General features: G+C 49.0%; 1 long non-coding RNA gene and 1 other non-coding gene across 2 annotated transcripts; one reads left to right on the top strand and one right to left on the bottom strand.

The window, feature by feature from the left end:
• Positions 1-44348: 44348 nt before the first annotated feature.
• Positions 44349-65208, bottom strand: LOC121819228 (uncharacterized). The gene is made up of 5 exons (XR_006059474.2): positions 64559-65208; positions 54736-59299; positions 54367-54482; positions 52403-52460; positions 44349-47136 (listed from the first exon to the last, which is right to left on the bottom strand). It is a non-coding gene; the product is annotated as an uncharacterized LOC121819228 (long non-coding RNA).
• TRNAS-GGA (transfer RNA serine (anticodon GGA)) lies at positions 52541-52613 on the top strand. The gene has a single exon. It is a non-coding gene; the product is annotated as a tRNA-Ser (tRNA).
• Positions 65209-71716: the final 6508 nt, after the last annotated feature.

Raw genomic sequence — 71716 nt, 5'->3', positions numbered from 1 at the left:
CTGAGGCTCCTGAGGAATGCAGAGGGTGCAGTGGGCCAGGGAATTCAGGAGGCATAGAGAGCTGAGCCAACTCTCACAGTGGGCCCGGGCCCATCTGCCTGTGCAGGCCAGGGAAACAAGCACAGGCTGGCAGATCCCGGTCAGATGCAAAGTCCTGACCAGTGTCCATGCTTGGCCTCAGCACCCTCATGGGTGGGCACACAGGCTGCCAGCTCAGGCCCATGTTAGAAGTCCCTCCAGGGGATGAATCTTCCAGCATTCCTCCAAGCACTTGGTCCCAAGCTTCCCAGGGACTCAGGCCAACCAGAAGAGGTGCTTTGCCTGCTGTGGTTTATGCTCCATGAGGCTGCTCCCTTCTCAGAGGACAGCTGCCCAGCCCGCTGCTCTGGCTCCGACACAGCTCTTTGCTTTCAGCTTTTGAATTTCAAAGTAAACCTGAGGCTGACTGCAAACAGATGGATGGGGTCATAAAAATCCCTCAAGCAGGGAGCAAAGAGGCTCGTGGTTATAAAAGAGAGGCTCTTTTGGAAGAACGATACCAGCGCCCATGCTGGGTTCCTGCCTCTGTGAGCCCCTGCTCATTCTTTGCTGCAAACAGGCCAACCCTGCCTCCTTCTCACCCATCCAAATCCTACTTGCTTTCAAGGCTCAGACCAGCCCCAGAGTTCCCAGGCAGCCTTCTGTGACTTCCTCTCCCAGACCTTATACCTCCCAGCCACCTGGCTACCAGACTACTCTACCTTTGAGCTCCTGGGGTTATGACTTCCCACACCCCTTCACAGAGATCTACCGCATACATGGCTGGCTGCTTTTTTCCATTAAATAATCTTTCAAAATATATTCTAGGCATAATATCAGAAAACCCCTTCCCCCTTTGTGATTAATCCAGTGTTGGACAAGAGATTGATGCTGAATCAATGCTACGTTGATGCTTTTCATGAAAAAGCAACTTTATGTAACTTCAGTAATAGTGGACAGGAACTGGATGATGTCAATATCACCTATAAGCAGCTGCCATGGGGACTTGTTATGATGTAACACAGGAAGTGTCATTGTACTGAGCAGTGAGGGACCCATTTCCAGGGTGCACTCCAAGCAGGAAGTGTCCTCACTGAGAAAAATGACTTGTTATGTTGTTGTTGTTCAGTCGCTCCGCTGTGTCCGACTCTTTACAACCCCATGGACTGCAGCACGCCAGGCTTCCCTGTTCTTCACCATCTCCCAGAGTTTGCTCAAACTCATGTCCATTGAGTCAATGATCCATCCAACCATCTCATCCTCTGTCGTCCCTTTCTCCTGCTGCCCTCAATCTTTCCCAGCATCAGGGTCTTTTCCAATGAGTCAACTGTTTTCGTCAGGTGGCCAAAGTATTAGAGCTTCAGCATCAGTCCTTACAATAATATTCAGGACTGATTTCCTTTAGGATGGACTGAATTGGTCTCCTTGCAGTCCAAGGGACTCTCAACAGTCTTCTCCAACACCACAGTTCAAAAGCATCAATTTTTCAGCATTCAGCCTTATTTATGATCCAACTCTCACATCTGTACATGACTACTGGAAAAACCATAGCTTTGACTAGACAGAGCTTTGTCGGCAAAGTAATGTTTCTGTTTTTTAATGTGCTCTCTAGGTTTGTCATAGCTTTTCTTCCAAGTTCCTCTTAATTTCATGACTACAGTCACCGTCCACAGTGATTTTGGAGCCCAAGAAAATCAGGTCTGTCACTGTTTCCAATTTTCCCCCATCTATTATGCCATAGAGCAAAAGAGAGCTCTTGGCAGAGGGAATGAGAAGACAAGATGAAGAACAAGGAGGTTAGGAAAGTTATATAAATGGTAGAACACATGCAGGCTTTAGAATCAGAATCCCAGTTCTGCTATTTGCAAGCTATTTGACTTTGTGCAAGGGATTCAATCTCTCTGACCCTGAGTTTTGTTACTTGTCAATGGGAATGATAGTAATATCTATCCTGCAGTTTTACTATGAGATGTAAAGGAGATAATGATGCTCAAGATATGCTAAGTGTTTTTATCAAAGAGAGACCTGCAGACCAGGCAGATGGCAGGAGGGAGCCACCTCTGCATTAGCAAGAAGAACTGACATCCAGTCTGGGTTGGATGAAGTGAGAACACCTCAGAAATGCAAAGATACTTGCTTCTATTTATTGAGGGCTTATGGGGCTTCCCCAGTGGCTCAGCGGTAAGAATCTACCTGCAATGCAGGAGATGCAGGTTCGATCCCTGGGTCAGAGAGATTCCCCTAGAGGAGGGCATGGAAACCACTCCAGTATTCTTGCCAGGAGAATCCCATGGACAGAGGAGCCTAAAGGGCTGTGATCCATGGGGTCACAAAGAGTTGGACATGACTGGAGTGACTAAGCACAGCACATACTGAGGGCTTGCTATGTGCCACCTGACAGGCAAAGAACATTTCAATGTTTACACTGTCCTGGAGAGTAAAGGCCATTGTCCCTGCTTTACAGAAAAGGAAACAGGTTCCAAGAAGTTAGATGATTTACTCATGGTCACCTAGCCAATGTCAGACTCCACTCTTCTACACTTAAAAGTTGAGCATTTGAGACAAAGAAACTAAAGTATAATACACTGTTACTTGTAACTTTTCCTGGTGCCTAGGAAAAGTTTGAGGCCTCAAAGCTGAGGCCTCAAAGCTAAAGACTAATGCATCCCAATTCAGAAAAAGGAAGCCAGACCACTCCTGCAGGACTTGCTGAGGGAAAACAAAACTAGCCCAGCACCCATAGACCACCCTTGCCCCACCAACCTATTCATGGGTAGCATTGAGGCCAGAGGACCCTCAGAGCAGGGATGGGGATATGGAGGCAGTGAGGATGGACTTTCAGAGCAGAAACCTCAGGGGAACTGGAAGATGCTAGCCAGGGAGGGCTTGGCCCACATCAAGGAGGACCTCCGTGATTCTGAAGAAATCCACTCGTATGCCCCCAGCCAGAGAAAGAGCCAGCACTTGGCCATCTGCCACACAGAGAGCACTGGTGTCTCCCCTCCCTTCATCTTGCCTCTGTGTCCAGCCTTGCAGGATCCATTGCAGCCTCCACCGAAAGGAAGAAGTTATGGGGCTTACTCTGTGCCGACAGGGGAGTGGAGAAAAATGAACACTGTGAATTTGGTGGGAAATTTAGATTGATTTTCATCATGCGGGAGTCTTTAATATGTGGAAAGAAGACTCTTCTAATAGCTGATAGTGGCAGGAAAGTTATTGAATGGGCATGCACAAAAGGTCATCCAGGGGTGGGACTTCCTTGGCTGTCCAGCAGTTAAGACTTCACCTTCCAATGCAGGGAGTGGGGGTTCAATCCCTGGTCAGGGATCCCATATGCCTCATAGCCAAAAAAAAAAAAAAAAAAAAAAAGCAAAACATAAAACAGAACAATATTGGAACAAATTCAATGAAAACTTTACAAAATGGCCCACGTCAAAAAAAAAAAATTACATAAAAACTCATTCAAGGATGAAGAGGGAGCACAGAGCCAGTTGCAGGGAATGGTTGGGGAAAAATAATAAATTTGTTTCCTCTCTGCACTCCATTGGATCCAACCAGATAAATCAGAAGTTTACATTAGGAAATCGGGCCAGTGGAGTCAGCCGCACAAGCAGCATCAGGCAGGACAAGGTGAAAAAGAAACCAAATCAGACCATGGCGGGGGTTCTGCCTTTGGCTGCTCTGACAATTATTCTTACCAGTTCATCAGTAAGGAAACACGGAAGTCCCATCTCAAAGGTCACTGATGTAGCACTTCAGAACCATTAAATCCAATTAGCATTGTGCTAACTATGTAGTAAGCTATGTATGATGTTCATTCCCAAAATGAAAGTCCAAGTTTAAAAAAAAAAAAAAAAACTGCGGTTTTGTTGTGTGGATATGTCTGAACTGGGTTGACCATTAGAAGTCCAGATTCTGGAGTCCAGAGAAGAGTCATCGTCTAGCCAGCGTGGTAAAACATTTAGTCACAGGACTCTACGTATGAAAGCCTTGAAAATGGCTTTCTTGGTCTTAAAGTAAGACCTTGATTCACAAACCTAGCACCCAAGTTCATGTCTCGCATCAGAGACCCGTATCAACCGCCAGTCGACACGCACTCCCAGGGCCCTTGCTCTCCTGGAGTTCTTAAGCAGGGCACTGGGTGTCATCCTCTCACCCACACCGCCAACAGCCCTGAGAAATCAGCACCACCTCCCCTGTTGTATAACCACAGACACCGAGGTTTGGAAAGATGAGGGACTTTTGGGGGTGCCTCAACCCAGGGATCAAACCCAGGTCTCTCACATTGTAGGAGGATTCTTTACCAGCTGAGCCACAAGGGAAGCCCAAGAATGCTGGAATGGGTAGCCTATCCCTTCTCCAGGGGATCTTCCCGACCCAGGAATCGAACCGGGGTCTCCTGCATTGCAGGTGGATTCTTTACCAACTGAGATATCTGGGAAGCCCTCAGAGCTAGGGAGTGGCTGCAAAAACCAGAATTAAGGTCCCTAAGATGCTAATCCATGCCTTTTCAACTATCCTAAATCAGAGCCTGGCCCAACCCCAGTCCCTGCCTTTTGGAGCCCAGAATTCTGCCCTGCCCAGAGCTACTCTCTTGGCTTCCCAGCCCAACTCCATGTGTGTTTCTTCATATCACATTCACTCCCTGACCTTACATGACACACTTCTTCCTGAGCCCAATGCCCCACGCACCAGCCCCATGAGAACTAGAATGTCAGCCCCCGGGTTTCACACCTTTCCTGCACATTCTCAGCTCCATGTCCACTGTCTGGCTCAAAGCCCACTCTCAAAAAGTGTTTATGGTGTGAGTTTTGAAAGTTCTGTCTATAGTAAAACTAGGGCTACATTTTTAAAGAGAGGTGTATCATTATAGGATATTCAAAGGCCTGGCTCCCAGGCCCTAATTCAGGAACTGACCCCTTGGCCAGCTCTCAGATGCATGCCCTGTGTCAGTCCTTGGCCAGACCCTGAGGACCCACAGGTAAACCATACACGCGCCACAGGATGACTGGACTCTGAAGTAAAGAACTTTCCTTCTGGCCCCATGTGAAGGGATCACTAGCTAACAGCAGGGTTTCTTCTGTCCTCAAGGGGCTCACAGTCTACTGAAGCATAAATAAATATGTTGGACTTCCCTGGTGGTCCAGTGGCTGAGAATCCACCTGCCAATGCAGGTTCGATCCCTGGTCTAGGAAGATGCCAGCTGCTGAAAGGTAACTAAGCTCTTGTGCAACAGCTACTGAACCAGCGTGCCTAGAGCCCGTGCTCCACAACAAGAGAAGCCACCGCAATGAGAAGCCTGCGCATCGCAACTAGAGAGTAGCCCCCACTCACCACAACTAGAGAAAAGCCCGTGTGCAGCAATGAAGACCCAGGACAGCCAAAAAGAATTGTAAAAATAATTTGAAATTCAAAAAATATTTCCCTCTAAAAAATAAATAAATATATCAAGAGTGGTGATTTACAGATGATGGATCATCATCATAGTAAAAACTGAGGCCCAGAAAGGGAAAGGTCATGCAAGTTAGTGGCGGTACCAGAGAGAAGGGGTAGGAGTGTGAGGGGCAGCTGAGGGGAGTTGGGACCTCCTTTCACTGTGCCAAGCTCTGTGCTCTGTGCTTCATTTGCAGTCTCATTTTCATCTCCCCACAGCCCCAAACAGGATGCATTTATTACCCCCCATTTTTAAAGATGGGAAATCTAAGTCCCTGAGGACAAGCATGTGGGCTCCTCGCAGGAATGATGGGACTCACCTCATATGAGGGCTAAGGGGAGAGTCAAAGTAAGAAGAGAAAGCAGGTGAGGTGGGAGAGGTGGCCGGGAAGGATAGGAAAAGCAGGCTCGCCCTGCATCAGCCATTCAGCCTGGGTCTGACTGAGGGAAGGCAGGATTGTGCTGCACTGGCCTCCCCTTCCAGCCTAGCAAGGGCCCAGCACTGGCTCACATCTGTGTCCTGCACAGGTTGGAACACAAAGCTGAAGGGGGCCTGCAAACTCTGGGAAGGACACTAATAGAAAGAAATCCTTGGGGCTTCCAGGATATCCCAGAGGGAGCCTACCCAGAGTGTGTGTGCATTTGTGTGTGTGTGTGTGTATATACAGGAATGACATCATGGAAGGCTTCCTCGAGGAGGCACTGCAGGACCTGAATCATGAAGAATAAGCATTTCTGAAAAAACAAACTTACACAGCTGAGCAGACAAGAAGGTAGAAACTCAGGCAGCCTCATCAGGACACCCACCACCCCCGCTGCACCTCTGTCCGCCCCTGGTCCCTAGACAATCCTCTCGTTCCGCTACCACTTCCTTTACTTTTTTCCCCTTCTCCCTTCACTCACAAGGGAAGATCTTTGCCTCCGAATTCTCTGAGGCCTTTGATTTGGAATTCTTCAACTTTCTGCCCTGCTCCAACCCAACCCAGATATGTCAAACTAACTACCTCCACGTCGTCAGCCTCACTCAGTCTCAACTAATGTGGAAATCAATCTTCCTTTTCAAGGCTGGTCCCTTCTCTTGAACACTCTCACCTCATCTCCTTCAGGGCCTTGGCCCGTCAATGTCTCCCTCTCTTCCATCCTCAGCCTATCTCTCTTCTTCAGCTCCTCTCTTTGGTGCAAAATCGGGCTCAAGTGCCTTCCATCTTAGCACACCACTTCTTCAAACCATCAAGGGAATAACAAATAAAACAACTTGACCTTAAGATTAAAGATAGTGACAAGCATCTTCTTATGAGGTTTTCCAAAGAGCATCTGTGCTTTCAGAATCAATTCTAATCTTATTAAAATTTACTCTAAGAAATAAACATTAAAATCACTACTTGCATATTTTAATAAAATCCATCCTTTGGGCTCCTTTGGAAGATACCATTAACACTGGGAGGCAGACCCACAGAGGTAAGGTATCCTCAGCAAATGAACACATGCAGTGGCCTAAATGCAAGCCCTTCCTCCCCACCTATCCCTGCTCACATATAGCCAGGTATTCATCCAGTGGACTCAACCTTCACCCAAAAACTCATGTTTTGTTGAAAACTGCTACAAGCATTTTGCAAACTAACGTGATTTCACACATTAAACACTGAGTAAAAACAAAACAACACAAACAAATAAAAATGGCCAAATAATTAGCATCTATGTTTTCACACAACTCAAGGGTGAAAGTCAAGTTAACCATACTCATTAAACCAGTTATTTGCCTTTCAGTTCAGTTCAGTTCAGTTCAGTCGCTCAGTCATGTCCAACTCTTTGCCACCCCATGAATCGCAGCACGCCAGGCCACCCTGTCCATCACCAACTCCTGGAGTTTACTCAAATTCATGTCCATCGAATCGGTGATGCCATCCAGTCATCTCATCCTCTGTCGTCCCCTTCTCCTCCTGCCCCCAATCCCTCCCAGCATCAGAGTCTTTTCCAATGAGTCAACTCTTCGCATGAGGTGGCCAAAGTACTGGAGTTTCAGCTTCAGCATCAGTCCTTCCAGTGAACACCCAGGACTGACCTCCTTTAGGATGGACTGGTTGGATCTCCTTGCAGTCCAAGGGACTCTCAAGAGTCTTCTCCAACACCACAGTTCAAAAGCATCAATTCTTCGGTGCTCAGCTTTCTTCACAGTCCAACTCTCACATCCATACCTGACTTTTTGCCTTTAGGCTCATTAAATGATGTGCTATTCAAGAAAGGTACTTGCCAGCTTGGATGCCTCTTGTGATCACAAATTAGATTCTGCCATTTGTGCACTGGATAGTATTTTTACAATTTGTTGACTTTATCTTCCAAGTATATTCAAAGGTTGCCCATAAAAGAAGTATTAAGAAAAGTTGTATATGTTGTATTAAGAAAAGTTGTATGTTTCTTTGATTTAAATATGAATTTCAGACATTAGAATTAAATTAAAAATTATTTTGAGTTATCCCATCCTCACATTCACTAAATTGTGAGCTCCAGAGAACTGAGACAATATCTGATTCATTTCTGGAACCCAAGTTTGCACTTAGCAAAGGATCTGATCTTATATCAATTAGTAATTACCACAATAATAATATAAACAAACTGCCCAAAATTTAGTGGTTTAAAACAGCAAGCATTTATTCCCCTGCTAATGAGACTGTAGGTTAACTCAGGATTGACTGTTTAGTCTGGGTAGATCTGCTCAAGATGAAGGTCATCTGGGTGAGTTTCAGGCTGCGGCTTGGGTTCAGGTCTGATCTATGTGTGGTAGGCTGAAGGTACAGCGGCTTTCGACAGCTGCTCTTCTCATGGCAATCACCAGAAGCCAAGCTCCTTCAAGTCTTTGGCCTATGTCAATTCACCAGCTTTCCACTGGCCAAATAAGTCACACAGCCACACCCAGTGTCAATGAAAAGAAGTATACTCTCCTCACTGCAAAAGTACATGGCATAAATAAAAATTAACACCAATCCCCCTCAAGTTCTTCCCAACAACTGAGGAGGAGAAAATCCTTCAAAACTCATTCTACTCTGATACCAAAACCAAAGACACTGAAAAAAATTACAGACCAATATCTTTGAAGAATATTGATGCAAAAATCCTCAAAAAAAAATACTAGCAAACAGAATCAACAGCATATCAGATTATATGCCATGACCAAATGGGATGCATTCCTGGAATGCATCAACATGATGGCTCAACATGAGAAAATTAATCAAGGTAATATGCCACATGAACAGAATAAAGGGAGAGAAACACATCATGTTGACTGATGCAGAAAAACATTTAACAGAAATCAACACCATTTGTGATAAAGCACTCAACACACAGAAAATCCTGAAGACTCAACCAAAATAAAAAACAAAAAAACAACTGTTAGAACTAATAAACTGAGCGAAGTTGTAGAATACAAAACAACATGCAAAAATTAGTTGTATTTCTATACACTAGTAACTACCATGTGATCCAGCAATTCTCCTTCTGGGTATGGGCCCAAAAGAATTGAAAACAGGAGCTCAAACAGATATTTGCATACCTGTGTTCACAGCAGCATCATTCACAATAGCCCAGAGGTGGTAGCATCCCAAATGTTCATCATGTTCACCAGCAGATGAAGGGATACACAAATGCGGCACATATATACAATGGAATATTACTCAGCATTAACAAGGAAGAAAACCTGACACAGAAGACATCATGGATAAACCTGGAGGCCAATCTGTTAAGTGAAATAAATCAGTCGTAAAAGGACAAAGATTGTATGATTCTATTTTTATGTTACCTAGAGTAGTCAGTTCTTAGAAAACAGAATGATAGTTACCAGGGGCTAGGGCAGGGGGAGCAGATAGGTAGTCATTATTTAACCATGACAGAGTTTTTATTTTGCAAGATGAGAAGCGTTCTCGGGATGGAGGGGGGTGACGATACCTGCATAACAATGTGAATGTACACTGTGCCACTGAGCTGGACACTTAACAATGGTTATGATGGTTGATTTTATGTTATGCACATCTCACCACAGTTAGAAAAATAAGATAAATAAAATTTAAAAGTATATGGCAAAGAGAAGGGCTATTTAATCCTGTTGTTAGTGTCTTATAAAAGTCACACGGCGAGCCAGGGCCAGAGACTTGACCTGAAGCAGACCTCTGTCCATTCAATCACAGTGGCTGAACACTAGTGGGGAGAGCACTGGCCTGGAGGTCAGACAGACCTGAGGGGAAGGTCCTGCCTCTGCCACAGGCTTGCTGTTTGACCTTGGTCAAGTCCCTTCCTTTCTCTGTACTTCAGGTTTTTCCTCTATACAGTGAGGAAGTTGGGCCAGACCAGTGCTAAGCTCTAATTTCTCCTGCCCTCTAAACTCGTTCATCCATTTAACAAATATTTAACTTGCCACATGCAGGGTGCTGTGTTAGATCCTAGGCGTAGGGTGAGGATGTTTAACACAGCCTCCTAACTTCTTGAAAAGTCTTCCTTGCACTCAGCCCCTTCCCTATAGGCTTGCCTCTGAGCACCTATGTAGAGGCGACTGGGGGAGTCATCAGCGGGATTGGTTGGTGTTACTCTGATGTCATCATCACTAGTCTTAACCAGGCTCTCAGTGCTGTTCTGATGTCATCATCACTAGTCTTAACCAGGCTCTCAGTGCTGTCCAGAATGTCCTCTTCATTTCTCTGGTCACTACCCTCTAACTTTCCTTACAATGATCATTTCATATCTCCCCCATCCTTTAACCTCTGACACCCTATCTCTTCCCTTATTCTTGGTGTGTAACCTTGACTCTTGCTGCTGCTGCTGCTAAGTCGCTTCAGTCGTGTCCGACTCTGTGCGACCCCATAGACGGCAGCCCACCAGGCTCCCCCGTCCCTGGGATTCTCCAGGCAAGAACACTGGAATGGGTTGCCATTTCCTTCTCCAATGCATGAAAGTGAAAAGTGAAAGTGAAGTTGCTCAGTCGTGTCTGACCCTCAGGGACCCCATGGTCTACAGCTTTCCAGGCTCCTCAGTCCATGGGATTTTCCAGGCAAGAGTACTAGAGTGGGGTGCCATTGCCTCTCCAAACATTGACTCCTAGTTTATGGTAAAAGTTGAAGCTCTCAGATGAAATCTCCCTGAATCCCCAATTACCTTACCTACAAACCCACCCACCACATCTTCTGGGTATACCCCTTGCCCCATTTGAGGCTCTGTTCCCCCGTCTCCAAGCCATTCCAGTCACTGGACTTCAGAGCTGCTCCCTTCCCACCTCCATAGATTCATGTGACCAGTTTCTTTTGTCTCAATAGTTCCCTCTCAAGCAGACCACGAGCGTCAATGTTTAAGTATGTTTAAGCCTTTTGCATCTTGAAAATAAAAGCCTCTCCTTGACTCAACATCCCCTTCTAACTGCCAACACACTTCTCATCTCTCCTTCTGTTGCAGTTAGATTTCTTGGCTACAAATAACAGAAGCCAACTGTCGCTGATTTAAACAAACCAAAAAAAAAAAAAACTGATTAAATGGATATTGAAACACTTGTCCACAGAAAGACTAGTACACAAATGTTCACAGCAGCCTTATTGATAGCAGTCAAAAACTGGATACAACTTCAACAGTCACCAACAGGTGAGTGCCCAGATAGGTGAGTGTGGTGTGTTAATGAGTAGCATACTACTCAGCAACAAAAAGAAATGAACCACTGGCAAACATACAGCAACCCAGAAAAATATTTTTAAAAACATTAAGGTAAAGAGAAGAGTCCAGACACAAAACACTGATTGAATTTGTGTACAAGCCTAACACAGGTAAAGCTATATAGATATAGAAACATCTGTGGGACCAGAGGTGGGGGAAGCAGTTGACCATAAAGGGCCACAGGAAACTTTGGTTGGGGGGCAGTTATGGAAGTGTTCTAAATCTTGATTAGAGTACTGGTTACACAGGCATATACATTTTTTTTAATGTTTATTTTTTATTTTACTTTACAATACTGTATTGGTTTTGCCATACATTGACATGAATCCACCATGGGTGTACATGCGATCCCAAACATGAACCCCCCTCCCACCTCCCACCCCACAACATCCCTCTGGGTCATCCCCGTGCACCAGCCCCAAGCATGCTGTATCCTGCATTGGACATACACTGGTGATTCGATTCTTACATTATAGTATACAGGTTTCAATGCCATTCTCCCAAATCATCCCACCCTCTCCCTCTCCCTCAGAGTCCAGATGTCCGCTATACACATCTGTGTCTCTTTTGCTGTCTTGCATACAGGGTCATCATTGCCATCTTTCTAAATTCCATATATATGTGTTAGTATAATGTATTGGTGTTTTTCTTTCTGGCTTACTTCACTCTGTATAATCGGCTCCAGTTTCATCCATCTCATCAGAAGGGCATATACATTTTTAAAAACTCATTGAACTATACCTCAAGTTCATTTTCAGTACATAAACCACCAAAACTAAAGTTGATTTTAAAAGTTATAGATACGTAGCTAGATGATAATAGAGATAGATAGATAGATAATAGGCAGGTAGATATTTAGTTGGCTTACAGAGCTGCCGGGAAGATAGACTGGCTTGGGCCTGATTCTAAAACCACCATCACCACCATAGCCCTTTCTTCTGGTGCCACGGCTAGCTGCACTCACGCCTTTGTCACCAGCAGCCCTGCTGGTCCACTAGCCCGGGAGCTCTTCCTTTCATGAGCACCACTGCTCTCAGAAAACACTCCTCTGTGTCCTTGCCCTTGTGTTTCACTAACTCCTGATACCAAGTTATGCTTCTGGTTGGCAAGGCCTTTGGCAAGTCCAGTCCTTTGCTCAACCCAGCTCAAAGCCAGTTGGAAAGACAAGTATCTGGCACCTTCCTCATCTCCAGTGGGAGGAAGGCCCTGTTTCTCAGCAAGACTCATAAGTAGGGAGTTCTCCAAATATAGGGAGGTGAGATGGCTACTGGGCAACCAAGAGGAATGACAGGTGTCGACATTTACAGCTCACACAAACTTCTCCAAAGAGTGGACTACACCGGCCTCCCACCCCCTTCTTCCACTGCAGCCCAGCTTATGTGGTCGCCATCATTCTCCAAACATGGACTACAAAGGTCACTGGTGGCCCCCCTGCCGCATTCTAACGGACACTTCCCTTGTTGGCCACTCTCTCCTTTTCGGAGGGACAAGGCTCCCTCCTCAGGGTCACCTGACTCTCCTTCTACTGCTCCTGTCTTGTCTGCTTTGTAAGATCACCCCCCTCTATCCGAACTTGAAATGCCGGAGCTCCTTAAGACTCAGCCTAAAGGCCTCTTCCCTCCTCCATTCTGACCTTGTCGCTGGTGATTCACATTCATCTCTCCGGCCCAGACCTCTTCTCCCAGCTTCAGACCTGTTTGGCATCTGCACTTTGATGTCTCAAAGGCAATAAGGCACACCGTCTCTTCCATTCTGAACCAACCGAGAAAAAGACACAGAAATCATGGAGGTGACGATGAACGTGGCAGCTCCAGTGCCGGTGAATCTGGATGGGATGTGATGCTTGGATACGTAGCCACAACCCTGCTCCCTAAAACTTACCTCAGCTCCAGTCCTTAGGGTGACCCACCTGGGGGGAATTTGGATCAGCTGAGCAAACACAATTCTGCAGAATCACATCTTTACACTGAGCCAGGAAAATGGCAATGGCAACCCACTCCAGTACTCTTGCCGGGAAGGTCCCATGGATGGAGGAGCCTGGTAGCCTGCAGTCCACGGGATCACTAGGAGTCAGACACGACTTCATTTTCACTTTTCACTTTCATGCATAGGAGAAGGAAATGGCAACCCACTCCAGTAGTCTTTCCTGGAGAATTCCAGGGATGGGAGAGCCGGGTGGGCTGCCGTCTATGGGGTCGCACAGAGTTGGACATGACTGAAGCGACTTAGCAGCAGGAAAATGGGGCTAAAGTGGGTCTGGCCTCCAGATAACCTCTAGAAGCAGGTGGGCCTCTGTCCCATGTGCTGTACACATGAGAGGGAGCAGAGCACAGCTCAACCATCCTGCAGGCGGAGCCTGATGAGCAAGAGAAGGTGGCAGGGCCGCGCCCGACTGTTGTCATCTCACTAACAGGTGAAGTCCCTATCTACTACCTTCTGAAGGGCCTCCCTGATAGCTCAGTGGGTAAAGAATCTGCCTGCAATGCAGGAGTCCCTGGTTCGATTCCTGGGTTGGGAAGATCCCCTGGAGAAGGGAAAGTCTACTGCCTCCTGTATTCTGGCCTGGAGAATTCCATGAACTGAACAGTCGGTCCATGGGGTCACAAAGAGTCGGACATGACTGAGTGACTTTTACTTTCACTTCCTTCTGAAGGAGGAGGCAGAAAAGGAGGAAGATTTTCACTTCCTTCTGAAGGAGGAGGCAGAAAAGGAGGAAGGTTTTCTTCCTGGTTCTTCTGAAAGCATGGGGGCACCCACTCCATGATGTAGGAATGCTGCGAAGAGAGGTTGGTTGTCCCTACAAATCTGTCCATAGTCCAACTCATGATCTTTTTCCCAAATATGACCATCTTCCAAGATCCACTATCAGTCATGGCGTAGGTAACCCTCCAGGTGCCCATGCCAGGGGTCAGCAGCAGGATCGTCTTATTTGCTGACTGTGTTTTTCCAGCTTTACCCCTCAGTATTTCGGGCTCATCGCGTCTCCTTTATTTCCACCGTCACCGTTTAGCTGAAGCAACTCATTTGTTTACTGCATTGCCTCCCAGCCCTGCGCCTAGTCAAGTCCTGCACGCTGTCTCCATGCTTTAACCAGAGCGGCCTCTAAAAGCAACTCTGAACATGTCGCCCTCCACCCCTTTCCATGCTCTTAGGATAGAGATCAAAACCTCTGGTGTGAATGAGGTGCTTGCCGTAAGGACTGGACACACCCTCCCTGCAGCCTCCTCTCCTCCTTCCCTGCCTCTGGTTCGGCCAGGACCTCCTTTCACGCCCTCAGATACACCCCGTCTCCTCTCACCACCAGCTCTGCACACGCTGTTGTCCTGTCTGGATGGCCCTCTTCCCCTCCCCACTCCTTCACTCTTGACCGCTTTCAGATCTCACCTCGAGAACTTTCCACTGGGCCATCACCTCCGACAATCCTTCCCTTCCTCCCATACCAGATCATCTCCTTAGTCATGGCCTTCATAGGTCCTCACTCCTTCCTTCACAGCCCATCTCAGCGGTGTCCACTACTCACGTTAGTGTGGGTTGATTAATGGTGGTCACTCTCACTTTTCCTAAGCAACATGGCCCTGGAGCTGAGCCTCTCAGCCCAGCATTTTACCCAAGTTGGCCACCACAGTGACAGGCAGAGGGCGGGCCTTGGTGAGTGCTTGTTGGGTGAATGAATGGAATGCACCCTCGGCTGATTTCATTTCTTCTAGAGCAAGCACGTGCTGGAGCATCTTTGTCCCCTGTCTGTCTCTGGTTCTCTGTTGGCTCTCTTCTCGCTGTCTCTGCTCATCTGTGTGTCTCTCTATTACTCTCTCTATCCCTCCCTCGCCCTCCTTCTCTCTAATCCACTGCTCATCTTCCTTTGCTTCTCTCCTTTGCCTTCCTCTGAGTCCTAGCAGCTTTGCCAAAAATTCCTCCACCCCAAACTTTTGCAGCCACAGCGCCACCTAGAGTCCATCTGTGAGATGGGCCAGTTCTAGGGGAGCTGACCGCTGTCCAGCCCAGCCCAGTACTGCCACCGCCAGCTCCCCAGGTATTCTGGGCACATTTTGAGTTCTCACACATCATTTTCCTTGCTTTGAGACAATGTCATCTGACCAACCCCCTAAGCGCCTAGTGGAGACTTTAAGATAGAAAATCACAGCAAATAGGAGGGCAGGGGAGGCAGTTCAAAGCGATATCTTCCTCTAAACTTCAGTCTATCTTTTCTTTCCCCTCTCGAGCTCTAGTCCTCTCTACTTAACATTATAATTTCAGTTTTTATTAAAATATAGTAGATAGTTCATGAGCAACAACAATATTTATGGGCCAATGCAGGTTCCTCCTCCAGGGGACCTTGTAGGGCTACTGGGGAAATGATGTGAACGGAAGCAAGCCTTTCACTTGCACTCAGTTGCCATCTCCCTGTCTCTAAAAATACAAGCTTTGTTTTGGATGTTTGGACCAAGTCCTTTAAAAAGCATTCCAACACAGCTCATCATGTGTACAGAACTTTATGCACAAAGATTCTTTGCGCATCATTATGTGTAATGACAAATAGGTAGAAACACCCTACCTCCCCAACAATAGGAAATTGGATACATAAGCCATGGCACATTCCTCTGTCTGAATAGCATGCAGCAAGAAAAATAGTGCAGATCAATGCTTTAGGATAATGTGAGGACATACTTACAAGCTATTTTGTGGTAGAAAAAACAGATGAGGTGTATAGGAAGTATTATTGAATTATATAGAATAAGGATATATATGGGGAAAGATTATGAGAAATATTCCTAGTGGGTTGTTCTGGGCAATTCTTTTCCCCCTTTTCTTTCCTAAAACTTCTGTAAAGAGTTTGGTTTATTTACTATTTGGAACAAACCCCCCACACACGCCCGCCAATTTACCAGAATCATCTTAGAGAAAAGAAAAGTGGGAAAAAAGAATAAATGTGGGTTAAAATAGTCTCTGAATAGTTTACAAAAGCTCTCTTCAGAGATTAGGAGTCTCTGAACTATTTCTTCTCAATAGACAGGGCTCTGAAGTCTCCAGGATCTATCAGCTTTAAGGTCAAGAAACCTGGGTCAGTCTGCCTCCTGCCATGGACTCAGCCAGCATCTCCTGGGTGCTTAGCAATACGGTTGGCTCTTAGCGACAGACATCATATCTCAGCCACGGTGCCTGCTGCAGAGCACCACAGTCTATTGAGAGGAGCAAGGCAGACCCCCGAGATGATAGTGTGGACACTGTTACCCCAGGAAAAATTCCAGAAGGATCAAAAACTTGAATGTAAAACCTAAAAGTACTATAAGAAGGAGAATGATGTTATAGTCTCAGAACAGGGATGACTTTTCTAAATATGATAAACCTGAGAAGCTACAAATGAAGATGGTTGATAAACTGACTTCACAAAAATATAAATTTTACTCATGGCCAAAAGACTCCATAGAAATATCCATAGGATATTTTTTAACTCCACAAATTCTAAAATTCATGTGTGAGGGAGAGGGAGAGGGTGGGATGATTTGGGAGAATGGCATTGAAACATGTACACTATCATGTAAGAAACGAATCACCAGTCTATGTTTGATGCAGGATACAGGATGCTTGGGGCTGGTTCACGGGGATGATCCAGAGAGATGATATGGGGTGGGAGGTGGGAGGGGGGTTCATGTTTGGGAACTCACGTATACCCATGGTGGATTCATGTCAATGTATGGCAAAACCAATACAGTATTGTAAAGTAAAATAAAGTAAAAATAAAAATAAAAAAATAATAAAGTTCATGTGGAAAAGTAAGTATGCAAAAAATATTCATAATATAATATTAAAGGGCAAATAATGAACTGGGGGAAATACTTTCAACTTATATCTTAGGCAAAAGTAAATTTCCTTTAAAATATAAGCGCAGAAAATCAATTATAGAGATCAACACCCCACCCCACCCCCAAAATGAGCAAAGGATAAACCAAATAATTCCTAGAAAAGGAAATACTACATAGATTTCTTTTAAACATGTAAAAAGATATTCATGATAATAATTAAATTAATACAACTGAGACTTCTCTAAGATTTTTTTCACCTATCAGACTGGTCATGATTAAACAGTTTGATAGTATACACTGTTCACAAAGATATAGGTAAAGCAACAGCCCACACTGCTGGGGGCTGGGGGCAGGGTGGCAAGGAATGCTAACTCATTCAGTTCCTTTAGATGGCTGTTTGGCAACATCAAGGTACATCTGCATATATCCTATGCCCCAGCAACTCCACCTCTAGGGTTTATTCTGCAGATAGATCATATACAAGTGTGTGTGCACAGAAATTATTCATTGTAGCTTTGATTGGAATAGTATTGTGTGTCCTGGACTCCGTCACTAAGTCATGTCAAACTCTTTGCAACCCCATGGACTGTAGCCCACCAGGCTCCTCTGTCCGTGGGACTTCCCAGGCAAGAATACTGGAGTCGGTTGCCATTTCCTTCTCCAGGGTATCTTCCCAACCCAGGGATCGAACCTGCATCTCGAGTCTCCTATATTGCAGGTGGATTCTTTACCAATGAGCCACGAGGGAAGCCCTGAATGTTAATCAACAGGAGACAGTTAAACACACTGAGGTCTACTCATCAATGCTGCTCTTTGGCGCAGAAAAGAATAAAGAATGTTCTTTAGGAGATACCGTGGAATCATCTGCAAGATACATTGTTAGGTGAAAAGGGTGAGATGCAGAAGATAGTGTAGAACTTTTGTGTTGCAAAATTATAGGTTCAAAAATGCATAAAATATCTCTGGGAAAGGGGATAAGAAACTGGCAATTCTCTGGGTGGAGGCGGCTAAGTGGCTGGAAACACTGATGGAATGGAAACTTTTCACTGTGTATCCTTTTGTAACTTCCGAAGTTGGCATCATGGGCATGCATTACATTTTTTAAATCTCTGTATCATTCTGGGGCAAAATATTCAATTATTTGGGGAAAACACAAGAACTGGCCATTTAGTAACATCTTATAAAGCAAATACTCCCCATTCCTTCTGTGGGCCTCCCTGGTGACTCAGACGGTAAAGAATCTGCCTAAAATCCTTTCATAGGGAATGTCTAATTAATTAGCTTGGAGTAGGTAGTCATGTCAGTTGTCACAAGCAGTATGGTAAGTGCTGTGTTTCTGTAGATTTTATTGCTCTTTTATCAAAACAAAAACATAGAAAAAATGATGAATATTTATTTGCTTTCTATGACTTAGACTTCACTGTGCTTGTACGTGTATGTGTGTGTGTATGTAATCTTATTTAATAATTCACCAGTCTAAGCTGAAAACAGAGATGTCCAGATGTGGTATTTGCAAGACCAGTGGTAACAATTAGCCAGGCTGACTTAGAGCTCAAACTGAACTAATTACAGATTTCTCCACAGGCTGCATACGTCCTAAGTCACTTCGGCCGTGTCTGACTCTTTGCAACCCTATGGATCATAACCTGCCAGGTTCCTCTGTTCGTGGGATTCTCCAGGCAAGAATACTAGAGTGGGTTCCCCTGCCACCCTCAGGGGATTTTCTTGACCCAGGGATCAAGCCCTGGGTCAGGCCCTGTCTCTTCCTTCTCCTGCATTGGCTGGTGGGTTCTTTACCACTAGCGTCGCCTTGTTTTCCAGGCAAGAATACTGGAGTGGGTAACCATTCTCTTCTCCAGGGCATCTTCCCAACAGAGGGATCGAATCTGGGTCTCCTGCATTGCAGGCAGATTCTTTACCATCTGAGCCACCTGGGAAACTTCCTCCATAGGCTACTTAAGCTAAATGATCCGGAATCTGGGAAACATACTGATTGCTGTTCAGTTGTTGCTTTCTGATGTAATGGTCTTTGCAGCACTTAGGACCAGAACTCACCCTTGTGAATAAGGCTAGGAAGTGGACATTCCTATTGCCAATCATCTAGGCAGCCATCGAATCTGATCCTGGCATCCTATACTCATCAGGCCCTTTGATGCTTGGTCCAAAATTCTAACGAAGACATCTCAGTGGATTCCTGCTTAGGGGCAGAGACTGGCAGGGTGTGAGCAAGCTTCTTTCCTGCAGAGACAGCCTGGGACAAGGCAGGGACGCTTTGAAAATGATTTTAGAAAGGATACAGGCCTTAGGGCACTAAGAGAATCCACAAGTAGTAGAAACTATATAATTCTCCAGTGACTGCCCCTGAGCCTTCAATCAAAAGTCATAGACAATCTTGGATTTCCATAAGAGATTAAGGGAAGGTTAAGACAACACGGTAAAGGGAAGAGCATGTCCATCACTTCCCAGAACCAACAGCACGTCCTAACAGAGAACTGAGGGTCTGAGGCATGATTGCCTCTGGTCTCCACGTGGTAGCATCACATGAGTCCCAAACAGAAGAGCTGGGGTCACAGCAGCACCAAGACTACACCTGTCCATGTAGTGCCCACATCCTGGTCTCTAACACTACTGTCCACTAGAAAGAATCAGTGCGTTTTAGAGGACAGATAGTTCTATATCCTGGAGAAAAAGAGGAACAGTATGGATGGATATGCAGCATCCTGCTGTTGCCAGAAAGCAGGATTGCCTTAAAGGATATCAATGGAGGATTAAAAAGATAAGAGGTCAGCTGCAAGAGCCTTCCACTGACAAAACTGTGATCGTCTGAACATCAAAGATAAGGGAGACAAGGAAGAGGAGAGAAAGACATAGAGTTTATTAGAGCAAGGTAAGGGACTTCCCTGTTGGCTCAGATGGTACAGAATCTGCCTGCAATGTGGGAGATCTGGGTGCAGTCCCTGAGTTGAGAAGATCTCCTGGAGAAGGAAATGGTGACCCACTCCAGTATTCTTGCCTGGAGAATTCCACGGACAGAGAGGGGGACTACAGACCATGGGGTCGCAAAGAGTTGGACACTACTAAGCAACTAACATATATATAGAGAAAGAGAGAGAGGGAGAGAGAGAGCAAGGTAAGTTAACGAAAGACCAGAATTCATGACACTTTTTAAAAAGTCAATATAAAAGCAATATAAAAAGGTGGCTATAATTCAAGTGTGATAAGATCCATTCATTTTTATTATTTCAATAAGTTGGAGAATGTTTGCCTATTTTATTTTTCTAGTAAACATTTGTCTTTTTAAAGCTTTGTCATGTATCCATTTCTAGCTCTATGTAAACAAGAAAGAAAAATCACAGGGAGTCATGAGTAAGTTAAGAAACCATGGAAAAGGTAGGAACTGTGTTGAGAACCCAGACAGTGGCCTCAGTAACAACCAGGTAGAAGACACCTCAAGGTGAGCTGGCCCCCCAGCATGTGAACCCCACAACAGAGCAGTGGGAGCATTCTGCCAGGTGTCCACGGTGATGGATTAGTTAAACCTTCTCTAGAGAAGAAAAAAACATGCAGACCCAACCCCTCACTGCCTGTGAAATCTCTGTATGACCCCACTAATTATAAGGTAGTAAAGAATTCCTAAATAACGTTCATGGATCAGAGCCACAAGTCACAATTAACAGGACAATGAATTATGTGATGCTGACCAAGTAAGTTTTGCAATGTACAAAATTCAGAGGAGAGACACCGAATCACAAGAAAACTGAAGGCTATGTGAAAGGCCTGGTTGTACAAATCCTCCTGATATAACAAGTGAACATTAAATCAAAAGGAAAGAAACAGCCCAATCTGCTGACTGGCGACTCGTGTTCAAAGCCTTTGGGAGAAGTACCCATACTCCATGCCCAGTCAAGAACCAAAATGTTTGGAAACCCAGATTCTGGTCTGAGTCAGTATTACTTTTCAATTTATAAAGTTATTGAAACCCTCACTACCTGTCAAAATAAATTATCTTAGAAACCAGGAAAGTATAAAATTAAGTGTAGAAATCATGAAGAAATATATTAACCCATGGAACAGATGCTTTAGGATAAGGATAAATGTCAACATAGTCATTAAGTTTTAATAATTCTGTTTTGTGTATATTCTATCTGTTTCATGAGTTTGGAGGATTCAAAAATATATTACAAAGTTTGTAATTACAGTTTAAGAAAAGATATATAGTCAACTAAAAGCATATTCTTAACTAAGAAATATGCTTAGTTAAGTTCATAACATATTTAAATGTTCAATAAAATTTTGTTTTAACATCTTATTATTAGGTATTTAATGATATACATATATATTTTTAAAACATTAATACCAATAGTGGTGGGACTTCCTTTGCAAGCCCCTTGGTTATGGATTTGGTTACCTACTACAGTGTACAGATTATCCCAAAGCTTAGTGGTTTAAACCAACATTTTATTATATCTTTTGATTTCAGATGTCAGAAACAGGGCAATTCCTTTGCTCCACAGTGTGTCAGCTGGGGTCATGCAGTTTTCCACTAGTGACTAGGCTGGGATGGAGGATCCAAGACACATCCACTCAGATGCTTTGTGTCTTAAGGGGGCATGGCTGGAGAGCTGGACTTAACTGGACCCTGTCTATGAAGTCTCAGAATCTCTCTCCACATAATTTCTCCTATAGGGTAAGTCAGACTTATTACACGGCAGGTCGAGGTTCCTAGAGACCAAAGCAGTACTTGTCTGTCCTTTAAAAGTCAGGCTCAGCACTGGAATAGTGTTACTTGTGCCATATTCTATCAGCCAAGCAGTCACAAGCCAGATCACATTTAAGAAGAGAGGACACAGACTCCATCTCTTTAAGGAGACAGGATCAAGGAAGCCATCCTGAATCTGCCTCGACCATTAGCCGGGAGAGTGTGGAATAGCTGAGTGAGCTAGGAGAGCAGCAGGTAGTTTGATGTAGAAGGAAGACAGAGTAGGTTGATGAGGATGATGTCCATGACGATGGATAACCCTGAGTATTATTGCGAGTGCTCGCTAGGTGCCAGGCAACATTATACTCACTTTACATTTTCTTGTATTATTGAATCTTTGCAGCAACCTTATGAAGAAGGTTCTATTATTATCCCCAGTTTATAGATAATAATGGGTAACTTGATTCACATCATTCTGCCCATAGTAGTGAGGCTAAGATTCCAATCCAGGGCTACACCCTGTACACAAAAGAGCCGAAAGAGAGGAAAGCATACAGAGATCAACAGATGTAGATGGTGAAGAGACTCTGAACCCCAGAGGAGCTGGAGGACATTCTGAGGGCAGTGGGAGGGTTCTCCGTTGGGTTGCAGGCACATTTGTGTGCAGAGGATAAAACAGGAAACAGTGAAGATGCCTGGGCTATTCTAGGCATGAAATGATGAGGCCTGAATCAAGGCTGAGACTTACGGGAATAGGTAAGGGGGAAGAGGATTGGTGCACAGCTCAGGAGGAAGGTGGGCAGGATCTGGTGCCCTTTGGGTGTGAGGGAGAGAGTGGAGACAGGGGCAGCCTCAGGGGCCAGAGTCCCCCAGTCACAAGCACAGCCCATGGCAGATGCTTTCAGGGAGATGAGATGCTGACAAAACTCTCCCCCTGCACGTCCCCCAACTGGGGGAATAGCAGGCCCTACCCTGGGCTCTCATATACCTTTATGGGCCTTGGGGAGAGAGCTGGGAGTTGAGGGGAGAGACGAGAGGCAGCAGAGGAGGCCCTTTTACTAAGGGGGTTTGGAACAGGGATTGGAGTACTCCCTGAGCGATGGCCCACGGGAGCCTGGCTGCTCACGCCCTGCCAAGACAGCCTCAGGATGGAATGGATTCTGAGTTCCCAGGCCTAGGAGAAGACTTATTTTCTTGATCAACTCAGAGGCAATGAAGCAAGGAATGAGACTGGAATGAGCAGGGCCAGCTGGTGTGGAGCAGGTGTTTTCTAGCACAGCCAGCCTTCATCCCACCGACCAGCCTCACCCATCCACAGATCCCATGTGAACTCCCTTCTTCAAATGACCACTGTGGTCATTCAAGGCCCAGCTCCAAAGCAGTGTGACACTGTGATGAAAAGCAAAGGCTTTGAAATCAGATAGACCCAGGTCCAAATCTTAAATCCAGAAGTCACTACCGTTGTTGCTGTTTAGTCGCTAAGTCGTATCTGACTCTTTGTGACCCCGTGGACTGCAGTCCACCAGTCTCCTCTGTCCATAGGATTTCCCAGGCAAGAATACTGGAGTGGGTTGCCATTTCCTTCTCCAGGGATCTTCCTGACCCAGGGAGGGAACTCGCAGCTTCTACTTGGCAGGTGGATTCTTTACCACTGAGCCACCAGGGAAGCCCAGTGAATCTGGGTGAACCACTTAACCTCTCTGAGCCTTGATTTGGCCATATATCAACCTCAAACAATTATTGTGAGGACTTTGTGATAATGTATATCACATCCTTGGCACAGTGCCTAGTGCATAGTAATTACTTACCAATTAGCAGCAAGGAAAACAAACAAACAAAAATTCCCACATCTGCTTTTACTCTTTCCCAGCCCACACTGGCCTCTCCCGTTTTTGTATGTAACCATGGAATGACATGCCCTGTCGTTTATGCTCCTTGGAATGACTCAGCATCTCTGTGGTCCTTCCCAAAGGGGGGTTAAGCAGCTCATAGTCCTCTGGGGTGTACACTCCCCCATCTTCTCCACGGGTACAGGCTTGTACTGGTTGGGTGCCTGTAGGAGTGCAATAAAGACTGATTGGGCTAAATGGCCAATTTATGACTTCGCTTTGAACAGGCCTTAGATGATTACCTTTTATGAGGCTTACACTTTAGACTTAAGATGTAAAACAGAAGCTCAGGTTAAGAGGCAAATAATGGGATATTTTATGTGCTCCTCTGGAGCAAAAGTCCACAGCTTTATTGCAGTGGCTATAAAAGAACATGATTGGAAAAGCCTTGATTGAGAAACCCACAGCGGAAAGAACTCTGGGTCAGGAGACAGGAAGCTCAGACTTCCCACCCTGTCCCACACCATCCAGGCAGGTGCTTGTCCTGTCTGACCTCATGTGCAAAACCAGGGACCCCCAAGGACCCTCCCAGCCCTAACTGTGTATGGTTCTTGAGGCTGCAGGTCTAAGATACTCTCTTTCTGGTATTTCATGATTCTAAAAATCTTAAGATTCTCTGATTCTAAGATTCTAATACTCTATGATTCTATAATACCAACATTTTGAAGTTTTAGATTGTACTCTCCTAAGATTCTATAGTAAGGTATTGTGGCTCACAGCACAAGTCTGGAGTCCTGAGACCTGGGGTTAACATTTCAATCTCCTTGCTTATCAGAGTGCAATTCTGGACAAATTGCTTAACAAGAATCTCTGCTTTCTCACCTATACAATAGAGCTAAAACTGATGATGTGAAGAGGATGAAAAGAAACTGCCTTTACAAAATACTTACTATAGTTCCTGGCACTGAGAAACCTCTCTGGTAGTTATTGTTGTTGCTGTTCAATCACTAAGTCATGTCCAACTCTTTGCAAGCCCATGAACTGCAGCACTCCAGGCTTCCCAGTCCTTCACCATCTCCCAGAGTTTGCTCAAACTTATGTCCATGGAGTCCATGATGCCATCCAGCCATCTCATCCTCTGGTAGTTATTTTTACTCTTCTAGAGTTCCATACCCACAATGTTTCAAGCATCTAAAATTCCCTGATTTTAAGAGCAAACTTCCTTATGATTCTAAGAATCTGTGACTCTTCCGATGTCACCCATGAGTCTGGTGGCTCAGTTGGTAAAGAATCTGCCTGTAATGCAGGAGACCTGGGTTCAATCCCTGCCTTGGGAAGATCCCCCTGGAGGGGGGCATGGCAATGCACTCCAGTATTCTTGCCTGGAGAATCCCCATGCACAGAGATGCCTGGCGGGCTACAGTTCATGGGGCCGCAAAGAATCGGAGGCCACTGAGCCACTTCACACAGCGCAACACAGGACGCCTGGATCCCATGCTAGTTGCAGGAATGTCAGCATAGCCGTGGCCACCAGATGGCGGGCTCGGGTTACAGGTCCTTCCCCAACTCAGTTACGGATCCAGCCCCCAAGTCTTCTCTGGGGCTCTCATTGCAAAGTTCCTTTCTCTGATGGGATCAAAGTAAAGGAGGCGGGAGGGAAAACTGCAATTACTATGTTTTTCTTATCAATCCAAAGATCAACAATGCAGGAATTAAAGGGGACCCGAGCAGGGAGGTGGTTTTATTGTCAAATGAGCTTAACATGATGCCATATAAACACTTCATGGCTCGGCCTGGAAAGGTAACTGGGGCGGGGAGCCATACCCCAGGGCTTCAGCAGGCTCGGAGATTCTCACGAAGGTTATCAGCTGCTTGCCCAGGTGCCTGGGAGCCGCGTGGTCCTCCGTGCCCCAGCTCAGACACCCATTCCTCTGGGAGGGCTGGAATCGTCACCATGTTTACAGATTAGAAAGCAGAGGATCTAAGGGGTCAAGGTTTTGCCTCAGATTCTTCCGTGGTGAGGCCAGGATTCAGACAGAGAACCTTCTAGAGTGTGCTCTGTCCACGAGCTGAGGCCGGCACTAGTGTGTGATACGGGGTGTGGCTTGGAGTGTGGGGTAGGGCGTGGGGTGTAGGTGGGGAGTGGGGTGTGTGGGGGGGGTGGAGACAAGGACACAAATGGACGTGGACATCTCCTTCAGAAGTTACAGCCGCCACTCGCCAAAACACACCCCATCTCCGCACTCCACCCCGCCCCCAACCTCGCCCCCGCCCCGCCCGTCGGATTCTGTCTGGGCACCTGCCCTGCACTATCTCTAATGTGATCCTTCCACCAGCCCTTTGGGGGAGGCGTTTAAAAATGCCAGCCCTGAGTGCTCAAGGTGAAGGGACCTGCCCAAATTATACAGACATACCAGCCAGGAGTCAACCCGAAGTCTCCCAGGGCCAAACCGCCTGCTCCCTCTTTCCATGGTGGTCGCTGCTTGGAGGGTCCAGAGACTCAGGGCCCTGGGCTACCCCTGGGTAAGGCCCAGCCGGGTCAGGCTCGCAGGCATCTCCTCGGGGCGGGGTCCGTTGCGACAGCAAGGACGAGGCCTGGGCAGCCCGGATGCGGCCCCGGGCTCGGCGAGGCCAGCGGGGGCTGCCTGCCGGGGGCCCTGGGTGGTGCGGGCGGCCAATATTGACTTTGGTAAACACCATTTTGCACAGAGCGCGAGGCGAGGGCGGGGGCGCGCTGACCCGGGGGGCGGAGGCAGCGGCTCCGCATTTAGACGAGGCCATTAGCGGCGATCGATGGCCTCGCCGCGCGCTCCGGCCGCTGGGCGCTCCCAAATGAAGGTTAAGTTTGCTCTGCGCCCCGGCGCGGCCGGCCATGCGCTCGCATAATGGCCCCGGCCCAGCCGGCCCGGTGCGCCCAGGTTAAGCGGAGGCCGACGCACTGGCGCGCGGGGGAGGAGTAGAGCAGCCCTGGAGGCGGGGGTGTCTTTGGGCCCCTGGGTGCCCTGGTCTGGGTCCGTGTCCCCTGCCGGGCTTCTAGGCGCTCCGAGCCCGGTGATGCGGTGTGTGTGTGATGCCGGGGTCCCCCGCTTGAATGCTTGATCTGCTGGCGAGGGCGCCAGAGTGCCTGGATGCCGCCTCACTCCTTTAAGCCCGGAGCCGGCCATTGAGGGGAGCAGGAGCCGGGTGCAGTCCTGAGTCTGCCATAGCCTTGTTCCTTTTCCCTTCTCAGCCTCAGACTCAACCAGAAACAGCTGGGACGCGGGAGCCTGTTCTCGAACCCCCAGGGAAGTGTTCACATTGCGTTTGAGGGGAGCTGGGCAGTGTAGGGACACACGTGGGCTGTGTGCATGAACAAGGGTGTGGCTGTGCCCCTGCTGTGACTACAATGCTGGACCAGGGGCAGCAGCAGGCCTGAGCAGGTCAGAGTCGTTGTTCTTTGCTGGGAACCCACTGGGGCCTGTTGCCCTGCATCAGGGCAGCAGCCTCGCACCTCACACCTCCCTCAGCAGACCTGCACCTCCCCCAGCAGACCGCACCTCCTGGCTATTTCATCTGTCAGCTCCACCTGTGAGCATGAGGACACTTGTCCGAGCTCATATCTACTGACGCCCAGAAGTGTCCAGCGCTGCAGTGATATCACCTTCAATTCTCACACCTATTCTTTTCTCCACTTTTCACAAATAAGGAAACTGAGGCACAGAGTGGGGAAAGAACAACTTTCCCAGGACCACCAAAGCCAGGAACTGGAGGAACAGGGATGCAGACTGTGTTCTCCCTCCACACCCTGCTGCTTCTGCTGGTAACCCCAGGGACGGGTGACTTTAAACACCGCATCCTCAGCAGCAAGGATGTAAGCAAAATGCTGTGTGCACCCACCTGGGTACCTAGGTAGTGTTCTCTAGTCTCTCTCGAGATCTGTTTATCTCCCACATTTAGCTGAGCAAACAGGTTCAGAGGGGGAAAGGCCGTTGCCTAAGCTTGTTCAGCATCGGAGCAGGGACGAAACCCCTGGAGACTGGGCCCCAGTAGTGTGCTGCTTGCCTAGGTCCTGGCTGGTTGTGGACAGCAGGCATCAGAACGTGAATGTGACCTGGGTCACAGTTTGGAGGGGAAACCCAGGTAGTCTCCCCACTGGGATATGTGTGCCTTGTTCTCTCCTGGGACAAGACTCTGGCTCTCTCGTGGCCCCATCCCCAGTCAGCACACCAAGGCAGCTGGACTCGTGGGCTCCCAGCAGAAGAGGTGATGGAGTGGGCCAGAGGGGTTGGCATCTACCCCCAGGGCCATTAGGCAATGTGTGGGGACATTTTTGTCACAGTGGGTGGCCCTGGGATGCTGTTACCGAAACGCCAGCTGAGCCCAGGAGGACCTGAGCAGAGGTTTTGAGGAGCCAGAGAAATGGGTGGCCTTTGGGGGTGGGATGCCTTCCTTCCACTCTCCCCAGCCCCCAGCTCCCTACCGAGGGTGGTTATTCTGAGGGCCCGGGAAGCTTCCTAAGGAGGTAACTAGCATCAACAGAGGAATTAACTAGACTGGGGCCGGCCTGAGGGCGAGAGTGGAATCTGCATTGGGAGGTCCTTGGGTGGGAGGCAGCCTGGAACATTCAGAGGACTAGGAAGATTCCACGGTGGGTGGTGTGATGGTACTACCTGTGTGTGTGCTAAGTCACTTCAGTCGTGTCCAACTCTTTGTGACCCTACGTCCTTGGGATTCTCCAGGCAAGAATACGGGAGTGGGTGGGTTGCTATGCCCTCCTGGGCAGGGGGGGATCTTTCCAACCCAGAGCTTACCACTAGTGCCACCGGGGAAACCTGATGGTACTACAGCAAAAGGCAAACCGGGAGAAGTCAGCAGCCCCTGGGAGCCACGGAGGAGTTGCAGTCTTATCCAAAAAGCATCAGCAAGCCGTAGACGTAAGCAGCAGGAAGGACTGTATTTTCAAAAGATCCCGTTGGCAACACGGTTAGGCGAGAGTAACAAGGGGTGCCCAGTGAGGGGGGTTGATGGTACAATCCAAGCTCAGATGACAGCTCAGATGTGGCAGAGGTATGCATGGGTGGCATGGATGGAGGGTGAGCCGACAGACCCTGGTGATGGTCCTGCTGGGGAGGTGAGGGAGCAGAAAGTGTCAGGCTGACTGAGCTGAGGATGGACTGCTGGCTGTGGTGCCAGGCACAGAGACCAACAGGATCCCTGGCATGGGTGTTCTGTTTGAGGTCTGTTTGTGTTTCAAGTCCCTTTAAGAAGGGAAGAGCTCAAGTAGGCAGTAGCCTGTGTGGTTCTTAGCCAAGAGGAGAGAGACATGTCATTCGCAAAGAGAGCTGAAGTCAAGGGTATGATGAGGTCGTGTAGGGAAGGAGGATGGGGTGAGATGAGAAGCAGGATAAAGGTAAAGGCCCAGGACAAGAGGGCAAGCCAGCAAAAGACCTGAGAGAAATCAGCTGAGAGCAACAGAGCATGGCCCCAAGAGGGGATGAGGCTAACTCTCCAGGCCTTTGCACAAACTCCTCTCTCTGTCTGAAATCCATCCTCTTCCAACCAGCCCACTCCTGATCTTTCAAAGCACAGCACAGGTCCAATGTCCTCCAGGAGGCATTCCTCAGCGCTGCTCCCTCCCCGGAACCAGATGAGGTTCTTGGGCTTCCCACACCCCCTGGGCAGAAGCAGGTGTTGGAGAGAGTAGAGCTTTGGAGCTGGACAAGCTGCTCTCCAGACGTCTCAGTCTCCTCAACTGTCAAATGGAATTACTGCTCTGCAGGGATTCTATTTCTCCTGAAGATCAAATGATAGAAAGCATAGAAAACCTATACTTCCTAACAAGACTCAGGAAGTAGAAGCTGCAATTTTCTTAGTTCTTATCACATTGTAGTACAGACATCTGCTTTTGTCTCTTCTCCGGCTCAGCCCTCGAGCTCTCTTTACCTGATAGGGTTTTATCCATCTCAGCATCCCCAGTGTCTGGCCCAGAGCCTGGTACATTACAATGTACCATGTGCTCATTGTAATCAGAGTCAAGGGCATTTGGTGGGAACAGGATGTTCAGGGTAGACTTCCTGCAAGAAGAGGGGCTGAAGCCAGCCCCACCCCCCCCACCCCCACCACCACCCCTCACCATAAAGCAGTGCAGTGGGGGGACCAGGGGACGGGAGAGAGAGAGGGTCGCAGGGAGGAGGCAACAGATTGAACACGTTTCTCCCAGCCCAGGGGCCTGGAAAGGACTTCTCAGCTGAATTTCGGCCTCTGAGCCACATATTCTCTCTGAATTTCAGGCAACCTCAGCCCTGGGGCTGAGCTGGCGAAAAGCGAAACTCAAGTCCTGCCTCAGAGCGGCCCCCAGTGAACCCAGGCCCGCCCCCCACCCCCAGGCCTGGCCTCGCTGCCCCTTGCCTGCCTGGGCCAAGCAGAGCTGGTGGCTTCCTCCAGCCCCGGGTCCCTGGCGGCTTCTCTTCCAGCCTGGGCAGGGGCCCCCGCACTGTGGGCAGAACTTGGACTCCAGAGCTGGGTAGGAATGTTGCTCCCCACTACACACAGTGGGGAAGTGTGGGAAACTTGGGAAGTTTCTCCACTCTCTGGGTCTCGCTTTATCTGCAAAATGGGGAGCGTATCATTGTAAGAATTAAATTTTCATGTAATTAAAGTGGAAGTGAAAGTGGCTCAGTCATGTCCGACTATTTGTGACCCCATGGACTATACAGTCCATGGAATTCTCCAGGCCAGCATACTGGAGTGGGTAGCCTTTGCCTTCTCCAGGGGATCTTCCCAACCGAGGGATCAAACCCAGGTCTCCCACATTGCAATTGGATTCTTTACCAGCTGAGCCACAAGGGAAGCCTGAGAATACTGGAGTGGTTAGCCTATCCCTTCTCCAGGGGATCTTCCCAACCCAGGAATCGAACCAGGGTCTCCTGCATTGCAGGCAGATTCTTTACCAACTGAGCTATCACGGAAGCCTGTAATTTAAGTACATAGCTCATCAGTTCAGTTCAGTTCAGTCGCTCAGTAGTGTCCGACTCTTTGCAACCCCATGAATCGCAGCACGCCATAGAAGGTGCTTAACAACCTAACAAGTGTCAGCTTCCTCCCCTGTCCTCGGACTAGGGGCAGGAAAAGTGGGCACTGGCTGCACCCGTGTGCCAGAAGCCTGCAGCACCCTTGCTTCCTCCCACAGAGAGACTCAAACTTTAAGCACAGCATGGCAGATTTTTACTCCCATTTTACCTGTGAGGAAACCAGGGCTTCAAAGGTAGCAGAGCCAGGGTTCAAACCAAGGGCCACCTGACCTTGGGTTTACAGTGGCAGGTTCCAGTGGGAACAAAGCCCTATTCCAGAAGTTGGACACCCTGGCACTAGTCCTTCTACCAGCAAAGCTCCTGGCCTCTGGCAGGCCTGGCAGCTCACTGAGCCCCTCACTGAAAGTCCAGAGGGCTCAGCGACTCACGAGCAGAACCCAGAACTCATGCCCGAGCTCTGAGCCAGAGCCTGGCACCAGAAGGTTTGTTGAGTGACTAAATGAAGGAATTCCCAACTCCTAAAACATCCATCTCTAAGGGTGCTAGATAGCGAGGTAAGTAAATAAAAATAAACAGGAAGACTGAGGAAAGTAAATGTGAAGGATTCATTTAGTTATCAGTATAAGGAATTAAAGTAATTAATCACAGATAATTAATACACTCTTGATCATCTTTTATCCACAGTCCTCCCTTCTCTTCCTATACAAACATCTATTGGGTGCCTACCACGGACAGGTGCAAGGACGACAGTACTGAATGAGCGCTATGTGACTACCACTATCCTAAGCATTTGACGTGATCTTCTCCCTTAACATAGCTCCAAGAAGTAGAACCTATTGTTATCATTCCCATTTTAAAGGTCAGGAAACAGAGCTAGAAACTAAATACCTTAGTCACAGTAACTTAGAAACAGGCAATGCCCAGATTTATATCCAAATACACAAATCTCAGAGCCAAGAGGGAACATGTTTTTTGCACCAAGGAACTCACTGGATGATTGAATAAGGGGTGTGCATAGTCAGAATAAGACAGAAGACTGAGATGAAGTACGTAGCATGGGGCTAGGCAAAGAGAAAATTCAAAGATGAGTGCTATGAGCACTAATTTTATTGTTTAAATATGACTAACTTTATTGTTAAGTATTGTTTAAGGAAGATAGTCATTTTGTTATTAGTACTCCTCTCTTTTCCTTGGTGTCTACTGAACTAAAAAAAGAGAAACAAAAACAGGGAGGCGGGATGAGAGAAAAAACCCTTTAGAGGTAGCCAAAGAGCCCACACACTTTGACTAAGGCGGAAAGTGAGGCCCAGAAAAGAGTAGGAAGCTCTCCCCGCAGTCCACCAAAGTCGGAAGCTCCGGCATTGTCGAAGGTCGAACACCAGTTTCCAGAGGGGATAAAGCCTGGTCTGTAGCCTGTGCCACCTTTTGTGGAGTAAAGACTCCTCATGGCCAACTTCAAGCTACTAAAGGGGGGCCACGGAAGAGCAGAGCTAGACGGAGATGTGATGGACAGCTCCAGGACATGGCTGAATACCGCACAGGCCCTGACGGCCTGGAGCCCTCCAGCTGGCCCCTGCTCCAGAGGCACAGGAAGGACCAGGGCCAGACAAACGTGGAACCCGGGAGACCTCTGAGGTTGAAAAGGCCTTTCTGCTCCGCACACTCAGGTCATCACGGTTTTTCCCCAGCACAGCACGGCTTGGGTGTTAGACCACCTATCCTTCTCTGGGAGCCCAAGTTGCTCATTCTGTGTACTGTCCCATGACTTGTAAAGGTCAGACTTGGTGGGGAGGGGCAGGGCAGGAACATCCTGGGTGACCAGTAAGATACTACAATATCTGCTTCCTTTGCATTTCTGAGGGACTGATGGGCAAATGGTCTTGGCTGGGCTCGGCTACTCCCTTGATCCAGACAAGACCACCAGGTGGGTTCATTTCGTAAGCACTGCATTTATTCATTTAAATATCTAACACTGGTTCCTTTTCATGGCTTGTTTCCTTCCCCCTGTGGCCTAGTCCCCTAGTGCTCTCAGCTCACCAGTCCAAGACTTGGACTCAAACACAGGCAGAGCCGGCGATCCCTGCAGAGCCCCTCCACATCAGGGCCCTACCTTCCACAGTTAGCTCTTCCTCTGGCTTAAACTGGGGCCCTTCTATTAAAATTACCTTACCGTTAGCAATGGTAGTGAAAAACAACAGTTTCATTTACTCTAATATCTATGAACAGATTACTTAATATTAGCTCAATGCTATCCCAAACAAAATAGTTAAGCCCCTGCTGTGTGTCAGGAATGTAATAATGTGTATTATATGTAATCTTCCAAGCAAAGTGAGGAGAAAAGTTATTGTCTGCATATTTACTAATGAATAAAGTTCTGCTTAGAAAGGTGACATAAGGTGGGTGAAGTCCCATGGCTAGTGGGTGACTGAGCCAGGATTGGCTGATTGGCTGAGCCAGTGATACCCAGTGATATCCAGGTGTATCACTATTCTATAATATTTAATTGCTCCTCTTGATTAAGATAAAAATCAAGATAATTCTGAGAGAGTGGACCTAGGATGGGCATACTACTTTCCTATTCCTTTGTAACAAATCATCGCGAATTTAACAACGGAAAGCAAAGCTCGGGACTTCCCTGGTGGTCCAGTGGCCAAGACTCCGTATTCCAAATGCAGGGGCCCAGGCTAGTTGCCTGGTCAGGAACTAGACTCCACAGGCTGCAAGCAGGAGTTCACGCGCCACAGTGAAGACCCTGCATGCGGTAATGCCACAGGTAAGACCCAATGCAGCCACGTAAATTAAAAACAAACAAACAAAAAAGGCAACTCTCATTCACTGTCTCACAGTCTGTAAACCAGGAATCCAGGCGGGCTCACCTGGGTCCTCCGCTCAGTGTCTTATAAAGCTGAAATCAAGGTGTCAGCCAGGGAAGGTCTTGCAGGGGAAGCTCTGGAATAATTCAGCTTCTTAAGGTCACACACATTCTTTTTCACATGGTCACCCCCATCTCCTAAGCCAGCAACAGCGAGGCAAGTCCTTCTTGCGCTTCTAATACCTCTGACTTCCCCTTCTCCCCCAGCTGGAGAAAGTCCACTTCTTTTAAGTGCTCATGTGATTACAGTGGGGCTACCCAGCTAATCCAGGATAATGCCCCTATCTTAAAGTCACCTGCACCATAAAATATAGTGTAATCACAGGAGTGATGCCTTATATTCACAAGTTCCAGGGTTAGGACAGGACATCTCTGGGAAGCTGTTTTAGAGGTTTTGCCCCCTGCAGTGGGTAGGCTTTGTAGAGTGGAGGTTCTAAGGGGATCCTCTAGGAAGGTCAGACTGTGAGGGAGATGGGCTTCCCCTTGGGGGCGTTGAACACCGAGAAATTACTGTGGGGGCTAACCGGAATGGTCCCAGGCAAGGAGGCAGGGTTTATAGGGTGAGGGCGGGGATGACAAGAGAGAGAGAGGAGGAAAGAAATGTTAACAAAAGAATAGGCTTTACATCTATAGAGAAGTTCAGGTTGTCTCTTCTTCCTTGTGAGCGTTCCTAAAAGATGCCCGATAAATAAAATGCTGCTGCTGCTGCTAAGTCACTTCAGCCAGGTCTGCCTCTGTGTGACCCCATAGACGGCAGCCTATCAGGCTCCCCCGTCCAAGAATCTCTTCCCTAGGATTCTCCAGGCAAGAACACTGGAGTGGGTTGCCAAGTGAAATCACTCAGTCGTATCCGACTCTTAGCGACTCCATGGACTGCAGCCTACCAGGCTCCTCCGTCATGGGATTTTCCAGGCGAGAGTACTGGAGTGGGGCTACATTGCCTTCTCCGGATAAATAAAATATGTGAACAGACTGTGCTGCTCAGTTCACATGGAATGGGCTGGGTTGAGAGTCATTGGGTAGACTGGGATTAGAGCTGAGTTGGGATGAGTTGGATGGGATCACACAGGTCGAATTGGAAATAAGCAGCTTCTTTAGACAGAGTGTTGGTGTGAGCTAGATTGGGATGAGTTGCATGGAGTTTAGATCAACTGAGACAGAAAGATGCGAGCAGGGGTAGCTCTGGGGCTGGGTTTTGCCGGGCTACATTGATTAGGGTCAGGGTGGACTAAACAGGCTTGGATGGGTTGGAAAGGTTTGGAGCAGGTTAGACCCACTTGGGAGAAGGCAATGGCAACCCACTCCATACTCTTGCCTGGCAAATCCCATGGACAATGGAGCCTGGTAGGCTGCAATCCATGGGGTCGCTAGGAGTCAGACACGACTGAGCAACTTCACTTTCACTTTTTACTTTCATGCATTGGAGAAGGAAATGGCAACCCACTCCAGTGTTCTTGCCTGGAGAATCCCAGGGACTGGGGAGCCTGGTGGGCTGCTGTCTATGGGGTCGCACAGAGTCGGACACGACTGAAGTGACTTAGCAGCAGCAGCAGCAGCAGCAGCAGACCTATTTGAGGGCTGGGTTAGCTGGGGATTGGTTAGTATTTAGTGGCAGAGACAGAATCCACTCTGGATAGCTTGTATGCTATGCTCAGTCACTCAGTCATGTCCAACTCATTGTGACCCCATGGACTGTAGCCTGCCAGGCTCCTCTGTCCATGAGGATTCTCCAGGCAAGAATAATGGAGAAGGTTGCCATGCCCTCCTCCAGGGGATCTTCCTAACCCAGGGATCAAACCCAGGTCTCCCACACTGCAGGCAGATCCTTTACCATCTGAGCCACCAGGGAAGCCCTGGATTGCTTAAGCCAAAATAAATGTATGAATGGGTTTTTAATGGCTTACAGTAATGGTTGAAGAGCTGAAGAAGCAGATTCTAGGCTGTATCTTCAGGACCAACTCCCAAAACTGCCCTGCAGACTTGGACCACCAAGGCAGTCGCTTCTTTTGCAACCATCAGGAAGCCATCTGCCAAATCCGGAAGCCACTAGTCAAGCTTCTGGCTCCAGAAACATGCTCCTCGGTATGTCTACACCAGCAGAAATGCACAGCTCAGTATGAAAGCATGACAAGGTCTATCTTCAGAGGAAAAAAAAGTATGATAAGGAAATTCTTTGGCTAGATAACACAAAAGTAGAAGAAATGTTCATAATTGTACACCATACTGCTTTTCCTAATTTTGCATGTTTTTGAAAATTACTAGTATTATTGCAAATATTGATGGGTATCTCATGCCCTGCCTGTCTGTCCATTTGAAACACTTCTGAATGAACCGCCTTGCAGGAATTCATGGCACCTGGTGAAAACTACATCACATCTTAAACAGTAATTTTAGGGCAGTCTGGAAAATGTAGTTTCTAGCTTTTCAGCCTCTGCAGGATAAAAAGGCCCAGACTAAGGAGAGAGGAGAGACTGAATGAGTTACTCCACACTATCTACCACCACCGAGCTAAGTGGGGAGTGGTTGGAATAAGTGGGGATAGACAGGTTGCCTGATTGGGGCAAGTTGGACTGAGTTGAATTGGAAGGTGTGGGATGTGTGTGGCTGAGCTAAATGGAACTGGGCTGGGAGGTAATGGAGCAGTTGGATTGTGATGGGTGGTTTGGGCTGGGAGCAGCTCTGGGGCTGACACTTGAACACTGGTGTCAAGCTCTTTGCATCTAGTGGAGTGAGAGTTATGCTCAGTGGGAGCTAGGAAAGGAGGACCTGGAGGATGGCTGTGTTGCTGAGAATGACACCTCTATTAGTACATCCACTCCACTACCTGGGACCAGGCTTATCCCCACTTCATGCAAACTGGCCCTATCCCCAGGCTTAGGACATGTCCAGTGTTCAGTTCAACCTCCTTTGCTCTCCTTAAAATGAAGCCAGTTAGAGCAAGAGGCTTGAGGAATAAGTTTCAAACAGAGAAACTTGCAGGATGTGTTGTCTTGGGGCAAAACCAAACCCCAAATCAGGATATCAGAGCCATATGGTTTCCTCCCTACGTTTCTGGGGGGAGGGGTTGTGGATTTTATGGAATCTGGGACTATTTCTGGAGCCCCACAGGTGCTCTGTTCACGGAGCCAAGGTAAACGGGTGCTGGCAGGCACACACGGTTACAAACACCCAGAGTCATGTGTGCGAGCACAGGGCTTCCCGGTTTGCAGCACACTGTCAGCGTCTATACCTTCCCTCAGAACTGCTCTGTGAGGCAGGCGTCATTATGTCATATCCCAAATGGAGACATTCGTGCTCAGAGAGCCTAAGCGGACTGCTCAAAGACACACAGCGGAGTGAGGATTCGTGTGACTGTGTTTATGTGAACACTGTCTATATCCTGGACTAGACTCCAGCCTCCAAGAGGTTTGAAGTTTTGCCCATCTTGCTCATGGTTGTAGTCCCAGCATCTAGAACAGTCCTAGCACATAGTAGGTGTTCAATATATACTTACTCAGTACACACATACATTACTAAATAAATGATAAACTCAAGCGTCAGAAACCCATGTTGTTTTCAGAGCGACAGGCACACACACCTGGGTATGCACAGACATGGTCTTTGTGACATGGGCCCTTTGTCCCACGTCTTTAAAGTCTTATCCCATCTCTGCTCACTGATATTGCCTGGATCAGGTCACGAATTCATGCACTTCCTGACCCACTGGCTCAGGAAAAGAAACGTCTGGACTCAGAACTCCAAAATGCCCCCCGCGATCCTGGCATGACCAGTGCATGGACACATGTCTCCCCCTCCTGCATCACCAGCCTTCACTGAGACTCTCTTTGGGGTACAGAGCAGAGGAGACACCGGGCAGTTCCATTTGGCAGTTAGCCTTGCCCTTCCAAGAGAGGACAGGATAGAGGTCTTGGACTTTGTCTCAGCTCAGTTGGAGCAGCCTGCAAGTCTGCCCGCTCACCCAGTGCTCAGAACTGGGTTCCCGTCCAGTTTGCACAGAGCATCTTGGGATGGCTGTGTCCTCGTCCCCATTTTGCACACAAAGAAACTGAGGCTTCTAGAAAGAAAGTAACTGAACTTCCCAAGGTCACTGACTAGAGAGTGCAGGGTCTAGATCAGAATCGAAGTCTGTGTCACTCTGAAATCCATAGGCATTCGTGACAGGAACCCCAGGCCACCCCTGAGGGGGTACATCTCTCCTTCATCCCAGGCCCTGTGAAGGGCAGAGGGGCCAAGTCCCCTCTTCCCTGCATCCTGCTTCTGCACTCAGCCTGGGCCAGCACAGAGTAGGGGGGCGGGGGGACATTTCTTGCTGCCTCCGACTGGTATTGACGGAGCAAGTGACTATTGTAAATGCTACGGTGTTGTGTAATCAGTAGGAAAATGTGACTATGTCCCCAGAGATGCCACTGGCATTTTGGAGAAAATCCCATCCTTGATTTACTGGGCTGGTTTAGTTGAAATGTCTGGGTGACAGGGACAGGTTGGAGGCTCTGCTATCTGGGGCTGGACAGATCGCTTGCTGCCCTAGCCCCTGCCTAGGAGAGTAGGGACTGGGTGTGTGGGTGTGTGTGGTTCCAGGTGTGAGTGTGCATGAGCACAGGAGCAGTGCACAGGGGCCCAAGCTCTCGAGTCACACTGTGGGCTCAGATCTCAACTCTGCTCCTTACTCAGTCTCTCTGCACTCATTTCCTCTACCGTAAAACCGGGACGGCAAAAGTGCCCAGCTCTGTAGTCTGTCATGGGATTAAGTGAGAAGATGTAGGAAAGCAGATAGCATGCAGTACAGAGTCTGGTGCATGACCGACGATAAATATTTGTGGAGTGAAAGAGTGAATGCATGAGCAAACAAAGGGAAAGTGCATGAAAGCATGGAGCAAGGAGCATGGCGCAGCAGAAAGAGGAGAGCGTTTAGAGCCAGGAGACCCAAGTTGGAGCCATGCCTATCATTTACTAGCTGAGCAACCTTGGGCAAGTCACTTAACCTCTCTGAGCCTCAGTTAATAATAGCAATAATCCCTGCCTCTCCAGTTGTTGTGAGGATTAAACAAAAGTACAGGGTGGAACTGCTCTGTCAACGGCAGGGCACTGTGCAAATGTTAGTTCTAATTATTCTCCACAATTATGACTGCTCCGCGGGAGGCCTGTGTGTGAGTGAGCATGGGGGAAGGATGTGGTGAGGGTGGGCCTGTGACCAGGCTATGTGTGCACGTTGATTGCATGTGGACGTGTTTGGAGAACTGGGGCCATTAGAAAAACCATCAGCCCTCTAAGTTGTTCTTTCTTTTGCTAAACTCAACCTGCCAGGCTGACATCGGAAGCAGGAATTAGTGGGAAGTCTGGGGGGACAGGATTAGTGGCTGAACTTTCTATTCCTGGAGACCCTCTTTTCTCAGGAGGTCAAAGCAATTTCCATATATTATCCTGCTGGCAGCTTGGGAAGGTCAGGGAAACGGCAAACACATGACTCTTATTCCTCAGATGGAGAAACCAAGGCAGGAAGGGCAGCTGCTGAAGCTAGTCCTGCCTGGACTCTGTTGGAACCATCAGCAGAAGGACGCTACAGCCACCCTGGCCTCTCCCAGTCAGACCAGCTGGCAATGGCTCATTCATTTTAGTGTTTATTACAGTCCCCCTGGTCCCCATTCCCAGTCCTGGGCTGTGTGTATTTCAGGGGCAGACTGAAGCAGGAACCCCAAGTCCCTGCCATACAACCCATAATCACTGGAGGGTCTTCCTCTGTCTCAGTCTCCACCTTTCAGCCTCTAGCCAGCTGTTGCCCTAATTCCCCTCTACTAATCTTTCAAGTTCAATCCACTTCTTCCAGGAAGCCTGCCAGACTGCTCTATCTGGCAGATGAAGAAGTTATTCTTTGTTGAGCCATTGCAGCGTTGGAACTGGGAGAAGGAAGGGGCTTGGAGGCCCAGCCACATTGCACCTCTGAGGATGGGTCAAACCAGGATGTGCTCTCTGAAGCCAATCAGAGTAAGAGTTACTCACGTGCTGTGACTATGGAGCTGGTGAGCCTTGGAGCCTCAGGGTAAGTTCTCTGAGTCGCAGAATTGGTCTCCAGACCAGCAGCATCACCCAGGAACTTGTTAGAAATGTCAACTCTAACGCCAGACCTGCATGAGAAACTCTGGAGGAGCGGAAGCAATCCTCCTCTCATCCTGATGCTTCAAAAGATCACAAACCACTGGGCTCAACGATGCTAGTTCCTCACATCCACACCCAGACACCTGCCCCTGAGCAAGCTCAGGAAGCCCCACCTTCCCCACACTGGCTTTGGTTCACCCTGAGGAGGGTTCTTGCCCCCGAGACCCAGTATCTCCCCAGAGAGGGAGGGGCTAACAGCTCCACTGCCCTTTCAGTTCCTATCACCCGCCTCAAATACGTCTCCTGCCTTTCTACTATGTCACCCCTTGATGCCTCCAGGGGGAGACTGCCCCCCTGGAAGCCTCTCGGATCTTCTATAGAGCAGGGACCCTACCTGCCACCTCTTCCTTTGCTCACTTCCCCACCAAGACCCAGCCCTCACTCACCCGGCCTCCTCACCCTCCATGTGTCTGGGGCAAGCCCTAAATCTTTCCTTGTGTGGCTCTAGGGAAGTGGCTTCTTCCTTCTCAGGGCCTGCGTGTCCCCTCTCATGAGGAGAAGCCCTCCCAGAACCTGCCTAAGGTCCTGGACAAGGTCAGTGGACTGCAAGGCAGTGAGCAGTAGGCCACCACCACTGCTCCTCAAGTCCCAGCAAGTGGTCAGACCCCTGAGGTGCCAGGCTTACCATCCACCCCAGGAGGAGCACAGTCCTCCACCCCTCCTCCTTTCCAGTGGGGTAGTCACAGCAGTTGCCATCTTCCCTGATGAAAGCACCTACTGTTCCAGAACCAGCCGCCTGACTCCATGCTCTGCAAGCTTTGACCCCTGTCTCATTAATCCACCCCTCCCCCAACAGTCTGAGAAGCACCTCATCCCAGTGTTCAGGTTCAGAACTGATGCCCAGAGAGGTTCTGTGGTTTGACTGCAATCTCACAGCCAGTACAAGAATGAAATTCCAACCCAGATCTAACTCCAAAGTCCTCTTGCTTAACCTCCAAGAGAACAAGAAGGCCACCACTGGAGCAAGGAGCAATGGGAGGCAGGAAAGCAGAGGCAACCTGGATGCCGGCTCCACTCCTTGCCAGTGAATGGCTGTGGGTCGTGGGTCTGTCTCAGCTGCCCCATTTGTAGACTGCAAATAATTCCTGCCCTGCCAGCCTCACTCACCTCAAGAACAGAGGTGGAAGCGCATGGAAAACTGCGGCGGTGTCCAAACACTGGGACCGAGTGCGTACCATGCTTTACAGTTTACGAAGTACACGGTATACGAAGCGCATCCCTGTGTGACCTCCAGTCACCCTGTCTGAAGCTCATCAACCCTCTCCAGCATCATCGCAAACAGAGGCGGAGGAGTCAGATGCTAGACGGCAGGGGCCGGGCCAGGAGCCGGGTGCGCCTCCGGCCACGAGCGCAAGGGGGCGCCATGGGCTCACAGCGAGCTGGGGCGGCGGAACCCACCGCGAGAGATCGCTTTCTGTACTCTTACTCACAGCAACCAGGCTCCGCAGAGCGCCGGGGGGTGCCCGGGTTCCAGGAGCGACAAGGAGGGGTGGAGGAGACTTGCGCCGAGTCTGAATTTGAAATGTGAAGTCCGGAAAGTCAGCTGCCTCTCCCCGCTGTGTGACCTCCCCTGAGACGTTCGACCTCTCTGAGCGTCACTTACACAGAAATACAACTCCCTCCACCGATGCTGCTCTAACCCAGTCCGCCAAAGGCTCCTGAAACCACAAAATGAGATCGCTCATTCAGACTAGCAGTGCAAACTGTAAACCCTCCTTCCCACGTAGAAATTCGCCCCTTTCTCACTCTTCTTGGACTCTGCATCCGAAGCCCCTCGGAGTCAGCACGCAGGGATCTCCGCATTCTCATTTTACAGAAGCGCAAACGAAGGCTCAGAGAGGTCGCTCTTTCGGGGTCTTGTGGCTCATTTGGGCATACACGGAATGGTCTCCTGACACCAGCACCGGACTGTCCCTTCCTGGTCCAGGGGCCTCAGGTACCTGGCAGCACTGACCTCTGCCGACTGGGTACGTATGAGCCTTCTGCAGAGACCGGAGTGCTCAGGAGTCTGAAACTATCGAAGCCGAAGAGCCCATAAGGTCCGGACCTCCCGCTTGGGCCCGGAGGCCTTGGGCCTAAGGCCAAGGGTACTCGGACCCCAATTCTGGTCCTATCTTCTAGCTCGGCCACACTGCCATTCCTGGGCGTCCCTGGCTGCAGCGCATCCGCTGTGTGATGGGGGCCTCTCTTTGGAGGCAGAGAGCTCACCCCAACTCCGGACGCCGGGGGCTCTCCGCCCGCGGGCCCCCACCCTGCCTCTTCCGAGCCGCACCTCGATGCACCCCCCCCCCTCCCGCCACGCTGGGCAGGATCGCGGGAGTCAGGCCGCGGGAGGGGTGGCCCGTACGGCCCCCTCGCCTGCAGCTGTGTGCACACGTGTAATTAGCTCTAATTATCCCGGGCTTTTTCAGTTCGTAGGCTCCAGGCCTGAGAGCCGCGCCGGGTGAACGCACCCTCTCCGCCCAGGGAACCGGCTCTATCCCAGTCCCCAGGACCTCGCGTCGCCTGTGTACCCACGCCTCCACCCAGCGTCTACACCTCCGCCACGTGCTGGCCTGTGAGCGTCTTTGTGTGTCCGCGGGTGTGTGTTCACACTCACGCGTCTGAGCACGAACCTGGCGCGGAAAGGGAGAGGGGCGGTGGCGCGGCGGGAGGAGAACCAAATGGTTCTCAGCTGCGAAGGAAGGAAGCGCCCGGGCCCCGCTGTCTCCCATCCCCGCCAGTCCTGCATAAACATGAGCCCCCACCACCAGCACCCCCCGCCCCGGGGCAGCGGCCCAGACCGAAAATCCCAGGATTTCTGCCCTAACCGCGGAGCCGCGGTGTTGACGCAGCTCTGCTCCCCACGCCCTCGAGCCGTTTAGCCCCTCGGCCAGCAGCAGGCCTCTCTGTCCACAGGTGGCAGAGCCAGGGCTCCGAGAGGTCGGGGCGCCCGTCCCAGGCGGCGCAGCAGGCCAGGAGAGCCGCAGCGCAGGATTGGGGTCGGCTCTAAGAGAACTGCGGAGACAGGAGGGGAACGCTTCCGACTCCCCGGTCCTCTTTGTCGGATCGCGGATCCCTAGCCCTGGAAGCCCCTGGTCCTGCGTACTCGGTCCGTGGCGACTTCCAGTCCACTCCCTGCGGCCGACTTGCCTAGTCTACGCGGAAGGGAACCAGAGAGCCGGGAAAAGCCCCAGGAGCCTTAGCTGGAGGTGGCAGGGTCCGCCCCGGGTCCCCCGGAGCAGGATTTCTCAGCACACTTGCTCTGCCCTCCCTTCCCCTTTCCTGGGGTCTCTGTGTGTCCCCCTGTCCCCGCTCCCGTCTCCAGTCTCTTTTCTTTCTTGCTCTCTGACCCTATTGACTCCTTGCCCGGTGTCGCGCACCGCCTTTGTCTCTGTCTCTGCCTCTCCTCGGATCTCTGTTGGTGAAGCACCCCCCACCCCCACCCCGCCCCCGCAAAGGAACACACACCGGCAGAATCCGCCTTTTCAATAAAAAACGACAACTGGGAAACAGAGTGAATTAAAAAGCATTAACTTAAAAACAATCCATGTGTCTGTAAATGCGTTCCAAATGGCAGCCCTTCGGCGGGGGTTGGGGGAGAAGGGGGGACGGGTCGGCCATATGTTCTGGAGCCTCAGACACAAAATACAGGGGGCTCAGCGCCACGCGGTGGACCCTTCCCGCTAGCCACCTGGGACAGCAGAGTCTAGGGAGGGGGACTTCGTCTGTGCCCTCACCCTGGCAGAGCCCCCCCACCTAAATTCCTGGTCCCTCCCATGATTCCGTCATCTGCTGGCCCCTCCTACCCCGATGCCTCCAAACCTTCCTGTGCTGATCTCAGCTCTCCCTTCGCACCAGCCCTCACCAGCCCCCACACACAGATTCCACCCCCTTCCTTCCCCACCCCACCGCACCCCTGGTCTTGGACCCCATACTTCCGCACCCAGGGCCTGCCCTGCCCCACCCCCATTCTGCCCTTCTGCCCCTAGACCACCCAGCAGCCCTGGCTCGGGGAGAAGTGGTTAGAACAAAGCTTTCCTTGGCCTGAAGAAATTCTCCAGGGAGCCGCGTGGAGAAAGGGAGCTCCCAGTCCTGGTACCTGCAGCCTCTCTGTTCTCCCAGAGGACATCGAAAGTTGTATATCTGAAGGCAGCGTAGCTCTCCAAGCATAACAGAAGTCAGTGCTGTCCTTTGAAGCCCTGACTTTGAGGGGGAACTTCCCTCCCCTCAAAGTCCATCCTGCCACCCTACCACTCCTGGCAACCATCCTCTGCCCCTCTGCCTGGGAGTTGGAAGGATTGGAGAACCTCAAACAGGGGCATAATTAGAGAAGAGGGGACTGGGCAGGGTGCCCAGATTCTGCCGCCCCCTCTTCTCAACTGGCAAGGACATCCTAAGACTATAAACCAGACAGGAGGAAGATCTGGATTCTTAGTCTTGCTCTGCTGGTGACGATGACTTAAGATTAGAATAGCGATAATATTAACAATCGTCATCATAATATAGCAGCTAACATTTGTTGAGCTCCTTCCGTGTGCGTGCCATACATTAGCGCACAGAAATCACTAATAGCTGGATGAGTTTGAGCAGTAGCTTGCCCTGCCCGGGCCTCAGTTTCCCTCTCTGTAGCAGGAAAGGGTGGGACCTCCAGGCTAGACAGTGAATCTGAAACGTCTGTAATTGAATCAAAATCTAGACAAGGTGTATCTGTTGTCACCATTCCTATCTGTTCAATAAAGATATAAGGAAGCCAACTAGGAAAAAGTTCAGAATTATTCTGTGTTCTTGAAAGAAAATGAAAAAGCCATCCCTTTTTAAAAAATCCTAACAGTTCTCAATCAAACTGGTCTTTTTCCTAAGAGTCAGCAAGGTGCCATTTAATTTTATTTTTTTATGATAAAACTGTTCTTTGTTCATTATACAAGGGAACATTTTAAAATTCACCACACTACCGCAATATCACAAGCCTCACCCAGTGGCTTGTCAGATTCTGGGGGAGCCCGGCATGAGGATTTATATAAAACTCCCTGGTGATTCTGATAGAATTCTGATTTGCTTGATTTCTGAATCTGATACCAGCTATCTTCTCCAGTGTATCATTCACATATAATCCCATACCTGATTCTGATTGAGAACCACTGAGGTTAGGTTCTAAGAATTTTTGTTCCTGCAGATTTAAGCAGCTTCCCTGTCTCCATGCGTATCCTGGTCCAGGCGGCCTGTGAAGGGGATGCACCACATGCCTGTAAGTCTAGGCAAGTGTCTACATGCACACATGCAAGTGTGTTTCCGTGTGTGTCTCTGGGCATCTGTGAACAGACGTGCTGGGAGCACATGCGTGTCTCCAAGGGTGGGTACCTATGCCTCTGGGTGAATTTGTTGTGGCTGTGCCTCAGCATCACGTTTACATACGTGAGGAGACTTTATGCTCGTGTGTGGATATGTCCTGTGTGCCTGCATTGGTGAGCCTGCCATTTTCTGAGGCCTCCAACAGAGCAGGAGTTTCTGTGGAGGAGGAGCTCCATCCAGGCCCCTGAAATGCCAGTTGAGCAGTCTCCAGGACCCAGAACTCACAGTCAGAGCTCCTCTCCTGGTTGGGGAAGAGGGACGATGATTTTGAGCATAAACATGGATCTCTGTGCTGAGCATTCTAATTCTGCAAGTCAAGTACAGAGCCCGGGCAGCCACCAGCTAATTAGCCACCCTGGGGTGGGGGGGGTGGGGGGAGGGAAATTGCCTGTATTGGAGTGGATAATGTGTTTGCCTGTTTCCGTAGGATCCTTGACCGACTGAACACCCCCCACCTCCCTCCTGCTGTATCCCACGGGCCTGTCTCCCCGTGCCCCCAGCTCAGAAAGATGGTGCAGTGTTTGGCTCTAATACGTCGGCTTTTCAAACAGGCCAATTGCTAAGCAAATGTCATTTGGGCTGAAGCTTGGAAGGCTCTAAATGAGATAAATGATTCATTTGAATAGGTGAAGATGGGTCTCCTGCTGGATGAAGATGAGCGAATCAAGTTCCCCACGTCAAAGAGAGGCTCCATGTCCCCTCTCCAGGCACACTGTGCTCTCAGGCTGGGGTTCCTCTGCAGTGTAGAACAGGCAGACCTGCAGCTAAGGATCTCGGGCTTGACAGATCCCTGGTCCCAGAGAGCCTCCAAGCCCCTCTGTCTGCTTCCTTTCAGCAGCTGCTATGGGCTGGAAGGAGCAGGAGCCCTGCCAGGCTGGGCTAAAGGGCAGCTGCCTACAGCAGTCGGAGTCATGCCCTTCCCAGGCTTGTATACACATGTGTACACATATCACACATGGATCACTTGCACAGGCGGCCTAAGCCCATGACGTCAACCTGTGCTAGGCTCTCAGGCACACACAGGTCTACACGGAGGCACACACTAAAGTATGTAAGCTCCTGTGCCACCACTGTTCTGTTTTAACTTACAAGACATAAGTGGGCATTAAGACAATATACTAGTTCATAAGCAGATACAGATATGAATTAACAGATGTCACATACAGATACTGTTATGGACTGAATATTTGTGTCCTCCCCCCAAATTTATATGTTGAAGCCCCAACCCCCAATGTGATGGTATTAGGAGATAGGGCCTCAGGGAGGCAATTAAGTTAGATGAAATCATGAGGGTGGGGCCCCTATGAAGGGATTGGTATTCTTATAAGAAGAGGAAGAAAGATGAGAGCTGCTCTCTGTACCCTGTGAGGTCACAGTGAGAAGGTGGCCAAGTGCAAGCCAGAAACAAATCTGCCAGCAACTTGCTCTTAGACTTTTCAGCCTCCAGAACCGTGAGAAAATAAATGTCTTTCGTTTAAACCTCTCAATCTGTGGGTTTTTGTTATAGCAGCCCAAGTAGACTAATACAGGTGTGAACTAGGAATTACGCTTGCACACATTTGCAAATATTAATTCAGGTATCAGCAAAAATTACTGATACACTTCTAGATGGGGAGTAATGGGTGTTATCCCTACCACTGCTTCTGGAATCACTTACTGAGCTCTCACTGTGCTGTGTTTTACAGAGGTAATTAGCGCCCGTTATTCTCAAGATAGTCCCCTTCCCCCTGAGGGAGACATGTATTAGCTCCCAGAGAGCCTCCAAGCCCCTCTGTCCACTTCCTTTCAGCAGCTGCTATGGGCTGGAAGGAGCAGGAGAGATTAAATCTTAAATAAGGTGCTCAGAGTTAGTTGCACAACTCTACAAGGTAGAGTTTGGATTTGGACCCAGGTCTCCTGACTCCCTGGTGGCTCAGACAGTAAAAACTCTGCCTACAATTCAGGAGACCAGAGTTCAATCCCTGGGTAGGGAAGATCCCATGGAGAAGGGAATGGTAACCCACTCCAGTATTCTTGCCTGGAAAATCCCATGGACAAAGGAGCCTGGAGGGCTACAGTCCATGGGGTCGCGAAGAGTCAGACATGACTGAGCAAGTAACACACTTCTAACTCCAATATGCATGATCTGTTGGGAATAAGCGGTGAGCCTCGCCCTCCTGCTATGCCCATGAGGCCAAAGCCTCCATTCGCCAGGGCCACGTGGCTTGTGCAGCTCTGAGCCTTATTACTCAGTCACCATCATCGGTGCGTGTAGTTGTCTCCAGGAGTCCTACACAGTTCCCCAGGCTCAGATCCACAGGTATCCCTGAAATTGTTAAAGAACTGGTTGTGACTTTCGTACAAAATAATGACCATGATCAGAACAATAACACAAACTGGTTTTAATATGTGCCCAGCTTAAATGACAGGTTCAGCTCCCGTGTTGACAGTTTCTAACGGTGTAAGATTATTTTATTCTCCATACAAAGTCACTCCTCAGATTAATGTAGCTCCGTGTTTTTAGTCAATACTGGAGTCATTTCAAGGTGCATTTGGACAGGATCTCTTAACTGCAGCCTCCACATCCACACCCAGATAGCTCATTCACAGCTTAACAGGGTCCAGGGTGTGTTCTGTTTGCCCTGACCTACCTCTCTTGGGCTCCCACATCCAGTCCTCCTGAAGCCCCTCATACTTGTCTAGAGCTCTCCTGTGGATATTCTGGAGTTTCCATCAACCCCAGACCAGAGAAGAGCTTGGAGAAGCCCCACAGAAATGTCACATTCCTTCATCCCTGGGCCAGCACCCTGGCTGGCTCCCTTGGAAGAAAAATGAAGGTCCTCCTGACAGGCAAGCATAAATATTTTCTTTCCCAGCCTGGTTCAGATGGGGATACTTTCTGTTAATAAAGTGGCAGCTGGCTATCCGGGAGTGTCTAAACGTGGCCTTCCCCGGCAGGGAGCACGTGATCTACCTCTGTTCACATCCCCAACAGATGACAAGACTTTGCTGGCCTTGCGCCTTTCAGGAATGTGCCTCAGATGGCAGAGAGCAGGCAGGGAGCATTCATGTCACACCAGTTTTGTCTTCTATCTCTTGAGGGCCTGGGAGGAGTGGCCTGAGTTTGCGGCTCTTGGCAAGCATGCCTATTGGGAGCAGGGCCATCGGGCGCCCTACATCACACGATGCGGCTCTATTTATGGGGCCGGAGGGAATGTTGGAACAGGCTGGGTTGTCCCCCTTTGAAAGGTGCTCAGACCAGAAAGGGCAAAACACGACGTAATGGGAAATCGTGCTTTTCTTTGAGGCATGTGGCCTGGAAATGGAGCTGCAAGGCCCGGAAAGGTTTTGAAATAACATTTCGGGCTGGAGCCTTCCCTGCCCCCACCTGGAAATAGGTGTGAGGATGGAAAACAGGGCGCCTCTCCTCACCACTCGTCACCAGCCAGCGCTGTTTGAAATGAAAACAAAAAATTCTTCCTTTAAAGAAAATGTGTTTTCCAAAGTACTGTGAATTCTCCCCTTGACTCCCAAAGCCACAGACGGTGGTGTGAAGGCGCAGTTCGCAGCTTGAAGCTTCGGAGGCTGTTTTGGGAAGAAGGAAGGCGCCGCTGTTAGCGTGCAACAGCATCACCCTCCTGGGTGTTGGGAATAGCTCTATGCAACACTGGAATTCAGTCAACAAGCATTTAACGAGCACTAGGCCTCTGGGGGGTGGAGAAGGAAACGGCAACCCATTCCAGTGTTCTTGCCTGGAGAATCCGTGGACACAGGAGCCTGATGGGCTGCTGTCCATGGGGTCGCACAGAGTCGGACACGACTGAAGTGACTTAGCATGCATGCATGCAGGCCTCTGGGGGAGGGCTTCCCCGGTGGCTCAGTGGTAAAGAATCCACCTGCAATGCAGTAGACTCACAGGAGACGTGGCTTCAATCCCTGGGTCAGGAAGATCCCCTGGAGAAGTAAATGGCAACTCACGCCAGTATTCTTGCCTGGGAAACCCCATGGACGGAGGAGCCTGGCAGGCTGCAGTCCACGGGGTCATAAAGAGTCAGACATGACTGAGTGACTAAATAACAAAAATAACAAACACTCCTAGGGGACAAAAAGACACAAAGATTTCATGTCACCTGGTTTCAAATTTCTGCTGTATCTGGTTGTCTGGGGAAAGTTACCCGACCTTTCTGGAGTGTTGGTTTCCCCATACATAAAATGGAGCCAATAATGGATCTCAAAGGACTGTTATAAGGACTCTCCTGAAGGCTGTGTATCAAAGTGTCCACTGCAGCACTTGGCTCCTCAGCAGGTTTGCAAACTGTTCGAAGTTGGTGAAGGAGCACTCAGAGGTTTCCTGTGCCTATAGAACGGGGCAGAGCTCCTTGCTTTTGTAGTCAGTACCTTCTGGGATCTGACCCAACTGCTTCTCTCACCCAGTGGCCAGGGTTCTCCTACTGAAGTCGGCCTGCCGGCAAGCCCAGTCTACCACAGTCCCTCTGCTCGTGCCACCCAGCTGCCACCCCCACGTGCTTGTCCATGCTGTTTGCACACCCCCCGCCCACACCCTGAAACAGTCCCCTCCCTCCTCACCACAACTTTAAACCGGATGCCTTTGCTTCAGGGATAATAGTAACTACCACTTTCCGGGTGCTGTGCATCAGACACATCTTATATGACATTTTACACGATCAGGAAAGACAGAATCGAGAGAAAACAAAAGGGGGATAGGAAAGAGTTTCCAGAAGAGGAATGATGTGGTCATAGTTATCATAGAAGAAAGCACCCTGGATCAAAGAGGCATCTGGGGGTCAAGAGGAGGCTGAGAGGTCAGGGAGAAGGCTAGGGTGAGGAAGAGGCTGAGGGTCAAGGAGGAGGTTGTTGCAATGTCCAAGCAAGACAAGATAGTGATAGCAGCTTTTAGGCAGAGAGAAGAGGCTGGATTGGAGACTTCACTCCATTTATCCATTCAGTATATACACATGCAGTGGGCACCTATCTATTCATTACGTATTTAGTGGGCAGGCTATATGCCAGCTGCGGGGATACAGCAGGGAACAAAGCAAACCAAAACCCCTGCCCTCCTTGAGTCGGCATCCTAGCAGGAAAAACAGGATCAACAAAATAAGAAAAATCTTCAGAGCATTAGACAGAGGAGCCTGGCATGCTGCAGTCCACAGGGTCACAAAGAGTCAGACGCATGAACTGAGTTGCTCAGTTCAGGACAGGCTTCCCTGTCCATTACCAGCTCCTGGAGCTTGCTCAAACTCATGTCCATAGAGTCAGAGATGCCATCCAACCATCTCATCCTCTGTCGGCCCCTTCTCCTCCTGCCTTCAATCTTTCCCAGCATAAAGGTCTTTTCCAGTGAGTCAGTTCTTTGCATCAGCTGGCCAAAGTATTGGAGTTTCAGCTTCAGCATCAGTTGCTCCAATGAATATTCAAGACTGATTTCCTTTAGGATTGACTGGTCGGATCTCCTTGCAGTCCAAGGGACTCTCAAGAGTCTTCTCCAACACCACAGTTCAAAAGCATCAATTCTTCAGCACTCAGCTTTCTTTATAGTCCAACTCTCACATCCATACATGACTACTAGAAAAACCATAGCTTTGACTAGATGGACATTTGTCAGCAAAGTAACGTCTCTGCTTTTTAATATGCTATCTAGATTGGTCATAGCTTTTCTTCCAAGGAGCAAGCATCTTTTAATTTCATGGCTGCAGTCACCATCTGCAGTGATTTTGGAGCCCCCCAAAATAAAGTCTCTCACTGTTTCCATTGTTTCTGCATCTATTTGCCATGAAGTGATGGGACCGGATACCATGATTTTTGTTTTTTGAATGTTGAGTTTTAAGCCAGTTTTTTCACTCTCCTCTTTCACTTTCATTAACAGGCTCTTTAGTTCCTCTTCACTTTCTGCCATAAGGGTGGTGTCATCTGCATATCTGAGGTTATTGATATTTCTCCCAGCAATCTTGATTCCAGCTTGTGCTTCATCCAGACTGATATTTCACATGATGTACTCTGCACATAAGTTAAATAAGCAGGGTGACAGTATACAGCCTTAACATACTCCTTTCCCAATTTGGAACCAGTCTGTGGTTCCAAGTTCAGTTCTAACTGTTGCTTCTTGACCTGCATACAGATTTCTCAGGAGGCAGGTAAGGTGGTCTGGTATTCCCATCTCTTGAAGAATCACAGTTTGTTGTGATCCACACAATCAAAGGCTTTGGCGTAGCCAGTAAAGCAGAAGTAGATGTTTTTCTGGAACTCCCTTGCTTTTTCGATGATCCAGTGAATGTTGGCAATTTGATCTCTGGTTCCTCTGCCTTTTCTAAATCCAGCTTGAACATCTGGGATTTCACAGTTCATGTACTGTTGAAGCTTGGCTTGGAGAATTTTGAGCATTCCTTTGCTAGCATATGAGATAAGTGCAATTGTGCAGTAGTTTGAACATTCTTTGGCACTGCCTTTCTTTGGGATTGCAATGAAAACTGACATTTTCCAGGATAAGTGTTATGGAGAAAAATCAAAGCAGGGGAAGGAGATATAGAAGGAAGAGTTCAGTGACAAAATTATAGGTGCAGAGCCACAGAAAGCCTTAGGGTAGCTTTTGAGCAAAGCCCTGAGAGGGCCAGCTCTGCAGATGTCTGGGATACCCCCCAGGCAGAGGGAAACAGGAGTGCAAAGTCTCAGGGCAAGCATGTGCCTGGGGGAGAGGATTAGGAGAAGAGGTCAGAGATGAAAACAGGGCTGGATTATAAGAGACCTTGTGTATCCCAGTAGCCTACCACGCTCCTCCGTCCATGGGATTTTCCAGGCAAGAATACTGGCATGGGGTGCCACTGCCTTCTCGGAAAGACTCCTGAAGGCACCCTGAAGTCAGGGGTTTGGTGATATGCCTTGGGAAGGCCCCTTTCCCATTCTCACCCTGATTCGTCACTATGGAGGTTATGAGTAGTGCTGCATGTGATTGTAAAAGCTTTGAGGTTTACTCCATGCGCTGAGCAAACAATCAGACCTTGCAATGCCCAGAGATTCTCCATGTTAAAGTCTTTAGACCTTTCTAAGTCCAACTTGCAGTTTTGGAGGTGCTGGGATAGTGGTGCTGACCTCAGGTTGCAGAGGACCCAGCTCACTGGCCTGGGAGCCCCTCCCACCTAGCCTGCTGCCTCTGTCCCCAGAGGAGTCGAAGCGTTGACTTCTGGCAACTCTGGCTTCTCGGCCTTGTCCTCGTGACCGTAACTCCAGATCATGTGATATGGATACTTTCTCTTGTCGCTGATGAGTCTTTACTCATCATTCCTTCATTTGTCCTCCTTGATATTCATTTATATATTCATTCCCTCCCTCAGTCTGCTTGCTTAGCCCTCACTCACTCAGTTATTTACTCACAGTTTTCTTACCTCGTGGCATTTATCACAAGAGAAACTAAATAAGAAATGAATTATGCAACTCTCTGTGTTAGCCTGACTTCTCAGCTGAAATGTAAGGGCATGAGGGCTGAACGCATGACTTATTCCCAGCTGTCACACCAGCATCTGGCCCACAGAACATGCTCTAGGGACTTCCCTGGCAGTCCGGAGGTTAAGACTCACCTTTCCAGTGCAGGAGGTGCAGGTTCAATCCCAGATCAGGGACTTAAGATCTTCCATGCTGTGCAGTTAAAAAAAAAAAATCACATACTCTATAAATAAACTATTGTATCCATTCATTTACTAATGCTTATTGGGGCTTCCCTGGTGGCTCAGAGGTTAAAGCGTCTGCCTGGAATGCAGGAGACCCAGGTTCAATCCCTGGGTCAGGCAGATCCCCTGGAGAAGGAAATGGCAAGCCACTCCAGTACACTTGCCTGGAGAATCCCATGGAGGGAGGATCCTGGTAGGCTACAGTCCATGGGATCACAAAGAGTCGGACACGACTGAGCGACTTCACTTTATTCATTCCTTCAGGTATTTGTCAAACCTGTGCACGTGCCAAACTCTGGCCCTCGCATGTTTTAAAAGAAGAATCGGAAAGAAGAAAATATAGAGAAACACCATCTGAGGCTCTGTCATCTATCCATTCCATTTGTCTGTTCACGCTCTGATTCTTCAATAAACACTTACTGCTGTCACTTGGTACCAAATCTGAGCTGGATATTGCTTTACTCAAAATGATCAAGGGAAGGTTGAGGCTGGGTTGGAGTTGGGCCTCAAAGAACGGATACAATTTTAGGAATGGCAGGAAAAAAAAGTAGTCACGGTGAAGGAACAGCATGACAGAGGCTGCAACAAACATCACAGGATTCTGGCTGCAAATACTCCCTTCCTGGTAGGTTGCTAAGAGCTGTCTGCTATCCAGATAGCAGTCAAATCACGGAGGGTTCTGCTTGCTGGGCATACTTACCTGGAGGCCCAGTGGTTAAGACTCCATGCTTCAGTGGAGGGCCTGAATTTGATCCCTGGTCAGGGAACTAAGATCCTGCATGCCACACAGTGCAGCCAAAAAAATTAAAAAATTAAGGTTTGTTGTGCTCCAAGGGAGAATGACTTGAGTCTTTCATTTCCAGTTGTGCAGAGGCCAGTGGGGCAAGCAAATACTGAATGTTTTCAGCAGGGTGTCCCTGGAGCAGTATGACTTCCTTTTTTCCCTGAGAGAAGGAAAAGGCCTTCAAAAATGGCTTAGATTTCCTATGCTAAGTCGCTTCAGTCATATCTGACTCTTTGCAACTCTGTGGACTGTAGCCCACCAGGTTCCTCTGTCTATAGGATTTGCCAGGCAGGAATACTGGAGTGGGTTCCCTGCCCTCCTCCAGGGGATCTTCCCAACCCAGGGATCGCACCCATGTCTCTTACATCTCCTGCATCAGCTGCCAGGGTCTTCACCACTAGCACCACCTGGGAAGCCCCAAGGTTCTCCAACAGGATCCAAGTGGCTTTTACAAAGCTCTGTGATGGCTTTAATGCAAATGAATCAGAAGTTTGTGAATTACATTTCCTCCCCAAAACACGTAAGCTAGTGGAAATCAGGAGAGTGCTTAGGTGTAGGAACCTATGTGTCCAGGACCCAGTAGAGCCTCCTCAGTCTCTCAGGCAGAGACTGAGGGTTTCTGTGGGATTGTGGGGAGGAAGGGCCCAACCCTGGACACCCAAATCCTTTGAGATCACCTGTGGGCCCATATTAGCACCAACCGATGCACTAAGGAGGTGCCAGCTATGTGATGCCATAGTTCCAACCCATAGACTTGGTTCTTAACAAGGACAAAGGAGGCTCAGCCATCTGATTCTGCAGGTCCTCAAGTTTTCTGGGCCCTGTAGGGCCCTGGCAGAACTCCTGGCCTCCTCTTGGCCCCTTGACTGGACAGAACTTTCTCCTGGGTCTAGGTCTCTAGAGGGGATCAGATCCTCTGGCTAGCCAGGAAGGAGATTAGACAAAAACAATGGGATCATTTCAAAACATCCTCTCATATGTGATAACATTCAGCTAACAAAGCACCTTCATAATCAGTATCTCATTTGATCCTCATAAGAAACCAAGGGAATGGAAGGTGGTGGGGAGATTATAATTCCCATTTACTTACAGGTGAGGAAACTGAAGTACAGAGACTTTCCCCAAAGTCACTCCTCTGAAGGGCCCATTGCATCAAACCTCCAAAGCAGTAAGAGCATGGCATCCTTGTCCAGTGAAGACGGTGTCCTGGGTAGAAAGAGCAGTAAGTGGTTCCTGTGGTTGAGATGGGCCATTGGAGGCTGTGATCTTTCCTCCTACCTCCTAGTGATCTGTGGTTGGAAGGCAAGGCAGCAACTTGCAGTGGGGTTAGGGCTCAACAGTGAGGGGGATCAGGGCTCTGTGTGTGGCCTGGTCTGGGTTCAGCCAAAGCAAGAACCAGAGTCCAGGCCTCCTGACCCCAACCCAGTGTTATCGCCTCTACATCTGCCCTGACACTGACCTTGCCAAGCCCACCCTATATTTGCAGCCTCCCTGCCTGGAGTGAGAGGTCGTGAGAGAGAGGCCTCTCGGGGTGCTCTCAGGGTCTGGGCTGTTGTTGTGACCAGGTCCGAGCTCAGCATGTGAAGGTGGACAGCGAGAGCAGGAAGTCCCGGGGCTCCAGGGGTGGGGCAGGCTCGTCAGGAAAGACAGAGGGCACTAAAGCCATCCTTAACTGACCCACCCTCACCCCTCAACTTCCTCCTCTCCAGCCTGGAGGTTCCCACTGCTTCACATCTTGTTGACTTTCGAATTTACAAGGTGTGCTGATTGCCAAGGCCCAGGGATGATTACACACCTGGACCCACCTTAGGAAATCATCCTTCTTGGCCTGGTCCCCACCAGCAGCCTGGAGGTGGGGCAGGAGCACAGGGTGGGATCTCTCAGGTGCTGTGGAAAGTTTAAAGAGGAAAACAATGAAAAAGACAATAGCAGAGAGAAATCAAAGGCAAGTTCCATTTTTCTGGAATGAAAAGAGGGAGGTTTCAGGGTCAACTTGATTGATGGTCGTGCTCTGAAACTCGGCTTTCCTGATGCCACCTCTGATTCCATCAGGGCTCAGGCTGGGGGAGGAGGTTTATGGTGTTTGCTTGGTTTATTGGCTCCTCAGAAGAGGATATGAGGGCCCAAGCAGGTCTCTGGAGACAGAACCCCTCGAAAAAAAAAGCCAAGATTTATGGTTTCCGGAAACTCTCAAGGTTACTGAGTTGGGCAGAGTGGGCTTTCCTCAGCCTCAGGTTTAAGGGGTTTGGGAGGTGCTGGAGGTAAAGGAAACCCCAGAATTTTGGGGAACCATTCCCCTATATATTTCCTCTTCCATCGCCTGCCTTGAGGCTCAGTGAAGACTCCACGATGCTGGTGATCCCATGATTTCCTCCATCATTGTGACGATGGGGCAACTGAGGCTGGATTGCTGGTGAGCCTGCCCACGTTGTACAGGATCAAGTGTCAGGGGAAAAGCACAGCCAGCTCCCAGCCAGGGGCTCTCCCTCCCTGAGCTGTTGCCACTAGAGTGACCTTTGAGGCCAACTGTAAATCCTGGAGTCAGAAAACAAAAAGCATTTTGGGGGCTCTGGCCTGGGGCTACCTCTGTGTCACCCCACAAAGACTGGGGACAGTAGTCACACAGCGGGGCTCAGCAAGGCGGCTGAGGTATCCGTCTACCCCTGCATGTGACCAAAGCAAGGGTGCCTGACCTGCCAGAGAGTGCCCAACTCCGCCAGGCCTGTGGACACCAGCCCTGGCCACCACACGGCTCTGGACATAAATGTTTCGTTAGCAACCTTGCTTCACAAGTGCGAGAGGCTGGTTCCTGACGTGGCCTTATAGCCTTCTGTGGCCCCCGTGAACAGGGTAAATTTGATTTCTGGGCTTAATTAAGGGATATGCCATAAATATTCATGCAGCAGAATGAGCCCCAGCTCACAAGTGCAGCTGCTTCCCGCTTGGGGGAAATTAACATCGTTTTCCAGCCCATGAGTAATGAGGCTCCGCTGCTGGAAAGAGGAGCCTTTTTAACAGCCTCTCCAGGACAGAGAGAGTGAGCCACACTCAGAGGCACCCACACACGGGGAGCCACCCCTCTGCCTCTCCAAAGACTCAGCTCTGCAGGGAGTCCCCACCAGGGTGCTCAGTGAGCAGAAGACCCCTGAGCTCTGTCTCGAGGACCGCAGCCAGCAAACTGTGGCACGAAGACCAGAGCCTCCTGCCACCTGTTTTGTGTGTGTGTGTGTGTGAAGGAAGTTTTATTACAACACAGGCACACCTACTCACTTAGCTATTGTCTACGACAGCAGAGCTGGGGAACTGTAACAGAGAGCTTATGGTTTGCGTGGTATACTAAGGTGCTTCAGTCATGTCCAACTCTGCGACCCCATGGACTGTAGCCCACCAGGCTCCTCTGTCCATGGGATTCTCCATGCAAGAATACTGGAGGGGGTTGCCATGCCCTCCTCCAGGGGATCTTCCCAACCCAGGGATCGAACCCGTGTCTCATGTCTCCTACACTGGCAGGCAGGTTCTTTACCACTTGCGCCACCTGGGAAGCCCCTGTCCGGCCATTCACAGAAAAAGTGTGCCCACTCCTGCTCTCAAAACTTCTCATCCATTTTTTTTAATTAATAAAAGTCCCATACTATTGAGCTGTCTGGAATTCCAGGAACATGGAGCCGTTTTAGAATCATGTGGCCTGAGACTCCTCTGCACACAGACTCTGGAACCAGTGTCCAGTCTCAGCTCTGCCTCTTCCTCAGCTATAGGACTGTGTTCAGGTTACTTGTCTTTCTCTGCCTCAGCTTCTTTATCTACAAATTAGAGGCACCTACATGGGGAGAGAATCTACAGGAAAGTGGAGCTATGTACATGTATGGTGGATTCACTTTGCTGTACAGCAGAAACGAATACAACATTGTAAATCAACAATACCCCAATAAATCTCTTTTTTTAAAAAAAAATCGGGGGTAATAGCAGTTCTGATCTCATGGAGTTGTTGTGAAGATTAAGTGAGCAAATATTTGTAAAACCCTAGAAAACCATTTGGCACAAGCATCATGTAAGTGTGCTGTTAAATAAATGGAAACAGTCTCCGATTTCAGAATCCTCAAGAGTAGAGAATTCTAACCCCCTAATCCGCCTGCTAGACCTTCCTCTCCGTGGCAACAGGGAAAGCCTGCAGGTTTCTGACACTCCGCTAAATGCTTTACATGCATTATCTCATTTAATCTCCAAAACAACTCTTTGAAGTAGGACTTACTGCCAATTTACCTATGAGGAAATTGAGACTTTACGAAGGTTAGGAGGCTAACCAAAGGTCACCCAGGGTGAATTGCAACGTGGGAACGTGAGTCCAGGTGTGCCTGATTTCAAAGCCGACTCCCAGATATTCCCACCTCTCCCCCAGGGCCATGATCCCTCGTCCGTACCTGTCACAGGGCCCCCCAGCCCCTGCTGACACATGCTGAGACAGGGCACTCACTATCTCTGGAGAGATCCCACTGGAATACGCTCTTGTTCTGTCCACCTCTTGGTCTTAGTTCTGACTGTCCGCTCCAGGCTCTGAAAAGCCCTGGCGGGAGGATGAGGCCACTTCTGGGGCATCTCCCAACTTGCTGGGAGCAAGCAGTGGTCTGTGCTGCAAAATGAAAGTGTCAGTCCTGTCTCACTCTTTGCGACCTCGTGGACTGTAGCCTGCCAGGCTCCTCGTCCTTGGGACTCTCCAGGCAAGAATACTGGAGGGGGTTGCTGTTCCCTTCACCAAGGGATCTTCCCAACCCAGGGATCCAACCTGGGTCTCCTGCATTGCAGGCAGACTCTGTGTCTGAGCCATCAAGGAAGCCAAGCGTCCACAGCAGACTAGACCTGAGTGGAAAGACTAAGCTCCTTTGGACAGAACACTCTTCCAGGAAGTCCTCTTTGGTGCCGACAAGCAGCAAACACCTCCCTTTCCCCTCACCCCTGCCTGAGCCATCACCTTGACGAGACCAGAACCAGGCCCTAGTGTGAGACTTACTATGTTAACCCTGGGGCCCTGTGACCCTTGTATTCTTTCGCTTGCTTTCTAACTTTCCTACAGTTCCGTGGCACTGCAATGCTCATCAAATGCTTGTGGCATCACCCTTATCCTCATAGTATTCTCAACCTGTAGGTCATTATCATTCCTATTTGTAAGATGAGGCACCTGAGACGCAGAGGGAGGCTAAACGGGAAGGATGAGAGGAAGAACCTTCTGCGTGCCAGGCATCGTGTTCACCCTTTGCCTCACTGAACCCTGAAAATAGAGGTAGCCATCCCACTCTACAAAGGCGGAGCTTGAGGCTCTGAGAGGAAACTGGACTTACTTCATCATAAAGCACACACAGAGTCAAACTCTAAGGGAGGTTTTTTTTTTTCCCCTGTTTTCCAGATGTGTAAACCAAGGCTCGAAGCCGGGTGGAAGCCGGGTGGCTTATCCCACAGGGAGTCAGACTGGAACCAGGCCTGCTGGCCGTGGACGGAGAGCTCTCGCCCAGCCCAGCCACCCTCGCACGGCCCAACACGCATCCTTTTGGGGAGTGGAAAAGGAAACACTGGGCCCTTTTACAGGGTTTCCGTGTGCACGATGAGGAGCCCCCAAGGATGGCCGGCTGGCCACGGATGGGAGGAAGAGTTTGTTTTTCCTGCAGGCCGCTCCGGAGCCTTTCAAAGGTGTGAAGTTCCACGGCCTGCAGAGGCTGACTCTGCTGGCTATCCAGAGCCGGCCCTCCCCAGGCTCCAGCCCTGCAGACCTGGCCTCTTCATGCGCCCCCAGTGGGAACTCCCTCCGGCCCACCTGGCCTCTCACTCGCTGAAAGGCTGCAGAGTGACAGGCCAGAAATTCGACTCCGATGTTTACTCACCAAACATAGAGCCGGCCCTCTGGGCTCTCCTCCACCATCCAGACTCTCTGCTACCTCAGGGGAAGAAAGGGTTTGCAGCCCACTCCCAGGCTCGGCATACCTAGCACGCACACCTCCAGAGACTGGCCACGAGGAGGAGCTTCCAGGCTGGCCCTGCAGCAAGAGAGAGTCTGGTTAGACACGAGGAAGAACTTTCTGCCACTGAGGGACATTCAGTTCAGAGACAGGAAATGTCCTGAGTTCTGTGCTCTCTCAGTAAGGACGCCGGGTTCCTCTGCTTGAGCTTCCTTTCCTCACCCCTACAATGAGAGGTGAGACTGCTTGATTCCAAGTTCTAACAACACTGTAATTCTGAGAGTCACAGCGTGAGACAAGGGGCTGGAGAGCCAGCTATACCATCAACTGACTGTGGGAACATGGGCAAAGCTACTGTGCTGCTCTAGACTTCAGTCTCCCCATCTTTAAATCGGGCATAATTATCAAAGAGTAGTTCCAAGTTAATGGATACCAAGTACACTGTCCAGTATGTTCTGTGAAGTGCTCTACACGAGAAACTAGATCGATTCTCTTTTGATTCTTCCTCTCTCTCTTACTTCTCACAAGCAGGAAAGTTACTATGTCCTCTTCTCTCCCTAACCTGTTAACTGAGAAATGCTTATAGATGGAGAGGTTGCCCCTTGTTTTATTTGAATTTAGTTTTCTGTTTAGTGCAATTAATACAAGTGGGCCCAGGAAGGTAGTGGGGCCATGGGGAAATACCCCCTCAGGTGGCTCTTAGAAGACTCTGGAATATTCCCCCGCTGGAGAATGTCTGGCTGGGTGTCTGTGAGTGTTGGACAGGGGGTAGTCCATGGTCACAGTCTTACTGGACTGGACCAAAGGGTCATTTCTTAATGTTTCCACCTCTAGACAGGCCAAGTTGTTGACTGCTTGAGTAAGGCAGAGCAATTGTGTCTATGAACTGACTGGCTGTTTTCTTATGTCATAGTCAAGGAAGTTGCATGGTTGCTTTTAAAAAACTGAACTGATGTTGTCGTTTTTCTGTAGCCTCTCTTCCCCCATCATTTTTATAACTAGATTGACTGTTTTGGTTGTACTGACCTGTTGTTTGTCTAAACTGACCCTTTGTTGGAAGAGCTGAGCTGTTGTCTGTCATGAGCATTGGGCACTAAAGCAGCTGGCTGGGGGCTGACCCCACAGGATATTTTGGCTCAACAGACAGGTCCGGGGTCTGTTGTCAAACCAGCTGATACCAAACCCACCCCTCAACTTTCCTGCCGACGTCGGCCTTTCCAAAAAGATCCAGTCTTAAATGTTCCAGCCATAAACCCCACACCGACTGCCCCAAGAACACACACAATGTTGTTGAAAATTGGCCTTCACATCGAGAAAGCAGAAAGCCTGACTGAGGAGCTGGCAAATCAGCCCACTGTCTGTCCTGCAGCCTTACAGGGCAGCCCTGCCTGCCTGGCTGTCCATGTGGCCCGAGCCTTCCAGTCTTATTCCTCATCTGCGTTAGGGGGATCACTGAGCCCGCAGCACAGCCCCCTCATTTGCCTCTTTAACTCACTTCCTTTCATTGCTGACAGGTCCAGGGACTTTCAATGGGGCCCTGACAAGAGAGTCCTTTACCCTCTTTGCCCCATTCACCCTGCCCACCCCTCCTCGGCCTTTCAGACTCCCAGTGAAAGGGACTTGTCCACAAATTGGGGATTTGCCATTGTCCGCTTTGTAAAGGCCCTCCATTTCCCTGGGCCCCACCCCGCCAATCCCCAGGATCAGTAGGGGTGGCCCCAGAGGAGCTGTGGATGTAACAGGACACAATACACCCACACTCTGGCTTAGAAGCAGGGCTGAAGCCTCAGAAACTCAGACTTGGCTTTGGGGCAGGAAGACGATATTCTGCTATCCTCCTGCCTGCGTCCCCTCCCCATTTTATAGGCAGGGAAACTGAGAGTCACATAGCAAGACCTCTTGGCACCCAGCTGGCCCTCCCATTAGCTCATTTCCACTCTGTTTCTTTCTTATTGAGAAGGCTACAGTGTTTGCCATTTGTGCTAACCCAATATGCCGCACCATTGAAAATGTGTACAAAAGCTGCCGTCAGTAGTTGAAGAAGTTTGGGGTCGTGGTTTCCTTGTTTAGCATCAGAAATCAAAAGCTAGAGCCATGAAAACAGTAATTCTTGGATGAACTGCCTCAAAAATAAATAGAAACAGTGGCCTAATTTGAAATTCAAGTCACTAAAAGGAAACAAAGCCAAATTGTTCTTTTCCTGTTTCTAATATTTTTGCTCCCACATTTAGATTATTTAATCCAACTTCCTATCTCTAGGTGGGCCTAAGAAGGCCCAGAGAGGAGGTCTACTTGCCTAAAGGCACACAGCAAGTCTGGGCTAGTGCTCCTGGAATGTCCCTGGAGTCTCTCAGGGAAGTATTTCGGTTTGCAAAAATTTTTGGCTACTTTGAAACGGTATTTCTAGAACCAGCTGGACACTGCAATTTGGTTTTGGGGCTTTGGAGTTTCTAAATTGATTTTTAAGAAAAGATTTTACATTGGTAAAAGGGGTTGTTTACAAAGTTTCAGCTATGGGGAAAATCACAAGATCTCTTGGCATTTCTAACCCAAGCTGTTCTTCCCTAAGGAGCCTTGGGGCGCTACAGATGAGGCTGAAATGGGGATTCTGTGCGTGAGCTGAGCCAGAGAAAAGGATTTTCAAGGAAGGTAGCCTCCAATTTAAGCAGCCACTAGGCAGAGTCTCTCTTTACGGGGCTTGATAAAAAGCATGAGGTTCCAAATTTAAATGGTCTCTGCCTAGTCCTTTTACAGAGTTTTGGGATAAATTCTCTAGGAAGTGAATGTTTTCTAAGTACCAGGGTGACTCAGGCTGGCAGCTCTGCTTTGAGAGTATTCCTGACATTGTAATGAAATCCTGAGTATTACCATTCACCCCCTGCCATACATATACTGTCCCCCTCTGAGGATTTATGGCGGTGACAAGATCCCATATCTCTCCAAACCCCAATGAGGACATGATAATATCATCATATCATCAGCTCATCACTGAACCATCCTCATCCACTCAGCTTCTGTCACCCCCCAAGACTGATAACCATCGGAGGTTGTTAATTCCCAGCAAATTATCTAATCCACATGTTGTCTGATTTGTGTAAACCCCAGCCCATGAGGATCATAAAACAAATAAGCATGAAATGGTTTATAGTTTCCAATCTCCTCTCACCTAGATAGGCCACACTCCCAGTCTCAGCCTCGGCTGTAGCTCTCACGTCAGAAGGAATGGGCAGCCGAGGTTCAAATCTGGACCTGTCCGATGCTGTTTCTGGGACAGAGGCCACAGAAATACAGACACACAAGTCTGCTCCTCCCTCTTGCTCCCCACCCCAAAGGGGCCAAAGCTTCATTTCAGCAATACGTTAATCATTGAAACAGCAAGGTACCGGCATGATGGGTTAAGACACTGGATGATTTGCAGAGACCAAAGCAAACTGTCCTGGAAAAAAACAGAGGGTAAAAGGAATTTGTAACGATGAGAGACAAAGCAGAGAGGAGAGGAAGGAAAGGGGGTCCGCAGCTCAGCGAGACACAAGGAACAAAAAAATTAGACTGCGTTGTCTAGAGAGAAGTACAGGAGTGTGTGTGCGTGTGTTGTAGACTTAGGTGAAGATTTGGGCAGGGCCATGAGGAGGGCTAAATGACCTCTAAATCCCTTTTTGCCTCTAAAGTTCATCAAGGCTATGGCTAAAAGCCTATAATTCCAAAATTCTGTAATTCACAGATCCTATACTTCTCTAACAAAACAGGCATTCTGAGTCTAATTCTCTGTGATTCTAAGAGTCTATAATCCAATAAGTCTGTAATTATAAACTGCAATGACTGTTAAAGTCTATGGCTTTCTAATTTCACCATTCCATGATGTCAATGTTCTGTGATTCTAAGATCTTATCACTCAGTGTTTCCTTAATTTAATATTCTAACATTTCACCATTCCTGCATTCTATGACTCTAAAAAACCATGATTCTAGATTTCCATAAATTTATCTTCCATATTTCCAATGCTCTACAGTGCTCTGCTGCAGCTGCTGCTGCTGCTAAGTCGTTTCAGTCGTGTCCCATTCTGTGCGACCCCATAGATGGCAGCCCGCCAGGCTCCCCCGTCCCTGGGATTCTCCAGGCAAGAACACTGGAGTGGGTTGCCATTTCCTTCTCCAATGCAGGAAAGGGAAAAGTGAAAGTGAAGTCGCTCAGTCGTGCCCGACTCTTAGCGACCCCATGGACTGCAGCCTACCAGGCTCCTTCGTCCACGGGATGTTCCAGGCAAGAGTACTGGAGTGGGGTGCCATTGCCTTCTCCGCTACAGTGCTCTAGTATTGTAGAATTCTGCTTCCATAATCCTAAACTTGCATAATTCTAAAGTTTTATGCTACTAAGGAACTAAATCATTTCTGCAGTTCTATAAATTACTTTAAGAATTCTAAAAAAAGAACTCTTAACAGTCTATATTTCTGAATATATTCTAATAGTCTAGGTTTCTAAGATCCTACAATGCAAAGATATTTTTATTCCAAATGCTATAGTTGAAGAATCTATAATTCCACGATTCTTAGTTCCATGATTTTAATATTGTACACTCATAATTTCCAATATTTCTCATGGGGTAGCAAAGAGTCGGACATGACTGAGCAACTGAACTGAACTGATGATTTCATTATTATAAACATAAAGTCGCTTCATCTACAAAGTACATGAATTAAGTTGAAACTGAATCAAGTGACCAGCACAGACGTCCTGTTTCGGGTTGTAGTGTCACCAGGGCCACTGGTCTTTCCTTCTCAGCGAAAGAGCCTGGGCTCCTGGAGCCGCTGCAAGACAAAGGCGCACGGAGGTGGGGCCAGGCCCAGTGTCAGGCCCGGGAGTGGCCCCCATGCCTCCAGGTGGCCCCTCTTCAACAGCCCCGTTTTCAAACATCTGCCAGCGTTTGGGTCCCGATTGCTGTCCTTTAAAAGTACCCCTCTCCCTTTCTTGTTCTCCATCAAGGGCTCCCATGACAATCATTTCAAGCAGCTAATGAGTTTCAGATGGCCTTCAGGAGCCCGGGACGGATGGAAGCTGGGGGATAAGGGTTCTTAGGCCGAGTTTCATGGGCAGGGGGAGGGGAGGGGTGGGAACGGGGTGGGGTGGGGGGGTGGTCAGAAAGAAAAATCTTTTGTAGCTGAAGTGTTACTGGGCCTACCCACCCCTCTGGAAGGGAGCCCTGTGGTCACTCTGCCTATTCCTCTCTGCTCGCCCATACTACCTCTCTGGTGTGCCAACCAGCGCCCCCTTCCCTGACTCCTCACTCACTGTTTTGAACTTGGGTGAAATAAAACATTACGACCAAGATGGATCACTCACCTACTGAGAGAAGCAACTTCGCAAAAGACAGACACGATCCTTGTCAGCAACATCTTCTGGGACTCTGTCACTGTCCAGATGTCACCTCCGGGTAAAGCTCTAAGCTGCATCACACTGCCTGGCCCAGAGTGGGGCTGGCTGGGGGCCCTGGGAGACGCAAGCCTGCAGCTTCCTCCTGTAAACTGCTGACCCCTTTTGGATCACCCTTGCCCGCCCCCTCCATGGCTGGCCTGGGACCAGCACCGGGGGCTGATTGTGACCCCAAAGGGCTTTTCCCCTCCAACACCAGGGGACATGGGGAAACCAGAGGCATGAGAGGGGGCACCCCGGCTTTCATTTCCGTGACACAGGGAGACCCAGGAGGCAGCCCGTGCCCAGAACCTGGCCGGGATTACACAGTGGGTTCTTCGGGCATTCTCCCTCCGGCTGCCTGGGAACTTCCGCTGCTTTCTAAGTCAATTCAGGAATCAAGCGAGCAGAACACTGAGAAAGGCTCTCCAGGGCGGTTCAGAGGAACTCACACACTCCCCAGGCCCACCGGGGCCATTCCCGTCCAGGAATGTCGGGGGGACATTTCTGCAACAGGATGTGTACAGTTTCGGGTTTGGAGAGGGGGTCCCTCCTGGCAAGGGAGACCAAACCGTATAATTAAGTAACTTGCCATTTCCTTTAAGATATCAACAACAACCACCACGTTCTCCCCGATGCCTAAACAGGACAAATCCCGGGTTAAGCAGTTCCTGGTGGTCCGCTCTCACACATGTGCGGAGGGAGGGACAAACCCCCGCCTGGAAGCTGGCCTCCCGACTTCCCAGAATCCCCCGCTGCCGCCGCCGCCGCCTCCCTCACCCGACCGCTCCCCCACCCCCTCCCCCGGTGCAATTAGGGGTAATCTTTTGTTGCCTGGAAAGTGTAAAAATCGCCGGCTTCTCTTTTTGCATGCATAATATCCATTTCCCCTCCAAGTGCGTTATTTGGTTTGGGAATTACATCTATTTACAAGAGTAGATGTTGCACAAAGGTTGTGTTTATGTGGAAAATTATATCGGTGACACGGGCTGATTGGCACGTGGAGGCTGGGAGAGCAGGCCGAAGAGGCCTTCTCATCAGCTTGGAATAACAAAATGATTGTATTTTCAGCAAAGCTAATTGATCACATACCTCGCTGGGCTATCTGTTTACTCAAAGGCCATCCAGGCCCTGGGAAGGTGGACAGGAGAGAGCCCCGGGCGGTGGTCACCACCAGACCAAGCCAGCCTGCTGAGGCGTTGGGGGTGTGGGGGCCGAGCCAGGGGTCGGGAGGGGTCGTGGGGTCATGCGGTGGGCTGAGAGGTGGGCTGACCCTCCTCAGACCCAGCTCTGCACTTTGTGGCCTTTTGACAGGGCCCCGGAAGTCCTTGTGGGACACGGAAGGTGTGGGAAGAACAAGTCAGAGTGGGATCAGTGGTCACTCAAGGAAAAATGGTTTATTCCCTTTCTCTCTTCTGTTTGAAAAATGGACCCATGAAGAGTTTTTAAGCTGATGCAGTGCTGGCTGCCCTGGGTCCTAGATGGTGAGAGCCCTGGATGTGGGTGTCTGTCTTGACGAAGTGACCCTGTGGGTTTCAAGACTGTCTTTGCTCTTCTCCAGGGAGCTCTAGATCAGGGCCCTGGGTCCGAGATTGGATGGGAGGCAGGGGGCTAAGGGACGGCAGGGGGCTAAGGGACGGCAGGGGGCTAAGGGACTGGAATGAGGATTCAGTGCCAATTCTGCAAACAGACGGAAAGCTGAGCCCAGCCCTCTCTGACACCCTACCAGAACAAAGAACTGATTTCTTACTTTAGGGGAATAAGGCGCTTATTTTTAGGTTTATGACTAGCATTCCTGCAGCCCCACCCCCACCCCAGGGATGAATCAGTGTGTGAGAGGTCCCCTAAGGAGATATCAGCTCCCCCAAACTGACTCAGGTAGGCCAGGCCTGGGGACGGAAGGGGTGGGGTAGCGGGGGAGGGGGTGTGAGCAAACAGCTCAACCCCTAAAAAGGACCAAGTTAGACTTGCATTTCCTCATCAGCATTAAAACTGCACTTGTGTGGGGGCAGAAAACAAAAGTTAAATATGTTAAATAAGTGCTTGAATGGAAAATGACCAATTATTCTAAAAACAATTAGTTGGGAACTAGTCAAGGAACTGATTAATTTACCACTCACTTTGCAAACACTAAGTCCGTTTGAAAACCACCCCCTTAAAATAACCTGACATTCCACCCCCCACCCCCCATGCCCACCAGTTCAGTTCAGTTTAGTTGCTCAGTTGTGTCCACCTCTTTGCAACCCCATGGACTGCAGCACGTCAGGCTTCTCTGTCCATCACCAACCCCCGGAGCTTACTCAAACTCATGTCCATTGAGTTGGTGATGCCATCCAATCATCTCATCCTCTGTCTTCCCCTTCTCCTCTTACCTTCGATCTTTCCCAGCATCAGGGTCTTTTCCAATGAGTCATTTCTTCATATCAGGTGGCCAAAGTACTGGAGTCTCAGCATCAGTCATTCCAATGAATATTCAGCACTGGTTTCCTTTAGAATGGACTGGTTGGATCTCCTTGCAGTCCAAGCGACTTTCAAGAATCTTCTCCAACACCACAGTTCAAAAGCATCATTGCTTTAGCACTCAGCTTTCTTTACAGTCCAACTCTCACATCCATACATGACTACTGGAAAAACCATAGCTTTGACTAGATGGACCTTTGCTGGCAAAATAATGTCTCTGCTTTTTAATATGCTGTCTAGGTTGGTCATAGCTTTTCTTCCAAGGAGCAAGCATCTTTTAATTTCATGGCTGCAGTCACCATCTGCAGTGATTTTGGAGCCCAAGGAAATTAAGTCTCTTGCGTTTCCATTCTTTCCCCATCATTTGTCATGAAGTGATGGAACCAGATACTGTATTACTCAGATGGCTGGTTATTCTGCACACTTCCAGTTGGCATCATTCAAACTACTCGTCACTCTTTACTAACAACTAGGTACAAGCACTGTCCCCTGGTCTGACAGGTTTCAATCATGGCTTTGTGTCCTTATTGCTAATCAATTTCAGATTTAGTCAACTTTTCCTAGATTGAGGATTAAAAATGTTTGGGGACAATCAATAAGGATCCCCCTGGAGGGCTCCTAAAACCCTCACGGACCGCTGAACCCAACAGCCTTGTTTTACAAGTGAGGGAACTGAGGCTGAGAATGTTCCAGTCTTTGCTAATCCCTGCTGATGACATGTGGGCCAGGGTTGTGTTTGGTCTGGGGGTCCTCAGATCAGGGGGATGTTGAATAAATTTCAGGTGCTTTTTCTCCAAGCTCAACCATGAGGTTTTTCACCTCTCTCCAGGTCTGAGTTGAACAAACTCCAATTTGGGATGTATTAGGTGTTGTTGTAATAACCTCCTGGTAGCACTGTATGTGTATGTGTGTATATTTGTCCACCCTGCGTTTCAAAATCTCTGGCCCTTCCGAAAGACAAGCAGTTTATTAATGTGGTGCTCTCGGAATTGTTTTTTAATTGGAAACATTTTGCAATGAAAGCACATTAATAAAACCTGAATCCAAATCAAACTTCTCTGTGTATGTTATTTTTACTCTGCAGTCAAATACTTTTATTAGATTTAAAACTTTTACCGTGCTTTTTATCTCTGGCTGTATAATGTTCTACAATTAAAAAAAAAAAAAAAGCCCAATGACTCCAAAGTCTGGCAAAATAATATACTTTCTTGGATGTCTCTGTGTGTTGCCAATTAGCTTTGCCGTGAACGCAGGCCCCCATCCATCACCCGCCTCTGGGTGGCTGTAATGGAGACCTAATTTGTTTCATATGCCCCGTGATCTCTGAGCCATTCACCGGTGTCTCCAACCTGCTGAGGAACTGCCAGGCCAAAGGAGAAATGAATGACAAGGAAAACCCAAGACAAGCCAGAGGGACCCCTTATCAGGACGGGGCCCAGTTCTGCTCATCCAGTGGGAATACTCAGCCTCTGTGCCTCCAATTTCTTCCTCCCAACTCCCCCCATCCACCCTCTCCTCTCTCCTCCACTTTTTCTCCCCTTTTATGACCCAACTCAGAGCTCACAGGTGGGGAGGCCTAGAGTGGAGAATGGAAGACTTCTCCTTTCCCTTCGCCTTCCCGGGGCTGACTGTTGCCCACTCCCCCTCTCTGCCCAGTTCCCACCCCCTCCCACCTACTCCTTTTACAAGCCCGACTTTTAAACCCCCAGTTCCCTAGGAATTTTATGAATGCTCGGCACAAGCCAAAATAAACTCATAAAGAAAAAGTTTCTAAAGAAGGTCATAGACCCGTACAGCAAGTGCTAAGCGGTAAATACAAAAGTTCTCCGGGTCGCTGGGAGCTGAGGTCTGGGTGGCAGAAGGTTGGGGCAATGGAGGGAAAAGGGGGAGGGGAGGGGGGGTCAGGAGTGAAGGCTTTCTTTCCTCTCCTGAGAGGAGAGGAGAGGACTCCCCAAACCTCAGCCTCACTGAGTCTTTATTTGAAAAAATAAAAGCTTAAAAGCTCTGTTAGAGTTTGACTTCTCATTTTATTGAAACTGTACCCCAGAGAGGTAAGGCATTTATCCAAACTCACACAGCAAGCCGGCCTGTCCAATGCCGAAGCAGGTACTCGGTCTCCCAGTCTAGAGGCTCCCCTCTCTGTGTTACTGATACGATGAAGGAAGGAAAGGAAGGGTCTTCAGGGCAGAACCTTTTCTGGACCTCGGAGTCATGGAGCTATCTGTTGAAATTCTCTGGACCAGCACTGTCCAGAACTTTATGCAGTGACGGAGATATTCTATATCTTCGTTGCCCAATACAGCAGGCAACTGGGCTTCCCTGGTGGCTAAGGGGAGAAAGAATCCGCTTGAAATGCAGGAGATGCAGGAGAATCGATCCCCAAGTTGGGAATTTCCCTCAGAGGAGGGCATGGCAACCCACCTCAGTATTCTTGCCTCCAGAATCCCTTAGACAGAAGAGCCTGGCAGGCTATTGTCCATAAGCAACTGAGCATGCACGCGGAGTAGGCAATCACCACAAACGGCTATTTAAATTAGATTAAATAAAAAATTCAGCCTTCTAGCCTCGTTTCAAGGGCTATCATACTGGACCACATGGATATAAAACGTTTCTGTCACGGTAGAAAGTTCAATTGGATAGCAGTGTTCTCAGATGTCAGCGTGGTTGGCCTTCAAAGCCATCACCATGGTCATGATGCAAAATGGTTCCTCTCTCTGGGCTTCCGTTAGCCTGAGATCTTCCATACTCTCATTCCCTAAAATGACGCATGCACCTTGGGGGCTATAGCTCCAACTCTCTTTTCTTTCCACCTCCATGATATCCAGTATGATATGAATTCCTAATGAAGGCTTAGTCTCAGAAGCTGAGAGTTGGAAAGGCCTTACAGGGAGTTTAACTGAACCACTCCCAGGGCAGGAATCTTCCCTGAAGCCTCTCAGAGGGTGGCCCATCCACCCAGTTTGCACGCCTCTAGGCCCAGAGACCTCACTATTTACCCAGGCAGCCTAGTCCAGTTCTGAAAAGTTGGGATTATAAGAATATACTTTCTAAAGTCTAGCTGAAACCTCCCCGTTTGCCTCCTCCACCCTGGCTCTGCCCTCTGGCTCTCACTATATTAATTGTTTTTCTTTCTATACAAAGACCCTTCTAATAGCTGCTGCTGCTGCTTGGTTGCTTCAGTCATGTCCAACTCTGTGCAACCCCATGGACTGTAGCCTGCTAGGATCCTCTGTCCATGCAGATTCTCCAGGAATACTGGAATGGCTTGCCATGCCATCCTCCAGGGGATCTTCCCGACCCAGGGATCAAACCCAGGTCTTCCATATCACAGGCAGATTCTTTACCATCTGAGCCACCAGGAAAGCCCAATATCTAATTCTAATAGCTAAACAATCTAATTCCTTCCTGTTCCTCTTCAAACAGGGAATTCATCACTGAACATTAAAGTTTAAATGTAGGCTGGTCAGCAGAAAATAGCAGGTACATTGCTCCCTTGATGTAGAGAATATGTTTCCATTAATGCCACCCACACTTTAAGCAACTCCAGGACTCCATAGTCTCGCACCAGGTTTGGCCATATGCATGGTCTGTCTAGGCAAGGCTATGGTTTTCCAGTGGTCATGTATGGATGTGAGAGTTGGACTGTGAAGAAAGCTGAGTGCCGAAGAATTGATGCTTTTGAACTGTGGTGTTGGAGAAGACTCTTGAGAGTCCCTTGGACTGCAAGGAGATCCAACCAGTCCATTCTAAAGGAGATCAGTCCTGGGTGTTCATTGGAAGAAATGATGCAAAAGCTGAAACTCCAGTTACTTTGACCACCTCATGCGAAGAGTTGACTCATTGGAAAAGACTCTGCTGCTGGGAGGGATTGGGGGCATGAGGAGAAGGGGACGACAGAGGATGAGATGGCTGGATGGCATCACCAACTCGATGGATGTGAGTCTGAGTGAACTCCATGAGTTGGTGATGGACAGGGAGGTCTGGCGTGCTGCAATTCATGGGATCGCAAAGGGTCAGACACAACTGAGTGATTGCACTGAACTGAACTGAGGGCTAAGTTGTCCCACCGGCAAATAGGATGGATGTGGTCCCTACCAGAATTGCTTTTTGATGTGAGCAAAACTCCTGCTCCTGCCCCACTCTTCAGGCAGCCCCACGCTTTGGAGTGTCTTCCTCAAAATTTTCAAAGTCCCTTCCCAATGCCTGAGACTATCCAGGGCTAGCAATGCTATATAGATGGGACACTGGGCCTGGACTGAAACCTGCATGGGCCCTGGTCCATTTCTCCCACTCAGGGTTTTTTCTACCCTTTGCTTCATATATGAGGTCAACCAGATGACCTGAGGAGCTCCAGGATTCATTTCTATGGTTTGGACCTGGGATTCTACAGCTAGGCCCTCTCCTAGCAGAGCAGCCTGGAAGATGGATCACTTACACTTGCCAATGTGATATTTTTCTTGTAGGTGCCCACAAACTTACGTCTCCAGAATGGTGCTGACATGCTGATTTTGAATGACTCATTGTCTCTATAGACAGGGACTCTGAACACCCTAGAGGCAGCCCTGGATCCTGTGTTCACAATCTGCATGGAAGAAACAGTTTACTCTACAATATTGTGGGAAAAGAAGT

Source organism: Ovis aries, chromosome 1 (genome assembly GCF_016772045.2).
Source record: "Ovis aries strain OAR_USU_Benz2616 breed Rambouillet chromosome 1, ARS-UI_Ramb_v3.0, whole genome shotgun sequence".
NCBI lineage: Eukaryota > Metazoa > Chordata > Mammalia > Artiodactyla > Bovidae > Ovis > Ovis aries.
Note: the sequence above shows the minus strand (reverse complement) of the source record. Positions and strands in the feature narration are given on the sequence as shown.